Source organism: Musca vetustissima, unplaced genomic scaffold (assembly GCF_032173495.1).
Source record: "Musca vetustissima isolate MV318-11 ecotype Yass unplaced genomic scaffold, APGP_CSIRO_Mvet_v1 utg2948, whole genome shotgun sequence".
Taxonomy (NCBI): domain Eukaryota; kingdom Metazoa; phylum Arthropoda; class Insecta; order Diptera; family Muscidae; genus Musca; species Musca vetustissima.
The window spans coordinates 86,074-158,162 of record NW_026878007.1 but is presented as its reverse complement, the minus strand read 5'-3'; the positions used below and the strand labels follow the sequence as shown (position 1 = coordinate 158,162).

Below are 72,089 nucleotides of genomic sequence, written 5' to 3'. Positions count from 1 at the left end.
CTCTAGCTTTACCGATTCGCCAAATACAAATGGTAGTACGTTTAGTACTTTTCGCCCCCCCTCTAGTTTCCAAAAACCCAGCCTTATCTGCCACCTTTGGACCAAGAGTCACCTTCACTCAAGATTCCAGCTTCAGTCGATTCGTCTGGGCGATGATGAATCGTTAAGTCAGTCTTTTATTAGCATAGATTTTTATTTTACAGTTTTCCGAATCAATACAATTTGTAAATGCTCTAACCTTTATTGGCCTGTTTTCGTACTGCAAGGATCTACAACGACAACAAATTTCCCTTTATGATTTAAAAAAGTAGTGAAAATTATTACTAGTATGACTATATTTTAAAATTATGTTTTATATTGTAATTTTCCTTAAATATATATTTAAAGGCTAGTACACACTATCAGCGTCACCTTTTTTATCTCTTTTTTACTGTCCATAAATAAATAAACATAAATATTATCGTGTTTGTCTGATGAATGGACGACACCAACGGCCACAATATCAAACACGCAGAATGGATCACAAATCGCTACAGTGTACAACACTGTTGGTGGCACTTGTTTCGATGGACATCTGTCAATTATCAGTTCGCGCATTTCTTCATTACGTTCGGTTGTTCTTTTCATTCGCTCGTAAGAAATACATTTTCTTTGTAATTATAATAATTTTTACAGTGTTTCTTCGCATTGAAATAATTGATTTGTGTAATTGGTGATAGTTAACAATAACGTTTTTAATCGAACATTTGCAAAGTAACAGTTAATTTAACAATTATTGAATAGTTTACAAAGTTAGTTTTTTGATGGTACCATTAAAGACTTTTTTGCATTGTTCTATCGGTTTAGTTGTTTTGATTTTGTTGTTGTTTCGTGTCGCGCCGGTTTGTAGTGTGTGTGTGTGTGCGTTGCGTAAAATAAAAAAAGAGAAATCGTCTCGGAGAACTGCAGTGAGAGACAGAATATTTGTTTTTGGAGTTTGACGTGCGTATTAAATAAGTGAAGGAAACAAAACAAAAGAACTATGAGAGGGTGGCAGAGGTAAGATCGTGTTTGCCATTTCGTAATTTTATTTTACAACCGAAACATATTGCTTGGTGTAAACTACTTGTTTGTAAATATTAATTGGGAAACTAATGGAAATGTCATAAAGAAGATTAAAGAATAAGAAATTGATATATTTCTCACAGAATGTAAAAGCTTGAATGCTAATAAGTAATTTAAAATAACAAACATAAATATCTGTAATATATTATTTCCATAACGACCAGCCGATATTTAAATATTAAAGGAAAATCTAGTAAGAAACTTGAATAGGGGTTTGATAAAAATTAGGGTGTGAAAAAAAAGGAGGAGAGTAAAGAAGAGAGGAGAGTAAAGGAGAAACCGCCTTACAAAAAGAGAACGCAGAGAAGGAGTTTATTGATACATGTAAACAAGGGCACCAGTTCCCATGGTTGCCCAGCATCAGATAAAAAAAAACTCCTTTCGCACTACAAAGTCCGTTAACTTTGGAATGAAGTGTTTGAATGACTTCATTGAAATTCATTGCTGACACCAAGCGATACGACTTCTTTGATACATGAGATATTTATTGAACCAATTTTGTCAGACTAGAAAAAACAACTGTTGTCCCGTAAGGTCGTCTAACATTAGTTAACCATTTTATATATATATATATATTGCAATTGTTGCCAATTTTTTGAGTTTTATTAAAATTCCTCTCATTTCCAACTGTCCGAGTGTATTTTAAATTTATGTTGATGTCAAACGGAATAAACCAAAACTATTTAATTGAAATTAATTAATTTTAACCAATTGCTGATAATTGTGAAAATTGTCCATTTGCAATGTCCAATGATGTTGTGGCCATATATTATCGTAGTTTTATTTACCAGCGTTTTTTACTGTCGCTTTTTTTTTGTGATATATTATTTTTTTGTTGAGTTTTAAATTGCTTATGACCAATTAAATTGGTAACATTACACAGAGCCGCCAGCCGCGACGGAGAGTTGTTGGTCGTAGTAACATTATATAATATTATTATTAATAAGTAAATAAATTGCAAATAATAATAATTTGTGGTTCAACATAATCGTCACAATAGTGTGTGGCCTATTTGATCTGATTCGAATAGTGTTTTTGTTGCTGTTGTTGTGTAAATAATGTGCTTGTCCATATTTGTGGCATAACACGTGCTGTGCAATGCATTTGCGGAACAATAAAGGAAGTAATCGCTGCCCGCCAATTCAATGCGTGTCCACCAAACACCACCAATTCAATTATGAATGTTTTGTTAACATTGTCGGATATTTTCCCTTACACTGCTGATGTGTGTTTCTTTTTATATAAAATATATTGCGGATTGTTTTTTACTTAATTTTTAACGTTGTTTTGTAATGTGTCAGGTGGGTGATTTATAACGAAGTGAATTTTGGTATGCAAATATAAGAAATACATTGAAATTTGACGCTTTTAGATCTCAAACAAAATTAAAATTTAAATTAGTATTTATGGTTCACCTTTTGCCGGAAATGCCCCTATTTATTTACAAATTGATTGCTTGCATAGCATAGCATTTAGAGAATTGATAGAATGTCTTCCAATTGTTTTCTATCTATTTTACTTTACATTCATCAGTCTAGGACATAATTATTTTATTCTGTTCATACCAATACCAAATTACATTAGTATGAATAAGAAACTCGTAATTTTAAATATTATCAGTCTGTTTCACTAAGACGATTAGAGTTGGGCAATCTAGTTCACTTAGCAGATCGAACTTTCTCGTTCCTTTTTTTGTAAATGAACTAGTTCTTCAAAGTAGTTCCTTTGCTCTATATATTTCCGACTCCTAGATAGTTCCTTTGAATCTCTCTTTCATCGTTCTTTTGCTTTTTTTTTTTTGCTCACATAGTTCCGTGTTGATAAGAATTGAATTGAAATTGTGCAAAATTGAAAAAAAAACAGTAGTGTTTGGCGGGTTATTTGGGATACCATTTGTATTTTGTTTTTGCAAAATAGTCAGACTTAATCCCAGTTTCTTGTTTTTATAAAAAACAACTATTTATTAGTGGTGAGGATCAGTGGCGAGATCCGAAACTATAGTCTTCCCTGCCTTACCCCTCGGCGGACAATGCCATACATCCCCCACTAATAAATAGTTGTTTTTTATAAAAACAAGAAACTGGGATTAAGCCTGACTATTTTGCAAAAACAAAATACAAATTATATCCCAAATAACCCATCAAACACTACTGAAGTTGTAGACGAGGCATGGTCATCCTGTTTGGTTTATTGCTTTAACTAGCAATACCAACAACAACGTTATGTGCATTCGTCACAAAGTGACGACACATAGCAGTGGGAAATGTATTGTTTGTTTGCCTTGTTGACCACGAAGTCAGGCGCCAACGAAACGAACTTCTCATTGGGGTCGTATCGCTGGTAACGTAAGAACTTCGAATTGTCACAAGAGACATTTGGGTTTGAAAGGTTTTTTGTAAAGAAGCTATTAATAGCTTCTGGGGAGAATATCCCAACAAAAAACTAAGGGAACTGATGAGGATCAGTGGGGAGATCCGAAACTATAGTCTTCCCTGCCTTACCCCTCGGCGGGCAATGCCATACATTCCCCACTAATAAATAGTTGTTTTTTATAAAAACAAGAAACTGGGATTAAGCCTGACTATTTTGCAAAAACAAAAAAAAAACTATTTTTTGTATTGCCGACTAATGTCGGTAAAACTAAAACTCACATTTTTCATGTGAAAAATACAATTTATGTGAAATTATTCATATCTATCGGTAGGGCTTAACGACTACTTTATTATGGTCGTTAACTCACGGAACATTTTTTTCGATAATAAATGAAATTAAAAGCAAATGGAAATTTTGTAGTTATCGACAAGTGTCGGTAATTTCTCGAGTGACTGCCATTTGTTCGAATAGGCTTACGACCGTCTTAGATAAATATAACTTCTTTTCAAATCAACTTTTAATATCTGAATTAGAATTAATTTTGTTTATTTAATTCTATAATTACGATTAACGATATGACAATTATAATCCTCATAGGGAGAAGTTTAGTTTTGTTTTTTCGTTTCAATATTAATATGACTTTATTTGAAAAAGAGTTATTTCAAAGTATATAGGCATTTTTTAACATAATGCAGCATATAGTCAAATTTGTTCTTATTTGTTGACTTTCTGGTATTCGTAGAAAATGTTTTTCCTTGTTTATTCTAATTGGTAACTAATCCTTTCGGCAAATTAACATCGAAAGACAATGTTTTTTTATATTTTCATTTTATTGCTTACAAGTCAAGTAATCTCAAACTCAAAAAAGAAAACAAAACACAGACAACAAAAGTAATAACTCTTTCTTAAGAGTTTTATTAAAAATATTTCTCAAACAATAACAAGTTTTTACTTTTATTGTTGTTGATTATAGAGCAATAACAATGGATATTTTGACAAACAATATTTTGTTTAGCATGTATATATATATATATACGTATATATATATTTTTGAAGGCAATTATTTTATAGCCCAGTATGGAAAGTAGTCAATCTTACTTTCTCGTTCAAAAATGTTGTTTGTGTTTCTTTATTTTGCTTCAGAAAGGAGGCTTCTCCGTTGTCCATTCATTTTATGCGTATGTATTTTATTTTATGTAGTAGTACTACGTAGCAACGTAATCCTTTCATTTTCATAACTTGTCATAAAATTGTAAACGAGATTAAGTGTGGATTGTTATGTTTTGTTTTTTTTTTTTTATTTTTATTTTTTGTTTTGTCTAGTATAATTACATTATGTTTTGTTAACTGGAAGTACAACATAAATGTTTTGACCTACATCGTTACTACTGTTAGGAACATTCTTCTACCTTCAGTGTACCTTCATTGCAATAGTAAATTAATTTTCTTTATTTTTAATAGTTCCCAATATAGAATTCGATGCAAAAATTACTGAACAATGTTTATATTATTGATTTCCCTTTTGTATGGCCAACTAGTTATGTTTTCAAAAGTACAAGTCTGTGATAAAAAAGTCAATGACAACTTTTCAATAAAAATCAAAAAAAAAAAAAAAAAAATTATAAATTACAAGTGGTTGTATTGACGAATTTTGAAAATACAATAGTGATAAAATCTACCAATTGTATCAGTTTTCTAATATTTCCACTAACTTCCATCTGGTAGATTGTTGTTCAAATACATACGATTTAAACTTTTTGTCATTACGTTGTAAGCCTGTTTCTGCAACTAGTAACAATCGGCGAATCGCCACTTTCTATTTATTGCTAAATACAAGCACATGCAGTGTTGCCAAATTAGCATTTTTAGTGCTAGCATTTTTAGTGCACATTTTTAAACTCGTTTAGCACAAAAAAGATGTAGCACCTATCAGTTTTTTGAAATTTTTAATTTGTTTCAATTTTTTGTCAACAATTTTAATATCATCCAAACAATTGCCGTTTTTTGATTTCAAATAGACATATTGAAGTTTACGTATGGTTTACACGATGGAAATTTGATTTTCCAATGTGTAACCATTAAACGGAGCTGTATAGTCTGATTGGCGTATCGGTGAAAAATTCTGTCTTGCAAAAATCTTGGTTCATTTGATTAAAAAAATATCATAAGATTTTTCCAATTTAAAATGAAATGTTATTAATTTCAAATCAAATATTACGAATTTCAATTGAATTTATTTGAAAGTTGAATGGAATATTATAAATTTCAAATGGAATTTTAGTAAATTCAAATGGAGTTTTATGAATTTCCAATGGAATTTTACGAATTTCAAATGGAATTCTGCGAATTTCGAAAGGTGTTCTAGGAATTACAAATGAAATTTTCGAATTACAACTGATATGTTATGAATTGTAAATGGAATTCTCGAATTGCAAATTGTATGTTATAAATAACAAATGGAATTCTCGAATTACATTTGATATGTTTTGAATAACATGTGAAAAAGGTGTAGATTTCCTTCCCCATATTTACGAGGGCGGTTCGGAAACCTCTTAACCTATTAATGAAAGAAAATGGTTTTATTTTTCAATATAATCTCCTGAAATTGCAATACACTTAAGTCCAACGCTTTTCTAGTAATTCTATCCCTTGATTAAAATAGTTTTCCTCGTACTCTCGTACTTTAAGTCGTTTATATTACCCATTTTTAAAACACTCTTGTGCGCTGGTGCGTTGTCTTGATGAAAAACTATTTTTTTTTTTGTTTTTGTAATGTAAGCCAGGACGTTTTTCTCGAATTTGTATATTTAATGGACCCAAAAGGTTCCAATAGTACTCTGAATGTATTGTTTTACTCCTTTGCAGTCAGTCAATCAATAAAATACATTTGAAGTCCCAAGAACCCGTTGCAATAACCATACCAGCCCATCGAATTGTTATTGCCTTCTTTGGGGCACTTCCTCCAGCTTCAGTCCATTGTTTGGATTGTTCTTTTGTCTCTGGAGTATAATAGTGGATCCATGTCTATTCAACAGTTATGAAACGACGTTTAAAATCGATTCAATTTCGCTTAAAACGATCCATCGTGCAGAAAGCTTTTTCATCTGTAGTTCTCCATGCAACATTAAATGTACTCGATCATTTGAGATGCCCATGATAATAGCAATTCCACGCACTTTTATTCGTTGATCATTTAATACCCCATCATGCACTTGGGCTACAATTTCTGTTTTTGTCACTGTTTTTGGACGTCCATCTTCACGTGGTTCATCTTCAATGCTTGTACGACCACGTTTAAATTCAGCAACACATTTTTTACTGTTGCATATTAAGGAGAACTTTCACCTAACACATTTACAATGAATTTCTTGTTTCTTACTCAAGTTTTGGTAACACTAACCACATGTAATATTGGTAGTTGTGTTGTGTGTGCCTATGTTCTTCTACAATCAAAACAATGTTACTGGTTATTTTTCAGTTACTATGACGAGTAGTTAGAAAAGTTGTTTAGAAGTTTTTTCTTTTTTTTTTGTATTTCACAAAAAGAAGCATAATAACGCATTTCAACAAAAGAATATGTAACTTCTACAGTTTGCATAGCTGTGCAAATCAAGTTCTGTTGTCCTGCAGCAAGAAGTTGTAATTAAATTCATCAACTGCAGGTTCACATTGTTCTGTGTCATTGTCACCAAGTAATCACAAACCACAATTAAAGTGTTGCAAAAGGGAACTTAACAAATTTGCATATAACGCAAGTGACCAAAAAACTAAAAAGAAAATACATACATACATATATGTATGTCTTTTAATTGTCAATGTAGAAAACTAGGCGAAGGCAACTATAGAAAATAAAAGTATACTTTTAGGCAATTATACTACAATCTTCAGCTTTGTTGTGAAAGTAATTAGAAGGTTTTGGGATTTAGGCGAAACGAATATTTACATCCTATATATAGGCTAACAATAAAATATATATTTTTTCTTTATTTTCCTGAAACGTTGCTGCTCTTGTACTTTCTAAGCTCCGTTCGTCAATGATATATACTTTAAATATAAATTCCACAAGTATGTTTGATTTTGTAGATTATATCACAACAGAAAAATTGCTGATTTACTTTGTAGAATAAAAATAATAATAATGAAGTACAAATAACGGGGAATAATTCCACAATCCCAGAACTTAAATTATATTTTTAATATTTTATGGAAATAACCGATCATTTGCATCAAACACTTTTGTGAACAAAGTGATTGAACTGAGTCACTGTCAAAGAAAATTGTGTATGCACACCAAACACCGTTTCGATGTTGGCAAGGACGACAGTTTCGTTTAGGGTACATTTCATTGGATGTTAGTGGCTCCTTTGTCATTTACTCCATTCCATGTGAACACTCCCTAAATGACTAAAGCCAATACGCATCTAGACTTTGTTAATAGAAGGAGTATATGGAATTTTCTCCCAAGCAACATCTGCACTTTCTTTTCAATTAAATTTCGATATACGATACTAATTGCACAAAAATCTGAAATCCTTTTTAATCAATCACAGCAATGAGTGGTGGGCCAACATGGCTATGGTGTGCATGCATTTATGTATATGTCTGAGTGTTGTTATCCTTTCATTGTGTACGATGGCCTCAAATGGTGTTAATTTTGTCAAAGATACGACAGCAACGTACGAACGTATAAATGAGATACTAAACAACATCAATGCCAACAGCAACAACAAGTACAAGTACAACAAGAGTATTATTATTTTTTTTTTTTTTTGATGTTGACAACGAACGACACTTCCAAAGAATGTAATGAAATACAATTTTATTGGAAAAGTTTCTTTTTTTCGGGTTCCTTTATTGTGTCATGCCACAAAATAAACAGACGGATTTAGATTCTTTATCTAATAAGCATACATATGTGAGTGTATGTGTGAAAGTGTGTACGTGTGAGTGGATAATATGTCTGTCGTTTTTGTGTTATGAGTAACAACAAAGTGTTAATAAAGTATGAAAGGGTAAAAGGGATTTAAGCACATCATTATTGTTGGAATTATAGAAACACACACAAAGGCATCACCACAATAAGGAAACACTAGCGAACGTGTGGCGAAATTTTGAAAGTTTGCCAAAAATTGAGCTGTTGTTGTAAATAATATACTCACGTTTATGATCAAACTTTGAACGACTTTTAAATCTGTTTTGGCCATTTTTCCCATAAACGGCCAATGTCTTAGTTGGCTGATGAGTTTTGTTTTTGTAGACGAGATGTATAACTTTGTCGTTTATTAAAAATTTGAAATTTTTATAGATCATATTTGAAACATGTTATATAAGAATTCTCATTGACTTGGCTTAGTTTTCAACTATTAACATTTAATATTTTATTTACACAGAAAAACTTAAATTAGAATTGGCAATTTTGAAATAAAAAACGACGCGTAATTGTCAAGTAAAAAATATCAACCGTACAATTTTTAAGCCAGGTTCGACTTTTGAAAACTTAGTTGTTCGTATGTACCCTTTACTGGTACATACCAATTGTATGTATAAAACCTAAATTGCTATGCAATGGTTCAAACGATGTTTTCCAAATAAATTCCAATTCCCAATTTTTCTCCGGCGCCTTAGCGTTCAAAGCCACCTCCTTATCTTCCTAAGGTTGCACAATATTCAGTTGTATGTGTATATAATCTGTATTTTCAGAAATACCATGTCTTCCTCAATCGTTCAATTAATTATTAGATTTTAAGTAAATAAAATTTAATTTTTAGTCTGTTTTAATTAGAGTTTGGTTTGATTAATTCGACTACATTATACTTTTAAACTAATTTTCCAGAATTTTTGTTCAAACTTACAAATTTTCCTTTTTTTACCAACCAACAACCTTGGGGATTTTTTTTCTAAAATTTTAGTTTTTCGTCTTGCAAACTATGTCCTATGTTACTGCTGGATTTCTTTCTATTTTGGAAATAAAAAAGCGACATAAAAACATTTCAATTCTCTCCACTTTAATTCCCAAAACCACTTGCAGGTACAAGAATGAGAAAAAATGTAGATTTGTCACAAAATACATTGGGAAACCAATAAAAACGCAATGTCATACCAGCAAACATTGATGTGGAATCCCCCTGTCACCAATTCAAACCAACGACAAAAAACATTAAACCATCAGCAGCATCAGAACCCACCAATGGCAAGTACCCATCCACCCACCCACTCACTGGAATAGATAACCACATCTCAACAAGCATTGAGATCTGTACATAAGAACAGATGAAGCAAAAACTGACAGCTGAAAAATTCTGACTTACAATTTTGAACTATACCCACCAGTCGTCCAACATCAGAGCAATCCACCCATCAACTGATATATTGGCAATAGTCAAACAAACAAAACAAAAAAAAACCCGAACAACCTGGCATATGCCGCCATATGGATTTAACGCTTTCAGGTTCGTTTTTGTGTTTAGATCTTTTTGTTGTGTTTGCGGTAGTTGGCCACAACAAGCGTAGTGACATTGAGCTGGCGTTACTTGGCCGTTGAGTGTGTGCTGGGGGTTAGGCGTTTTATGTGTTTCAGTTGTGCACAGAAACCGGTGGTTAAAACTCCGATTTGTGTCCAAGGTTTAGGGATTTTGTGGCAATTTCAAACAAATTGCAGTTTTCTGTTATGTTGGTGTAGTTGTTTGACGAGTGCATTCACGTGCTAACCAGTGTCCATTGCTATCATTTGAAACATCGATTTGGTTGGGGTCGGTTCTTTTTTTGTTAAAAAAAGAATTTCTTTGTCATAGATTTTATTTCATTTATTTGGATCGCATTGATTTTTACATTGATTTTCTAGTATGCACAAAGGTCACAAATTCCAATCTAAACGCGAAGAAAGAGAACCTAGGTTGTCCACTACTTACGATTTATGAGATATCTTTAAAAAATAATCAGACCTTATAGTGTAATTGGATATATCCTTAGCATTATACCTTAAGACATGTGTGGGGAAATTCATGTCATCTTAGAAGATGTGAAAATATAGTCTCTATGGGTGAAAAACTTTTGATGTCGGTATAGGTGACAAAGTTTTTAAATTTCACGCGTATTTTATTATTTTCACACTGTTATCTAAAATTTTAATATTTTGACTCGCACTGCATGTCATAAATGGAACAAACCGAACGCACTAAATCCTAAATTTTTATTTTGATCATTTTGTTGTAGTTGTTGCTATTGTGGATATATTTTGCTGATCATCCAAAAATCCCTTTTAACTAAATGGAAAGCACTTTAAAATTTCCTAGCGGTTGAAGTATTTTTGTTTTTCTAGTTTGCGCCAGTCATGGCAAACAACAACAAAATTTTTCTTGCATACAAACCAGCGGTTGAACATTTATTCTGGCCTGGCGTTTCTATATATTTATTCCCGGGGAAAACTTTTACGAAATGCACACAACATGCGGTGGCTAAAAAGCACATTTGAGGTCACTAAGAGTGAATGTGCAACACATACTTCGGATTTTCCGAATGCATGTTCAATTCTGTAGCTGTGTTATAGCTGCCCCTCTCCATTCGTTTACAATTTAGTTGATGTTTTACTGTTAGTTTTGTAGTTGTTGCTGTTGTTGTTGCCGGTTGGTTTCCGTTTCTTTGGTCCACCATTGAAAGTTTGTTGGCCATTTCTATTATTTGGCTGGAGCAGCAGTGTGTTGCCGTCAACATCTGGTGTTTGGCCATGCATCCATAGCCGTGGCCATATCGACATACACTCCCATACGGATTTAAATGGCTTTTCAGACATTTTGCACTACACTTTTTTTCAGTGCTGTTTTTTTGTTCGAAATTTCCATTTCATTCATTTTACCGCTTTTGGCTAAATTGAATGAAATATGAGGCATTTTTTGAAAAGTTGTTGTCGGGTTTTATTGTTTGTTGTTAGTCCATAAAAAGCGGGCGACTCAATAGAGGGTATGAGTGTGGGATGGTCATTGAGTGGTCTCGGGATATATGGAGGGTAATAGGAATTTCTGGAGGCAGAACTGGCAAATCTTTTACAAAAGAGTTTACTGTTTTTTTCCTTGTTGGGATGGATTATTCATAGTCAATTTCGATACTTTGTGTTTTTCCAAATCCAAGTCTTGCTTGCAAAGCAAAATATCGCATATTTTACCTCTTTAAAAAATTATTTTGCAAGTCAGTTCTATCATTTAAAATTGCCCAGATTTCTATAAATGCAAATCTATTCAATACTAATTCTGTGTCTGCCCAGTCTGCCACATAATCTATTTCTACCCACATAATCTAACCTGAAGAAGGAATATTTAAAGCTGTCTTGTCATTATTATTCCATCACATCATGAGGTGAATAGATTGTCCGGAATTATTTCTATTTTTTCTCAAATTTTAGTTGATTGTTGAGTCATCAATGTATTGCTAATACAATATTTCGTGATGATGACAGCTGGAGCATTAGTAAAAATAACAATGGATACTCTAACAATAGCATCTGCGGAGATTTTTTTTTATCATTTTTGCACAAATCCTTTCTGGGATTTTGATGTGTATGCTAAAACAAAAATAATGCATCTAACAGTAGATAAAGTTGCTAATACTCACTTTTGAAGCTAACTGTTTCAATGCTGGCTTTGGAAGTTTTTTTTTCAAAGGTCAAGGAATTATAATAAAAGGTTCAAGGGTCAGCATATATATAAATAATTAAGTGTATATAGCTCCAAGTGAGGTGCTTTAAAGATTGCCACTTTTCTCAAGCTTTAAAAAAAAATAAGGATGTATATCCAAATCTTTGCATTAACAATATATCTGCTACACTTGAATGTTAAGATTAAATAAATATAGAAAATCTTTCCCATGCCACCTTCCATGTTGACTAACCTCACATATTCCATGATTCCAGATATATTTTCCCATATTTCGATTAATAAATGTTCATAAGAAAATAAATAGTTGTAGAAATTTAAAATTGTCCTCAAATGTTTATATTGAATATTAAAGAGGAGGCTTTCAAATGTCACAATCTTTATTCACCTATGTATTAATGACTTCGCACAGTGAAGTTCGATAATAACTTATCTAAAATGTTTGTATTAATTAAAGCTCCTATTTTCCAAACCATTTTTCTGGAGTAAGCATTTACACCAAACGTTTTTGATATTTTACATAAAAAGTCTTGGTTCAGTTGATCCTATAAATATTGGCCGACCATTTTCAAAACATCAATTTTAAATAGTTGGCATTATCCATAATCAGTGTAAAATTTGTGATGATCCGCTTAGAATAGAAACCTTTAGAGCCACTTGGAAATCATATAATAATAAGGTTTTAGTTCCATTCCCTAAATATCACCTGATTATCACCGAAATTTGAAGGTGCCGTCCTTGGCCATAACGTGAACTTCCTTTAAAATTTCTTAGCGATCCGCGTTACTTTTTGACCTTTTAGTCTGGTAATGGAAAAATTAATCATACCAAAGCACGTAGAAATCTGTGTTTACCTTATTATAACTCCCACATACGAGCACATACAACAATATAATTGGTTCCATTTTAAAGGTCAAGCACTCCTCTTGGATATACTATCAACTTCTCGGGTCTATGTCCTTCAGGAGCAAATACAGACGCCTTAGAATAGAAATTTGTGTCCTTTATCACACAAAAGTCTGGGTATATTTAATCCGCTAACAAATCCTAGAGCGACCAAAAAACAGACAAAAATAAAGTTTTTGGTCCATTTCATCCCCTAACAACGGGTCTGTGGCCAGGACCCGTTCTACATGCAAAATTTCGTGATGGTTCATAACTGTGGCCTGTATCTTGTGTACAAATTATAATGGACACAGTTTGATTTTAATGTTATTTAAAATCGATGACTTTAATTCATAAAGTTTCGGCATTTCTAACTCGACTGCACTCGGTACAAAATATAAAAAATTATGTATTCTAAAAGGATTTACTTTAAATATGAACATAGCCGTTTCGGGATAGGATATGTAACATCTATTAATCAAACCATTATCCGTTCAAACTCCACAAGTGTGGAAGTGCATATGCTGCTAGACTTTCATTTGATTTAATAACTACGAAATGTCCTTTCTCGGCATTGAAATCGAACAGCAAACAAAAACATTCCATATTGATCCGATTATAAGATAGGGTTAACCTAGCTTTCCTATCAAGAGAGAAAAGTATTATTTAAATGACAATATGTACGCTGCCTATTCTGAATATTTCCAATCCATACATACAAATTCGACAACAATTATGTTTTGTGGTAACTTTTTTTCTGTACATTTACCAACACCTCCAATATACTGCAAGTATACCGGAAATATATTCATAGGTATATGTATTTTTGACAAAACTTAACAATTGACCTCTGTTATTTTGCAACGATACTCTTTTCTTGGTAATTCAATTTTTTTGGGAAAAGAAATCCTTTTATTGTCTTTATATTTTGCAACAATGAATGATGTATTTGCATTGCCTAGTCTTGTGTCGTCTTGTTGTATACTGGCACTTGTATATTTTTGCATTAATTGGTAGCCCATTGAAAGAATATTAATCAGAGAACATGTTCGGCCTGCTATCCACAGATATCAACAAAGGCAGCAACTACAAAAACCCATAAATCCCAAATAGATTTTTTTAAAGTGAATTGGGAAAATTGACATTGTGCCTCTGCAATATTTTCCTAAGAATGATTTGTGAGAACGAGGTGTGAGATTAGCCTTAATTGGCCAAAAATGCATGGCACATCTTTGACCTGGGAATTTGAATATTCAATAGGATTGTGTGATATCAGTGCTGCTGTGTCTGCTGTCCAGATAATTTACAATTGATATTGCCATATGAAATGAAATATTTCTATCTCTGGGCCTGACTAAAAACACATTTTAAAGTTTCAATTTGGAGCTTGTTCCAATCGGTTTTTTTTTATTCTTCTTATTCTCTTTCTGATTTCATTCTCTCCTTCTATCTTCTATCCAAGGAACAGTTGCAAACATGTCCTAAATGGAGAATGTGTCGCCTGCAGTATGAAAACACTCTGTAAAATATTTAGCTTGTTATCAGTTTGGCCTAATTTTCTATGTTCCAGTCATTATGTCCAACTAAAGTAGAAATAAAAAGCAAACCTACGCCGCCTCTTGAGAATCTTTTGCTTGGCATATCGCACATAGCGAGTGGCAACATTGACTAAAAACGCAAGGAAAGGAATACTGAAGAGGAGACATCCATGTAAAGGACATGTTAAATGCCCAAAGTTTGTAAACTATTCGATTTCATTATTCATCTTTACTCCAGCTACCGTGTTTTTTATTGTTCAGCTGCGGGACATACAATTGCTGCTTGGTCGGATGTTAACTTTGTTTTTTTTGGGCCATGCAAGTGAGTGTTCTTACAGCTCCACCGGTTACCATAGTAATTATCGGCATGAATAATCAGAGGGGATGTGGTGCATGGTGTTCGCCATTGTCGAAAAAAAGCTGCGGCGAAAAAAAACAACTTTACCCAGTTCCACTATTTGTTGTCCTTATTTAATTTGAGTGTAGTTTACCAAAGTGCCACGCGCAATTTCCCCGAAAATTATGCTTAAATAAAAGAGCGCAGCATAGCTAAACTTTACTGGTTGTTCCATGGTGGCAGCATGAGGTTGCCCTGTGGCAAGTGATTATTTCGAGATGGGAATTATTTTGCAGCGAACAAAAGCAGGACAAAAAAACGTTATTAAATTTCTACCATTTTTTCCCAGCGAAATGTATGAGGAGTTTTTACAGTTTTCCGTTTTAAAGTAAACGTTTATAACTAGTTTGGAAAAGTGCGAGGGTTCGGTCATAAAGTGTTGTCATGAGGGGGTTATTCTACGTATTCCATCCATACATAATCGTACTATTAAAGTCTAGCAGACTTGGCAAATTCTAATAAGGTTGAAAATCAAAATCCTACTATGAACGGGATACAAATTGAATCGAATATTTCATTCTGTTCTCAGAACCATTTTTCCAAACTCTTTACTTGTCCAATTTAAATAAACGTTTCTTTGCTACTTTAAACTTTCCATCTAACCTTCGTACGATTGTTAAAGGCTCACTTGACTACAGTATGCAAAGAAAAATCTTCCATTTTCCTACGGCACTTTAACAATCTCACAAATTCTTTAGATTACTTGAGGCAATAAAAGGGGTCACATTTTGTGTAGCCACTCATTAAAATTTAATAAACAAATGGACATTTGAGAAATTTGCCAACATTTGATAGCAATGCTGGTGTTGCTGCTGCTGAACTTGAGGCGTATCTCTTGGAAGATGACAAGGACACAATGTGGGCCAACATTAAATTTCCGTTGGCAAACTCCAATGGAGAAATTTAAAACGCCACCAAGACTAATTAAAATAATTTCCTTACTTTGTAACCTCACTCGACGAGGCAAAGGAAGCCAGGAACTACTGAATCAACACCCAGTTGCAACGGCAACAGCGGCAAACAACTTTTGTCTTGTCTCTCTCTTGATATCCAACCACAATGACACATGGTGCTCGACTGCAACAATAACTGGCAACGTTCACTGGTGTCGTTGTTCCATTTCACCGGTTCAACTGAAGTTTTCTTGTGCATTCACTTTGGCCAGCCTTTGATGCAGCCCACTTCTCGCAAGGATAATTGTATGTATGCGTGTGTGTGCACAGAGGTGTGAGTAAAATGCCAGGACAAAGGCAAATAACCAAAGTGCAAAGCCACAACTAGACCTAAACATGCAACCTCATGCGTCGTAAATGTCATGTAATTGTTAATAAAGCGCCATGAATTTGTAGACCTTCGGACCCATAGCAACAGCGGCAGAATTAACGACACCAGTATTTACTTAGACCACTCGGAATGATTACATGCGCCAGCCGGTAGTGTGTGTGCAACGGAACTGTCTCTCAAGAAATAGGGTAAAATATTTAAATAACCGCGTTTGCCGTTACTTAAGCAAGGCACAGTGTTACGAATTAAAATTGGAATATATTAAGTTTCGAAAAATTTTAAATTCAATTAAATACAAAAATCTGCATTTATATACATTTTGCAGATAGAATATATTTTCTTGAGAAATTTAAACGCTGGTTCATATGGTGGAGTGTGTCACTTTGCAAGGCCTTTGAAAGTGGAAAATGTTATTCTATTCTCAATATTTAAGATTGAGCGTTGAAATTTTATTAATATTTCTAGATTGTCTGTTATTGTGATATATTCTATATATATTTTACCACATTATTTTCGCTATTTTAAAGGTTTAGGCAACTTCTGCTGCCGAAGATTTTTCTAAATTATTTTGTTGTATTTGCCTTCGAAGTACTCTGTTTTCATTTGTATTCTCCTGTGCTCAGTGCTCAGCTAAAAACCTCCGAGTATTAAGTCTCAGGCAAATTAAAAATGTTTGTCAGCCATATTGGATCCGCCATTTTGAATTTTCGAAAGTTGACTTCAGATTCGTAACCTGTAGGTAGTATTCCTTTAGAAAATGTCAAAAACCCAAAAATCTATTTTTTTACCAGAACAACTAGGCATAACCCTTTACTGAAAACGATTTACGGGGATGTGATTTCATTTGAAAACTTGCTACAATTGGGAACCTAAAACGTCAAAATACTAATATCTTGGTTGGAAAATGTGAACAGGATATTGTAAATGCAATGTTCTGTCAGAAAGGTGAATATGAGAACCCGTTGTAATTTTTCTTGTTAAGTTCTTCGAATCAAAGTTGCTGTCCAATATCATACCATTCCAAATACAGTTAAAAATTCTAGACCATTCAACTCAGAAGCATATAACAGCTAAGAAGAATTTTCCTGTGCTAACCTAGAATAGAGTAGGTCATATTCATTTGGCTTGGAGTTGAACTCTTGTTGATATTTATACCACTGTGCAGAGTTGCATTGTGTATATAATCGTCATTATGAAAAGTATTTGTTCAACAAATGATGTCATGGCATTTTTAATGAGCTCAGGATATTTTCCTAAAATTTTAAATAACACATCCATTCATACAACGAAAGCAAGGGAATCTTAAAGTTAAACAATGCGTATTCTAAAATTTAAGAAACATAACGGAATTATTAGGCAGTAGCCGTTCCAAGTTTTAAGAATTTCAAAATGTCCACTCGAATATTTGACAAAAGGTCTGGTTGTGCTCTCGGCAAAAGTTAATTAGTCGTTACGACCCCGTGTCACACCTGCCTCGTGAGTATTATCCTATTGTCATTTTAGTGTTTTTCCGACTACCGACTTCTTTCTTTTTCTACAGTTTTGTTCTACCTTCTTCATTTCTTTCACTTTTTCCAATTCAATTTCACTTCGTGTCATTCGTTAAGCCTTTCTACATTTAGAATGCAGTCGTGCATGTGTGCGTAGTACAACAAAAAAGCTTTACAGCTATTTCCTGTTGACAATCTCCTTCTTAATATAATGTTTGTGTGTTTTTTGTTTGCTTGTTTTTTCTTCCTTCCAACAAAAATGTGCTGAGATTTAGTTACTTCCGGCTTTGCCACTAATACAGATAAGCGAACTGAGCAACATTTTAAATCTGTTGAAATTGACAGGAATCTAAGGAGAAAAAGGACTTTGTTGTTGTAACTAAAATTGAATGTCTGTCTGTGCTGCAGATAAAATATATTGAAAATTAAACAAAAAAGTTTTCAGTATTGAAAAAAATCAAATGATTGATTTTATCTCAAATATTAAAAGAGCACAGCTTCTAAGTCAAACTCCTTGCAAAATTATAAATTCACTTTTTGACATTGCCACCAAATAAACAACAGACTCCTGAGTAGACAATTGAATTACACAAAAAAGAGTTAATTGCTTATCACTATACGGACGTTACGATTTGTAAATTAATAATATAATACGGTTCTAGGCAACCGAATTCAACAATAAACTCAAAACAACATTATCATAGAGTTTCTTAAATTAGCTCACCCATTACGACATATATTTTATATTTTCACACAGATCAATATCATATCTCAAAGTAAACAGCGCAAAAGCTAAATCTAACATCATTACGAACGTAATGAGAATTGTGCCTCCCAGCTAAATATATCGAATGGATGGATGGATTGGACTTATGATTATCATTTCCACGGCAACATGAAAATGTACCTTCATTCTTTTATAGAATCGCCACAAATGCTACAACATACTTTTGTATGTATGTGAGCGTACGTATGTGCATGTCTATGTACATGACATACGAATTAGCTGCATTATCCATTGTGTAGCTGGAAGCTAATTAGTAAGCTAATACAATTGGCAGACAAAAGACAAACGCCGCCAAGAAATTTCAAGTGTAAATTAAGGATAATTTTTGGTGCTGAACTTCTATGCCAAAGGAAATATAATATTGGATACCCAAAGAGAACAACAGCAACGGAAACAGCAGCAACAACAACAACATCGACACGAACAAAGCTTGCGATTTCATACAAAGCAGACAGCCAGCAATTCCAACGGTAACAGCAACATTTGACGTCACCAACAAGCGAACAGAAACAACATAATCCTTGCAGTTGTGTAACAGGGCATATGGTTCGGTTCGCTTCCTTGGATTGTATGTGAATGTGTTCTAGGATGAGTTACGCAGAGGGGATGTGGCGCGCAGAAAGGTCTTCGCATACTTAACATCACACCAATTTTGCTTCGGGGATACAACAAAGATGATTTGCATTGTCTTGGTTGCTTGCTCCAAGGAATCGCTGTGACACAATGATGACGACAATGACGCTGCATTGTAATGCCACCAGGCTCCAGCTGGAGTTTCGGATTATGTTCGAGAGCAAGATTTATGTATGGTAGAAGGCTAATTAGGTGTAAATGCTAACAGACACAATTGTTCTTTTTGTAATGGTGTTAAGTTGCCTTAGCACACTCACTCGCACACACACACGCTCATAGACAATGGTGTACTGCAACATGCCTAGACGAAATGTTGAAATTATGTTGAATAAAACGCAAAAAGTTTTCCGTTGTTACGCTAATAGCAAAAGCTATAAGTCAGCATTGTATGACAAGCAAATGGCGAGACCTAACACTCGTCGACATGCTGCAGAGACAAAACCACAGAACACTGCGCTATTGAATAGGTCCTGTTATTATTGTTGTAACCGCGGGTAGCTGAAACCGTAGCAGCAGCAGCGGATGGGGCTGGGTGTTGGTAACGCCAAACACATATGGAAAACTTTAGAAAAACTTGCCAATTCGTTTGGGTTGTTTTGTTGAATGCACAAAAAAATTTCATTATTTAACCGGAGAAACTTTACAATTCTAATGTTTGTGTGTGTGTATGTTGTTGTCATAAAACCACAGTTTTGAAATATAACTGCCGTAGGCATATAAATTAAGAATTATATTTGTTTCTTTGCAATTGATACTACTGTTGTTTTTGATCACAATCAATAATAGAGGTTATAGGATAGAATAACAAGGTGTGAAAGTGCAAGTATACTCAATTAGAATTTTGTGTAAAATTATTGGAAAACTTTCAAAGACATTGATGTTTGCATGATGATTGGATCTGTGTTGCAAATAAAAATTTTAATTCTTTCGGAGATGATTTTACCAGTTGATTAAATTGATGATAAAACCCGTTAGCAAAAGTCCAAAGTAGGAGGAAGACGAGTTTCCAAATTCTATTTCATATTTCGAAATAAAATAAACAAGTAAAAACGGTGTTAAGTTTGCCCCAGTCGAGCTTTTTATACCCTCCACCATGAGGTTAACAATCAAAATATCTAAAATTAATGGGGGCTCCCTGGAGAAATCTTATGTTATGATAGGACCTTGAACATTCCAAATAATATGTCAGAAAAAGATGATTGAAATTCTCAAAATATGGAACTATAATAAAAAGGAGTTCAATATTGATATTTATACCCTACACAACTATGTTGTCAGGGTATTATAGCTTTGTGCAGCCCCAAAAGTTTGTAAAGCCGCGAAATATTGGTCCTAGACCCACCTTTAAGTATACCGATCGTCATATCTCGACTAGCTGAGTCGATCTAGACATGTGTGTCCGTCCGTCCGTCTTTCCATTATAATTTGCAAACACGATACAGGCCACAGTTATGGACCGTTAGATTTTCATGGAAGTTGTGTAGGGTATCGTATGGTCGGCCCCGTCCGACTATACTGCTCCACTCACTGGTTTTGGTATTGATTTTTGGATTTGACAGACAATGAGAATACAAAATACCAAAAATGTGTCCAAAATATAAGAATACCGACGTGGGGTCAATGTGAATAATTTTAAGTGCGGAGTTGTGGTACCGTTATGAAAACCTAAAATACCAAATTAGAACCATTTTGATAGAAAACATGTCAAAAATCCCCATATTTGGGGGTGTCATATTATGGAGGCTATCCTTAAACTTGGGTCATTATTGTATACTTTAAGTACGAAAATGTGCAATGAGAATCCAAAATACAAAATTACAGTCAATTTGGTTTGAAAACGTGTTCAAAATCCCCAATATACCGAATATGGGGGCTAGCCTGAAACTTGGGTCAATATTACTAATTTTCGTTACGGATATGTGTTATTCAATGCGAACCCAAACTACCAAATTAGAGCCAATTTAGTGAAAAGAAACTTGTCCAAAATACCTAATACTGGTAGGAACCGTTATATGGGGGCTTCTACGAAACTTGAGTCAATATTACAAATTTTCGGTGCTGAGATGAGCTTTACAAAGAGAACCCAAAATACAAATTTACAATAACGATTATTGGCGGTTATCGTTATATGAGGCCTACCCTGAAACTTCGGTCAATATTACAAATATTTGGTACGGATATGTGTTATTCAATGAGAACCCAAAATACCAAATTACAGCCAATTCGATGGAAAAACGTGCCCAAAATACCGAATAATGGGGTGAACCGTTATATGCGGCCTGCTTTGATACTTCAATATTAATATACCTTAAGTATTCGGTTGGAAAACATGTGGGCTACACCAAAACGGGGACCGATATATCTCATTTGTAATACCAAACTTCCTTGGAGTACTAGCAATGTCTGTGCAAAATTTCAGAGCAAAGGCACGAACAACATCCGCCAAATATTGCAGAATTTCACCCAAAATGTATATGTTTTGTGTCGCTATTGAATAGTACTCTTCATAAGCTTCCCTTAGATACCATAATGGCAGGGTGGAATAATCCAAGGAGGCACAACGGTCATTGAATTTGTTTATTCTGTTACACTTAGATGTTAGATTAAATTATCCATCTTAAGATTAAGATTAAATTATCCATTATCCATCTTAAATAGATTAACAGATTATCCATAACAGTTTTATCACCTGGCATAAGATATATTTTAGAATTCTAGATATATATTTTTTTGGAATCCAGAGATTCTGTCTAATTTTTCGTAATTTAACCCGATTTTAGACCTCTCTAAATTGCGATATGTTGCGTTACTCTCCCCTATAATGTTCCTTTCAGTCAGACCACTTCTACCACATCCGTTTCGTTTTCTTCAATGTAAAACTACCAATTCTTATATTTGGACAACCATCAGTTACCAAGTTTATTTAAAGTGTCAAACATGGCATGAACTTGCTGCGACTGTTATCCGAGTACAAAGTAGTTACCAACAACAACAGCAGCAGCAGTAGTAACGGTGCAATCGGAGGAGTTTTACTCAACACTTGGCCATCAGTGCTTGTAACCGCCACTCACAGTCATCCGAAAGGAGTCATGCCATTGGTCGCTCCTGCTGCTGTTGCTGCTCGACTCGACTGCACTCTATGACCACCATGATAATGTTCGTTTGGTTGCAGAGTATCGCAAGTGGAGAGCCTGACAGTTAAGTGGCAATGTAGTGGTAGATATCGGTGTAAACTTGAATGCTCTTTTTGCCATCATTTGATCATTGACAGCTAGTTAGCACTATCAGTAGTGTCAGGTGTTACCAATGGCATGTACAAAACACTCGACACACTGACAAACGCACACACACACACCACTACCAATACTCTAACATGGAACAAAAGTGAAAAAGTGTGTACCAACACACTAACACACAAAAAAATATTCTTAAAGCGGAAACGGAAGTAAGTGAGAAATGAGAAGATAATTTCAGAAAATTTGTCAAAAGGAAAGGAAAAAATTAGCAAAACAAGTTGTCGAAACTTTAATGTGCTACGTAACTGATGAGAGTAGAAATACCGATGTGCACCCCCATATAGACGAAATATGCAAGAGGCAAAGGTAATAGAGTATTGCACTATGACCTCTCTATATTTATGTACACTATTCAATTAATTTCAGGTCCCTCATTAGTAATTTACTACAAACAATGTCGGTTTATTTATTTATTCATTATTTTAGAAAAAATCTTTATTATAATAAATCATTGTTTATACAAATGTACAGAATATATATTTAGGTGCGATACTGAAATATAAATAATTACAAAATTGTGTAGATTTTTAAATGAAACTAACAATATGAATATTTGTAATGATAGAAATTCGAAACTTAAACTAAACTAAATTAATAATTAAAATAACTTCATTTTTTATTTGTTTATTGGCTTATAGATAAATTATTTACTAATTGTGTGCGAATCGACCGTACTCCAAATCATTCTGGTATTGTTGCTGAGAATTGTTCACTTAACGCCAGAACAAGTTGGTGTTCGTCAATATTCAATACTAGTTTCGGCTTAAATCTACTACAAAGTAATCACCAAAAAAACCTTTTATTCGAGATCGAATAAAGGCTTCATTTTACATGATACGAAAATATTCGAAAAAATAATAGCATTGAAAAATGTAGTTGCTTAATTAAAAATACAGCTGTGAGGTTTCGATATTGTTTATTTAACGGTAACCTTTAGACCCCCTCGTATAACCGCTTCTGCAGGTGGAAATCTTCGACTCTGATTGACATTTTTTCGACGTGTAATATTGGGTCTAGAGGTGGGTAGCTTTTTTGACGCTGTTGTGGGATTGGTATTTGTTGCTGATGTCGACTCAATGGATGACGAGGAAGAACTTCTTCCCGTTTCCACAAAAGGTCTATAGGTGCGGATTCCCGAATTAGACCTTACTGGCAGCAGTGTCACAAGTTTAGGTGTAGTCTCGGTCGTCGTGGCATCAGCAAAATGTGAAGATTTTAGCATTTCTTCATATTTAGTTGGATCTATCACTTCAACTTCAGCTTCGCCAACTACGGGAATGGCAGCTCCCACACCTTCAGCCGAAGTGTCGTCAATAAAGCTGGACATGGGTTTTATGAAAGGTTCTCTTCTCATCTCCAACGCCAACAGATCATCTTCTTCAGAAGTTAAAGCGGGTAGGGCTGTTGTTGTTGTGGGTCTCTTTGTAGTTGTTGTTGTCGTCGTTGTTGGGGTCTGTATTGTGGTACTAGTTGTTGGTGTCGTTCTCATGGTTGTGCTACTGGCTTTAATGCGGGATTCATTTTTCTGCGATTGTTTCAATTTGTTTTGCGAAAATGGTGGCTCCTTAGTCGGCAGACTTGTAGTTATTCCCAGTTTAGATGCCAAGGTATCGAATATGAATGAAATGTCCTGAATATTGGTGGCATTATTGATTTTGGTCTTGATGTCATCCAAGGTCTCTGATTCGGTTTTCTCTGTCTTCTCTACATCTTCGGATACCCACGCTTGCAGGGTGGTATTGAATACCTTGCGCATATTACCAGTATGACCGAAATGATTGGCAGCTGAACTGTTGACAAATTCCCATTTGGAGTGGGAGGGGAAGAGATTGGAATCATCCAGCATGGTAGGTGGTTTGCTATTGCTTGGACGATATTTAATACGCTTGGTCGTAACCGTTGAGGCCTTCGGTGTGGTAGTGGTAATGGTGGGAGCTAAGGTTGTAGTAGTAGTTGTTGTTGTGGTAGTTGATTTCACCGTTGTAGTAGTGGCAGTGATGGCGGGTGTTGTGGAATCTGTACTTTTCCGTTGATTAGCCAATTGATTGCGCTTTAAAATCAATTCTTTAAGATTTAAAAAGTTCGGTTTGCCAGGCGATGTTGATGTCGAGGTTGACGAATCCTCTTCAGATATTCTATTTGTTGTGCTGGAAACTTCTGTGGATTCGATATCATGCTCACTCTCTTTACTTGCAGCGGTGAATGAATCTTCTTCTGGTTCAATGCGAGATTCCAGTGGCTGTTCTTGTTTTGGTTTTACCTCATCCTTGGGCAAGTCTAACCAATCCATAAAGAATTCCCCAATTTTATCGGCCAGTTCGGATGTTACAGAGGAGCTATCGATTTCATCTTGTATGGGCTTTACAGTGGGTTCAATATTTTCTTTCGTCATTGCGGGGACAGTGATTGCGGTAGCAGTAGTAGGTCTTGCAGTTGTTATTGTGGGCATATCGATTTTTTCACTTATCTTTTGAGTCGCATTTTCCGGTTTCTTGGCCAATATTCCATCGCCCAAATGTTCGAATTTGTCATTAGCACTGGGAATGTCAAAGGGCAATTTGTTTTGTGTTGCCAAGCCAGGTGTTAGGGGTTTGAATGGTGGAATTACCACATCATCAATGAGAGGAACTGGTAGAGGATGTGGTTGCACAGATGCTCCAACTCCTAAACGTTCAATAGTTTCCGATGCTGGCATGAAAACAGGACTGCCAAAGCTGTGGTAGAACATCATGTCGTGGGGAGGTTTAGTTTCACTTGTCAATTCCGGTTTTCTGTAGGCGGATCCAAAGAAATTGGGCGTATAGGAATCCATGGCTGGCTTTGGTGGTCTGGGTTCTTCGGGAAGGAACGGCAATTCAATTTCATCAATTCGTCGACGTGGTGGTTCCTCATTGATGGCAATGGGCGGCAGTGGTGTCGATTGCAAAACGGTTGGCAGTGTCTTGGTGGGGAATGATGGCGGTGGGCCTGGTAAAAATTCGGGTACTTCACGATGTATTGGTCTCCAGGGTTGAGTATCCAAAACTGGTACCGAAGTGAAGAGGTTTTGATCTAATTTTGGTAGCATTTGAGGTGGGTTAGATGATGCTACTATTGAGGGATAAGTGAAGTGATTAAATGGGACGGAGGATGTTGGAATTCGGGTTGTGGTTGGCTTTGGTGTTGTTGTAGTTGATGTTGTTGTAGTAGAGGGAGTTGTGCTGGTTGTTGGTTGTGGCGTAGTCGTAGTTGGTTTTGGTGTTGTGGTGGTCGTTGTTGTTGTAGTTCTCTTTGTTGTAGTCGTAGTGGGAGCAGCAGTTGTTGTCGTCGTCGTTGTCGATGTTGTTGTAGTGGTTGTGCTGGTACTACTTGTGGTCGTCATTCTACTGGTAGTTGGTAGTGATTGTGGCAGAATTGTGGTGAGCTTTTCAATTCCAGGCTTCTTGGGTTTTACTCTTAGGGCATACGGGGTCACAGTCTTGGGTGCCAAGCTGCTGCTGCTGTGTCCATAGGCTCTAGTGGGGGTTGTTTTCTTGCGTTGCGATATATCCGCATCCGTTTTGGTTATTTCAAAGGATCCTTCGAATGAGCCTTGAATAACCGGGGCATTTTCAACATCAACATCGGGTTCATCATCAGGTGAATGGGGTTTGGGTGTCACACGACTTTTGCCAGAGGGTTTATTAATGAGAGTTGGTGGGCTGCCAGTTTTCTTCATTAAACGTTTCTCCAATTGTGTTTGGCTGGTGGGGACAGTGTGCTATGAAAAGAGTTGGATGATTATTAACGTGACATATTGTTATTATAGATTTTCGAACATACCGCATCCTTAAATAATGAAGCCGATTTAACCACCTGTTCATCCAGTATACGTTTCACTTCTACTGAATCCGAGTCAATGCGTAATGATTTGTACAATGATTTGGCTGTGGTGGTCTCCAAAAAGATAGCCTCCTTAATGTATTCCTCCACGTTGTGTATATTCCTAGATGGAGATGTCATTAATGGATTATTATGGATTATGACTAGTACAACATTTGACTTACTGTGGCAATTTCCTAACATCAAAGAATGCTCGGAAATTGACTTTTATTAAAGGTCCCTCTCCAAAGCCCCAAACATCCGTCCGGATGGGTTGCAGACCCTGATCCATTAACGCTCTATCCACAAAACGTTTATAAAATTCTATTTTTTGCTTATACGAAGATGTGTGATTATATTTAAGACCTGTAGAAAACATATCACCCTTGGCAATGCGGAAGGTACCTTCAAATCCCAAAACAGCTGAAAGGATGGAAAATAAATTTATTAGCAATTCAGAAAAGTTTACTATTCAACTTACGGTCCTCCATGTTGCCTTTAATGGAGCTAAAATAAAATGCCAATCCGGCAATGGATATCACGGCCAGTAGCACAATGAATGCAGCGGTGGTTAGAATTATCGAAAACGATCTGGTTTTCTGATAGTGCAAATGTGGTTTGGCGGAAAATGTTGAGGGCGCCAAATTTCGACCATCTCTCCATATGCCCCATGAACTGTTGTAGCCATACTGAGTGTTAAGGTTGTCAGTACTGTACGATGGTTGATTGTTCATGTGATAGTAGGCGCCCAATGAGGAACGCCTTCCTAGAGTATTTTGGTATGTGTAGTCATTGGACTGTAAAGAAAGGACGGAAAAAAGTAAATTAATATAAAAGAAAAATTGTTGTGATACAGGAATGTAAATTAATGTTATGATATGATGTTTTGACTTCTGAATAAGGGCTAATTTTGAAATATGTATTTTCTTTACCGAATATCATCATTGCAAATGCCATTTAACATTTTGGCATAACAATGCTTGTGATTTTTTGCGCCCAATAATAATTATTGCGTCCATTGTACCCTTTGTCATCTCGTAGTAGTCCCGCAATTGAAGCCATTAACAACTTAATATTTCTTCTTCTTGCTTTTGAAACCATTAAAGCCACTTCTTGCGAAGCAATTTTATTTTCTGCTCAATCATTATCGAAATGATGCTGTAATTATATTAAATCGCCACTAAGTTTCTAAGTCAAGTCATTCGTCTTGTCATGGCTTCTTTATGGTTATTTTGCTTTTCGGTTCATGACGTCGGCATTTTTCAGTTTCAGTTTTGCCATTATTTTATCGTAAATAATTGTGGAAAATATTTATTTTTTGCTTCCTGTTTATGACGCAATTTTGTGTGTTTACGGCTGATTGCTTCGGAGAATTTATGTTAAAAGGGTAATGGCCCTATTTGCAGATTATCTTTTAGAAAATATTATTGTATTTGTTGCTAATCGCTGTTGAAACGGTTAACGGATATTTGTCAGTGGAGTAAATTTTACAAATTATATATTCTTCTTTGTACTGATGGACGAGAAACAAAGTTTTCCCCATAGAATAATTTAACAATAAATGTTAGCAACAACAACAAAGTGATATTACTCTACAGCTCAGATAACTACACACTCATGCTCATTTAATGATATCATGACACGATGGCATAGTACATGTGAGGATCCATGCAAGCCCTGTCAATTTTCCAATGTGTAGCCATTGTATTAAAAAGCAAGTCCATTCTCAAAGGCCTACATAAGGCATGGATTTTTTAAATATTTTTTTCAAGGGCCTACATAAGGCGTCTGTTTTTATAAAATTTCTTTGCATTTTAATTTCCTTCCAGTGTACTGTTATTCCACAACTTTGTTGTTCTCATCTCAATAGCCCAACAATATAATGATGATGTACTTTAGAAACAAAACGTACGTTTGTTATTTCAGTTCAGTTCACTTCTCTTCAGGGTTAATATAATGTTGTACGTTTTATGGACTTCTAGTCATCTATAGTAAGTTAGTAATAATACTGACACTAACACACGTGCACACGTAGACCACAGATTAATGTTACTTGTCGTACGTTTCTTTTTCTCATCTGCTCCTCCGCCTTGGAGCGACAGCAGCAGTTGGCTGTGTGGAAGGAAGGAAGCAGGCAGGCAGGGAAGCTGGCAAAGTGCTACATTATGTTGTTACTCTATTTAAGCACTGCCTGACTTCGTATTTGGTGATTACAAGTGTTGGCATTTGAGTGTCAGAAGCTTGGGTTTTACCCAACATTGATTGTAACCCCCTCAAGTCATTTAGATTAGATTTAATATCGTCGTTCTATGATCTCTCCAACAACAATTTCACTATGTCTTCTATTATTTCGCATCTCATCCTTTTGGTCTTGGAATGCGTTAACCACAGAATAAAGTGATGAAAAATAGTTGTGCTTTTACTCTCGTTGGTTGACGACATGATCCACAATTATGACCGGAGGGGAAACCAACAACACTGGTGGCCATTACCATCACTATGTGCTGCTATTGAAACCAAGCATCATGTTCTTTGTCATCCACGTCAATGTTGACGATGTCATCCGTCGAAGATGCAGAACAGTATCATTTACTTGGTTCTTGGTGGTGCTGCTGCCGCCGATGGCAGTTCATTGAACTCACACATGCACACAAACTCACGCATACACAAATTGTATTTAAACAAACACAAACAAACAAATCTCGTTTTATAAATCTAGATCTGGTATCCATAGGAATGATTTTTGTTCTCTTAGCGGTTTTGTATTGCTGTTGTTGTTCTTGTTGTTACTTTCACAGTCTATAGAATACGCATCCATCTAAACAAGTGACTCGCTAGTTAGGTTGGGGTACCGGCTTTTATTCTGAGCAGTTGAAATTGTATGCGAGTGTGTCGTGATGGCAGTGTTCTTCCAGCTTTTGTTCGTCCATGGCAGTCTGTCAGCCTATCTGAATATTTGCCGGTACTTGGTGGTGTTGTTGCTAGTGCTGTTTTTCGTTTGTTTTGTATTGTAGCCAAACAATGTTAAAGGTATGAAGTTATATATTTATGGTTGTTGTTGTTGTTCATCTCCTAGTTCCTCTTAACCATGGTGAATGTTCATTCAAAGTTTGTGGCTTAAGTGCTAGGCTGTGTAGAATCACTAAAAGTAACAAACTCTTCTGCTAGTTGTTCTTCGTCATCTACCAGCCATCCATCTTCCTAACTATCGACACACACACACACATACAATCTAGACAGTCCTCCGTTAGTACTGCCAGTCAGTCAAACAGTCATCCATCTATTCATCTGGTCTTTTGTTTATGGCCTGGTGCAGAGTTAAATTTAATATTTTCAACGTATATTAAATCCCAACCATATGGTCGGGAGTTTTCATTTGAGGCTTTACGCAATTGCGTTACTAATCTCAATGGCTGAATGCCTCCTAGCCTGGGGTGTCGTTTTGTTTGATGCCTTTTCTACTTATTTGTTTGCCTGGCTATTCAATCTGTTTTCAGGGATGGCCAACTTAAAAGAATTTTGTAAATTTGTAAAGTATTTCAGAAAATCAATGCTGTTATTAATATTTGAAAAATATACAAATAATTAAAATATCTTAGGTTTCCCTATTGGGAAAGAAAAACCTTATGCCTTGAAAAGTAGTTCAAAGATAAAGTTTTGAAATTATTTGCCCTCGAAAAGTATTTTCTGTTTAATTCTTAGTATCCATCCCTGGTCTGGGAAGAAGGAAATTAAACTGTTGTCTGTCATGAACTTTTAATAAAGATAAATTCAAATATAGTCTCTCATAGATATTTGGTTTGTCAACATTCAATGATGGTAAACCATTGGCTAGTGATATATCAACATAGAATCAAATTAGGTTTTAGAATAAATATGACACAGTGGTAATACACCGTAGAGACATTCCAAAGAAACAATTATGGATTACTACACAGATTTCAAAAATGTGTATACCAAACACACATGTTTTTGTTCTTTATTCTGTATTCGGGATGTGTTTGTTTTTTAACAAGATATCACTGTGTAATTATGGTAAATATTTCTCCCCCCTAACGAGCATATGCAAATATTATCCCAGATTATCTTATTTGTGTTTATTTGGGTCCTATTCCATATATCATATTTACTCCAGAACTAACAATTGCTTTCCAACATTGTTGTCAGCCAGCCAGCAACAACGCCAACTATCGTCTGCAAGAACAAAAGCTTTGGCCACACCTTTGTTTGTTATTTGTCTCTGGTCTCTGGCTCTTCAGTTTGAGTTTTTCATCTTCTATTTATACTCCTTATGATTCATTATCTCAATATACTCTCCAATGGGGAATATAGATAACTTGTGGATGGATGAATGGATGCATGCATTGAATCAAGCACATTTATGGTTGAATGATTTTTTCATATTATGTCCTTTGGTTTGTCTGGTAGTATCAGTATCATTTATGAACTTTAATGTGATATTTTAAACTTTAATCTAGGACAAAAACATAATCATAATTTTAAGATTGTATTTTTAGCATGAAAATGTGTCAAGAATTGACATGTGAGAGACTGGCTGAAGTTTCATAAAAATATCAGTTTGGTATATTAATAGTGTCTCAAGATTTCTATAACATATCTAGTATTATATTATATTTCATATTATTCAAAGTGTAGTCTTATATAAATCCCTCCTTATTGCTACAATAAAATTGAATAAAACTCCTTGTTAGAACCCCTTGATTGCACAAAATTAATTGACCGATATCCGGTCACCTCAATAAAACAATCATGAACCTGACATATTGGCACAATCCCACGGTACCTCAATACAAAAAGTTCCAAATAGTGAAGGTTGAATTTTTTTGTTACGCACATTTCTTGGCCCATCCAAAAATCTTAGCAACGCTTTTAAATTACCTTGTAGTCTAAATAAATGGTAATCAAAAAAATCACACACATAACTAAATCAATAAAATTTCACATTTTTGTCACATACTTGTTAAAGTTATATCATACATATTTTATTTTCGACATCCTGTCTTATTCGTGTGTTTGTTTACAGAATACCATTACATAACACCACATATCCGCATGCAACAACTGGGATTCTATTCGATTTCGATCTAAGTAAACTATCAATTATTTTCTTCAAACATTCAAAACTAGAATTTGGCTATGCGCATGTGCACCACCGGCAAACACAGCCTTCGTTCTCTTATCTGTATCTTAATGGAATAATAAAAAAAACAAAACAAACTACAAACACCTGTTTGTGTTGTTTAGACGAAATGTAAACAAAAGAATTTACTAAAGAGATTGCTCGCTCGATCAACTGAGAGAGTGTCCAAACAGAAAAGAACAATTCTAATTGGACAGATGAGAATATTTAGTTTGTGTTCTAAATTGAAATTCTTCTCTTAAATTGGAATTCTCTTAATAGCATCAGTTGGAGAGCATAAAATCAGCTGTTTACTTTAAACAGCTGCTCATCCATCCATACAGGTTTCTTTTTACTAATTTGTATGTGGAAAAGTCATTCACCTTTGTTTGGCTGCTAAGCTATTATTAGAGTTCTTAGCTTGTATAGAATATCACCATCGAAATGCGTTTGCCGTTTCCATTGGCATCTTGAAGTCATTCACAACAACAACAACAAATTGGTTAGTAAGGTGTTATTTGTTTGTTTTATTTCTGAGGGTTTTCTACGATGTCTTGGACCAAAAACGATGAATATGGATGAGGGAATGTGAAAGAATAATGGTCGCGTCTAACGTTAAATTTCTCTTTGTTACGAAAATAAAACTTGTTTTGTTTTGTCTTAACTTTCAAGGGGGAGGTAACCTTAAACTGAACAGTTAGAATGTAGAAATTATATCACAATTTCTTTTATTTTTTTGGGCTGACATTATGTTATGTGGCACTTTACAGATATTTCAATGAGATAGAGTTCTATTCGGTGGTAGGAATGGATTTTCGACCCAAGAGAAGAGTTGAATTGTGCATCAAATAATTCATTTGAATATTTGACAAATATGTTTGTGTGTGTGTGTGTTAGCGTGGGCGAAGCTCAATTTATTTCCATTTCATGTAATATTTTCTCTGTTTATGAATGCTGCCTTTGTGCACAACATAATTTGATATGTTTGTTATCTACATGTGTCATTCTGACAGTTATGTTGTCAAATGTTTGTTGCGTGTCAGAGTTCACAGATTTAACAAACAATTTATACGAAACATAATCATTGTCGGAGTCTCAAATCAAATATGCACAATCCTTGTCATGTATAAATTCTTTAATTTAAATTGTAACATTATGAAATACAAATTTAGGGATTATTACCTAGTTTGGTTGGAAAATTTCGATGTGACTAAGCCAATGAGAAACAAATTGAGTAGCTGCAATGTGTTATGTTTAGATGTAAAATCATATTCAACCAAATAAATATTCCGTAGTACTTCAACGTATGGGGATATAAATTGCGTTTAGTTATTTTTTTAAGACTAAGACTCCTCACTTGACTTAGTCCGATTATATATAAATGTTTGTATATTATCAATATAGTACTACAACTCTACTTCCTCTTACCCCTTTTTTATGCCGTTTTTTTATTTATTTTTCTCTTTTCTATATTATTATTTAGTCTAATGGCAACATCCTTGTCTTCTCATTTCAGATCATTACCTTGATTAAAACTAAATGTTGTTTGAATACTTCAAACAAAAAAAAATAATTGTAAGTATATTTTATAAAAAATTTCAATGTACAACAAAAGGCTATTTTTAATAATTCATCATTAAATGCAAAAGAAAAACAAAATGTTAGGGTTCATTAAGAGCAACCCTATATTAGGCAATATATGCCACTTGAATAGCTTGCAATTATTATTTTTTTGGCGTTTGTGGGCATATACGTTTTTCTGTTGGTTTCTCAGTCAAGATTCGAAACTCTTCAGTTGGCAGCTTTTCTGTATTCTTTATTCCGTTGGGGGTTTTTTCTCAATACAATAACCCCTGTAGAAAATAAAAATATTTTTTCAAGCTTAGAGAAAGTCGTGGATTTTATAAAAATATTTTTTCAAGCTTAAAAATAGTTTTTGAAGATCCACATTGACGTTGATTTTTTAAAATAATTTTTTTGAATATTCACATAGGAGTGGATTAAAAAAAAACATTTTTAAGACATAGGCATGGATGTAAACCAAAAAATATTTTTTCAAGGCCTTAAAATATTCAAAAAAATATTTTTTTGTTTACATCCATGTCTATGTCTTAAAAATGTTTTCTTTAATCCACTCCTATGTGAATATTCAAAAAAATTATTTTAAAAAGTCAACGTCAATGTGGATCTTCAAAAACTATTTTTTAAAACCCCACGCCTATGGCGATCTTATTTTTTTTTTTTTAATTCACGCATATGTGGATCTTCAAAAAATATTTTCTATTCCCATATCATTGTCAATTACATATTTTAAATATGAGAGATAATCAAATGATGTACGATGTTCAAACTGCAATCCCACGAACTTCATATGATGAAATTATAGACCGATTTTTATACAAATCATACACCATAGTTCCACATTTAACCACCCTTGATTTGTTCCACTCCTCTTCTCAAATTCAGAACAAATATCTAGAAATTTCCACAGTAGGGTATTGAGTTAAAGTTAATGACTTTTGTGTTTTATGATGACGCATAAAACCCTATGTTCGAAAGACACCGAGAGGCGACATTAAAAAAATCAAAGAACCCCCCTCAATGCGTAACTTTTAAAGGCTTGCAACTTTGAATTGATATTTAAAACGATGCAGCAAAAACTGTCAGCACAACTATAAACTTATACTCTACAATATTGTAAACTTTTCAATTGTTATGGCAGAGGTAGAGAGAGAGACAAGATGAACATGAAAGCAAAGCGGAGATGAGCAACCGAATACACACACACATACGCAACCAAAACGGCAACAATCGCTGAAAGATGCAACGCAAATCCAGATGTAAACATAAGACTTTAACACTTAAAAATGCATTGCTTAGTACGTTGCCTGAATGGCGGATGATGGCTTGGTGGTGTACTTAACATGGCAGAAACCTATCTTGCACTAGACTTCTTCGTCGACTGCCTCCGCTTACCATCATGTACCTCTTCTGTACTTAACATTCAGTAATGCCAACTCCATTTCCATCAGCAACAACGTACCAAAACAGCATTAAGAACAATTTCCTTTTGCATTACATCTAAGTTCATGTTGTGTCTTTGCCGAGGGGGTATTTGGGGGCCTTCTTCGAACCAGTTTCCCTACCACCCATTTCAATTTAAACCCGGCCAGCTTGTTGGTTGTCCCCTCCTTGCTGTCTTGCTTTGTGTGTTAAGGCTTTTCAATGATATTTTGTTCGCTTTAGTTTTTTTTTCAGCTTAAGTGGTGCTTCTGAATGCCTTTATGGCCATGTAGCCACCGTAGGTGGAGGGGAAGTAGGGTAGTTGTGAAAAAAGTCTACTGTGATTTGCTTTTTATTACATTATAATTCAATCTTCGAACTGTAAAAGAAGATGGAGAAAAAAAGAGACACAAACTTTGTTTAGTCCCCTTAAGTCATGCCAGCTTTAGCCAAGAACTTGGCCGGAGTGCAAAGCATCCAACAGCCATAGATGGCTGCGTTGTTGCAGTAAGTGTGGTGTAGAAGTTCAAGACTGATTTAAACTGAACTCTTGGCCCTTCTTTGAATGACAGTCTCTGTTATTATTTTCTACTTTGTTCGAGCGCATGCAGATTGCATTTTTACTTCCTTTCAAAGTTCTTGTTTTTCCTTTTTGCTATTGTTGTTATGTTTTTCTTCATTTCGATCATTATTCAATATTATGATATTTACTTGTCTTCGTCGGTTATCCTCCTGGCTGGTCGTGTTTCTTTTTGTCGTTGCGTAAAGTGTTATCATAGATTGTTGGTTATTTTATAAACGACTCTGGAGCGGCTGTTGACGTTGTGGACTGCGTCAAAGCCAGATTTGTTCTTGATGTATTTTTTTTATAAACTGTCGTAGGGGAAATTGTATTTAGAAGAAAATAAACTTGGAATTACGTTTATCACGTTTACTGAACAAGTAAATCCTGTAGTTGATAATCAGAGGGGGGAAGGGTCAAAAAGAGAGAAAAAAAATACATAAATTTAAATTAAATCAATTTCCCATAAGTCACCAGCAACCAAACCAAAGGACATTGTAGGGATGTGTTGATATATATAGAAAAAGCGGATATAAAGGGGAAAATAATAATAAATTGCATTATATTAATGCCAAGAATTGTAGGCAATAAATGTATGTAATTGGGGGCCTATATTGAGATTATTTCCAAATATGTTGTATATATCGCATAATTGTTAATTTCTTGAAATATTCAACTTTGGATGACAAAAATATATATGTAATAATTTCTTAGTTCCTATTTCTAGTATACAATTTTAAATCCCTCTTGAGATGTTTAATTAAGTTGTATATGTTAAGTATTAATAATCCGCAGATTTTGTTGTACCCTCAACCATATATTAGTTTTCTATAGATTTTGGGTCGTGGAAAATTGAAATTCCATACGAAACTTTGGTCTTAGCATATGTTAGCTTTATTTCAATGATACATTGCCATGGACCCTCATAATATAACATTTTCTAACCATGTTTTTTTATTTATCGATAATATCCCTTTCATTGAAACATCACCCCCTTTATATTCCATTTTCTTTTTACATATCTGGTTATTTTTTATTATTAAAAATACATTTGATTGGCGATAAGAATTCATATTTCAATGAGCTATGACTGTTGTAAAGGTCATTTTCTTTTTCATTTCACTCTCCCCCAAAAAATCTATGTATCAATCTTTAGAACCTTTTTTGTTTGTTCCTTTTTGTTCAGAGTTTATCGCAAGCAAAGCAATCTCTTTGACATGAAATCAATTCTAGAAGTCTTCTGTAGCTCAACGTCACACATTTTGTACAATTTCCGTTTTTTGCTTTTCTCTTAAGTAATTTATTTATTTACCATATGAGTGTTTGAGTGTGAGTGCGTGTGTGTGTGTGTGGAAATGCATGCGTGTTTATTTATCTGCTTATTTCCTTTTGGTTTCCTTCTGTGTCAGAATGAGATTATGTTTGCCCAGATTCTTTGATTGGCCTTAGAATGAAATGCATTCGTCACCCTTAGCATGAATGAGAAAAAAATCTCCAATCTTTCCGCAATACTTTGGCATATGAATAATTTCCAGGAAGTTTGGTTTGCTAGCTTGCTTGTCCAAATCTACTGCAGTAGACATGTAAAGAAACCACCATCCGTCTATCTGTCTATTTGTCTGTCAGGCTTGAGAAATATATGAATCTTTTTCTCCTTTTTTTTTTTGAATCTTCAACTTGAGATAAGAGGTTACCGCCGCATCAACACACAAAATCTTTTGCATATTCTCTGACAAGGATATACAACGAGCATGAAAGAAAACTCTGAATTGAAAAAGCAAAAGGAAATATATAAGAGAAGAAATGAAACTGATGATAACTTTTACCTTGGCTTTCTTTTGCACTTCTAAAGAAAAGAAGACATATCTCAAGAATACTAAAAGCCGCGTACAAAAGGAATCTCCACAGCAGCAGCATATTCTCAAATCTACGTCATATGCATTAGGAGCTCCATTATTATATTAGTTTGAGCTAATGCCAATAAAGAAATAATAAAAAAACAGAACAGAACACAGTCAGAACTTTGATTCGTTTGCCACTCATGTCATGCTCTTTCTCAGGAAACTAACAACTAAGTAGGAAAATTGTTGCAGTGCCGCCAGTGCAGGATTATGATGGACGGGGTTCAGGTGATAGAGGTGACATGAGAAAATTCAATCAAACTTGACACCTAACATGACCTCAAATGTCACTCTAAAAATATTAAACTGAAAACGTGCTCCAGCAGAAAGGATGTAAACGTGTAACTGCAGCATAATGCACTGGCGGTGGCAATGGCAGCCCGAGCCGAATCAGCCATATGGGCAGAGTTGAATCAAAACAACCGACACGTACGGTGTTGTTACCAAAGTTTAGAACCAACATTAAGTGGAAAATTTGTTGGCTAGAAGCAGCATAATATTTTGCCACATTTTGTTAGCCACAATGTGTTGCTGGCTTTCGTCCTAGCAGTGAAGTGATGACATGGATAGGGAAATGCTGTGACTAAGAGAGAAAGAGTGAGAGAGGGAGAGATAGCGTGAAGCAAACAGAGAAAGATACTAGCATGAGGTCAGGTTCAAAATAATCACATAATCATGCGATAATGCGAAACGGTTTTCAAACAGCATGAATTCAGCACACAAAAACATTATAATTGTCCGAAAATAGAATAAATGAAATAACACGAAGTCAATTTGGTACAGGGACAATTAATATAGTTAAATTAAAATAAGCAGCTAATTGATTATACACGAATTGTTGAATGGAAAATTTCAAAATAAAAAGAAAATTAAATGAATAAATAAACCACCAGTGAGCAGAGCGGTATAGTCGGACGGGACCGACCATACGATGCCCTACACAACTATCACGGAACTCTAGCTTTCTGCTGAAGTTTATTCCGACCCTGGGCAATATTTCTGATATTTGCACCCTCTTTCCCGAATATTACTAATATTGAGTACAGATATTCTATTTACTTGTACTTAATCCCTTCAACGTGGGTTGTGTTGTGATGTTCGGCCTTCAATTGTGGCCTATAGATCAACTCGATAAAAAAAAAACAAAAAATTACGTTTTCGGTCCACTTCATCCCAAAATTATTATCTATCTGATCATCACCGAAAATTACAGGTGTTGTCCTTGACCATAACTGGAACCTCATGGAATATTGCAAAACGTTCAGAGCTATATTTCCGCCTTCCAGCGTGGTAATGCGTTACTAAATAATTTCTGAATACATAAGTAGCTATAAATATTTAAGTGTAACTCCCACATTCGAGTACACATAATTGGTATCAATTTAAAGGCCAATCACTCCCTTTGGATATACTATCAACTTCTTGGGTCTATGTCCTTCAGGAGTAAATATATACGCTATAGAATATAAATTTTCTCATTTTTTACACAAAAGTCAGGGTCCATTTGGCCCGCTAAATATTGACCGATCCTTATCAAAACGGGCATGTTTTTTCTTTGGCCCGATCCCCTCCATGCAAAAATTCGCGATATATGGGCCATAATTGCGGCCTCTGAAGCGACCAGAAAAACCGACAAAAAGTATGTATTTGGTCAATTTCATCCTCTAAATATTAACCGATCTTTACCAAAAAACAATATGGGAAGATTGGTCCATAACTGTGACCTGTATCGTGTTTACAACACATGTCTAGATCGACGCAGCTACTCGAGATCGGTATACTTAAAAGTGGGTCTAGGCCCAATATTTCGCGGCATTACAAACATGGATAGAAACTACAAAAACTTTCAAAGCAATCATTATTTTATCACTTACACAAAATCCTTTATGGAAATCCACATACGTTTAGCATATTTTAAAAATGTATGCTTAGTATTACATATTTTTGATAGACTGTTTTAAATTTAAAAGGAATTTCAATTGAATTAAATGTATATTCTGAAATTTATATATTTTTGCTTGCCACTGCATCATGATTGTGTCTGCGTGTGTTTTTTTTTTTTTTTTTTTTTTTTTTTGTGAGTTGTTGTAGCTGTGTTTTGCAATGCTAATTTTGTAACAAACAATTTAAGCTCAAAAGTCAACCATTTATTTTTCAAAGCAACATAAACACAGACACAAACGCACTCCCACACACACACACACACCCGCATACATACATATTACATAGCTGATTTAATTTTGCATAAAAGCAGGGGATGCATTCTGGGAAACAAACAAAAAGATACATAAACATGACAATGCAATGGGTAACAATAACAACAATGACATAGAAAGGACGCGGTAATAGTGCAGTGCCATTTTCCATGTATAGAAGAGGAACGTACGTACCCACACACACTTAGACACAACAAATCCCCACTTCCGTTTTACGCAATTGACATGTAAGGATTTCCGTACCATTGCAATATGCAACAGCTACAGAACGAACAATTCCTTGTCAGCAACAGCGACAACGACAGCCAACAGCATTGGCATCAAATGGATTTTGTTATCTCAGTTGTTGATGTTGTTGTTGCTGTTCGCTTGCTGGCTTGCTATTTTGTTACGAGAGCGAATAAACAAAACAAAAACAACACAACTGAAATGAAATGAATTACAAATGCTGCAGAAATATCAACGAAGAGACAAAATTACAACAAGAAATACAAACAAAAACAACAGCAATGATGATAACAGTAGCAGCAAAGACATTAACGGAACGAAAGAAATGGAATGGAGCAGAGGATAACTCATGTACAACACACACACACACATCTAATGATAATACAATGTAAGCCCCGTCAAAGCTGTTGTTGCATATTATTATTGTTAGTCACATATATACGGATATATGAGACTCCCACATCTATGCATTTATTTCTTTCGGAAAAGAAATTGTATTGACATTCGTTAATTATGCTGACCAAAGAGAGGAAACTGAAATTATTAAAACATTTTTGTTCCGCTAAAATAGGATAGAAAGACAGTATTTTTCTAATTTGTTAAATTAAATAATTTCTACTATGGAATACTCTGCCTATCTCCAGACTCTCACAACAATTGTGAATTTTAAGCAGAGATGCTCATGTCACTCGCATTGGCATTGATAAAATACTCTTCGGCCTTAAAAAAACGCCAAATCTAAATCCAGAGATAATACGGTGGCTTGTTTTTACGAAAACGTAAAGGGCTGAGCAACACTGTTTTATAGAAAAAAAAAACAAATAAAAAAATCAACTTATATTTGTCCACCATAAATTAGAGTCGATATTATATTTGTTGTTCCGTTCACACCCCGAATTATTTATCGGAGAACCCATAAATAAAATTCCCCCAGAATTAAATTATATATCAATTTAGACAAATCTGTTTGTTGAAATTTCGAAGTTTCTGGCAAATCACTGTAGATTTGTGTGGCCTAGCGTTGTCCTGGTAGAACCCGACACCTCTCCTTTTGATCAATTCTCGCCGTTTCTGGTCAATTGCTATATTCAAACGGTCTAGTTGTTGCCAATAGTATTCAGAATTTAGTGTTTGGCCATAATAAATAAGACCTTTCCAGTCCCACCAAATCCAAATGCAGAACCTTCCTGGCGTTAGTCCTGGTGTGGCCATCGTTTGAGGTGCTTCACCGCTCTTTGACCACGTTCGTTTTCGCACAGGGTTATCGTATGTGATCCATTTCTCATCTCCAGCCACCATCCGTTTGTCCAAGACTTCGCTGATGGAAATTCGATCCGTCCTATTTTTTCTGTTAATTGGTGTGACACCCAAACATCGATCTTCTTTTGGAATCCAGGTTTTTAGCTCCTGGGCGATGTTACGACCGCTAACGTCCTTGTCAACCTCGATCGTTTCTCCGATTTTATCAACATTTAATTCTAATTTTTTATTACATTTTTAACCCTTTGTGGCCCGATTTTTTTCCGTTAACATAGAACAATTTTCTGTTCAGAGATTTAATGCAAGTATCCTAAATAGGATATGAACGAAATTTGACATCGCTACATCCTTGCATTCGGGAGATACAGTACAAACTTTCTAAAAATAAAAGTCCAATATCAAGAAAACCAAATGCAAAATCGACGGAAAAATTGCTTTAAATTATTCTCTTTATTGCTTTTTAAAATAATCATAAGTAATTCTGATGACAGAATTCGTATAATTCGAATACGAAGCGGTTTAATTAATTTGGACTGTATTCACAAATTAGTACTGTACACATTTTTGCCCTCTTCTACATAACTTTACAACAAATTAGATTTTTTTAGATTTTTCTTTTGATATGTGTCGTCCATAATTAGGTCTTGACGTATGAAATCCAAAGAAAGTATAACAACTGGCTACATATTAAATATAAGCTCAAAAACATGTTATTGCCTGTGCGCAACATTGGGCCATAAAGGGTTAAAGGCAATTTTTAAAGAATATTTTTATATTATCTGCTATAACTCTTATATTTATTAACCGTCGCAGTCGTTCGCAAAATTCTGGACATATAACATGTTAAGGCGTCGAGTCATAACCATTAAACCATCCTCTGGCATAACTTGGCACTACCTTTAAATTAATGAAATGTTTCACTTTTATTAAAATCACCAGACCCATCTGTTTTATTGACCGTCATTTCATGTTACTATTTTGACAGTTGACCCACAATGTTAAAAAATTTTACTCGTGTAAAGCTCAAAGTTTCCAGATGAGAAATTTATAACGTTATATCGGCTCTACCTGTAATTGAATTATTGTCCAAAATGTTTTTTACGTCAAAAATGTTTTTTACGCCAAAAAAATACAACTTTCTAAAATTACCTTTTTTATGAATTAAAAAACATCATGTGACCCGAAATAAGGCGCTGCGATTAAATTCCCTCTTTTTAATTGTCCTCAATAGTTTTTTGATTCATTGGCGATGTTCACTGCGACTTAGTTTTTTAAAGATAAATAAAATGTATTTTTTACTATTGTTGTTTACTATTTCACAAGTTCGGCATGCGGCAAACAATTGTGCAAAAGAGGCAAACTTTTTTCAAACACCAGCAACATCATCGACTTAAGCCGAAATAAACATCGACAACAAAAAACGTCCATTGAAATATCGGAAAATACAAACAAGAAACCAAAAAGCTAAAACGGAACCAGAAGCAATGGAAAAAGGAAAACAAAAACGGAAAGAAACACCACAGCAACAAAAAACCATGCATTACAAACCCAAAGTAGACTATTATGTTGTTTCCTATCTCTCACCCCTCTCACTCTCTCGCTCTCTCTCCCTGTCTCTATCTGTCACACAGTGTTTGCTTGTTGCCGTTGGCAGCACAGGCAGCTAGATGAAAGCAACACTTAAGATTCCTGTTTAATGCTATCTCTGGCCAAAAAATGTTCGTTCGTTATTGTTAATTTCGAGTTTGTTTTCTTCCCCTGATTTGACTTGCTGTTGTTGTTGTTGTTTTTATTACTGTTGTTGTATTGGAATTCAATGCTGGCATTCATTCTTACAGTTATAGTTTAAAGGCATAAAGCAAAAGGAATTCAAACAAGGATGATTTTCTTTTTATTTCTTCCTTTTAAATTATCTTTGGTCATGGCCAACTGTAAAAATTGTTGTAATCTCTTTTGTTGGTGCTGTTGTTGTATTTCTATTTCTTTTGTTTACAAAGTTGTTTCCTTGGTTAGTTGTTTTAAAGTTGACTATTGTTGTTCTGTACGTTTGTGTATTTTCCCTTCCATGTTGGATGAGTCAGTTGTAATAGTGCATCATGGCATGGTCCATCCAGCCCATTGGTATCATAGGTATAGCCTCATTGTCACCCCTCCAGGTCTTTTGGTGCTCCGCTCCGTTTGCTTTGCGTTGAAACACCTTAACAAGTTTGACAGTTCTTTTTGTGCTCCTACTGCTGCTGCTGCTGTTGTTCCTATAGCTTCTTCAACATCTTGTACTTCATGGGTTGTTACCAAAGTTTACTTTAGTGCAGCTCAGCTGGAAAGTTTTCATTCAGTTGCTCACATAACTTTGACATTGAGCAATGAATTGCTTCAAGAGTTTATCGAAATTTGTTAAAATTGAATTAAGAAAAGATATTTATTTTAGTTCTGGTATGACCATGTGGTGCGACGACATGCCAACTATAAAGTGTTTGCCGAAAGTGATCAGCAGAAATTCCAAAGTAAAGTAAGAGTGAATATCATAGTGAGGATAATTCCAGAGTATGTAAAAGATTTTCGATTGGCAAAAGTAAAATTTATTATGAAACTTTTGCCGGCAACGATGATCGAATAGAATAATAACAATTAATATTTATTTGAATGCCAATAGATCTGCACTGGAGTATTTTTTGTAGATGACTCTGCATATATTTTCGGTACCTTGGTGAACTTTGCTCATTCCCCATTTCATACTATGTTTTTTGCTTCAACCTTAACCTATCAATCACAGAGTTTCACTGACGCCAGCCAAAAAATCACATCATCTTTTCTAATACAATATTCAAAGTTTAAACTCTCCAAAGATGCAATTTGTGTGCTCAAAAATCTTTGGCAACCACTTCTGACTGCCGCTAGCCGCTTTACATACTCAAGACAGAAAATCCCTTTTTTGCAATTCTGCTCTACTCCTGGTGGTGGTGGTATCCGTCCTATCATGTATGCAAATTACTGTTAGTCGACTCGTTATTGTTGTGGTTTTTTGGTGAATATTTACCGAAGAAGAACTGCCACTGTGCCAATGGAATTGATGCTACTGCTGCATCTCCTTGCAAAGGTTGTAGGTGTGGTGGCTCTGTTGGATTGTTGTTTTTGTTGTTGCCGTTGATTGCTTGATTGTCGGTTAGCTGGCTGGCTGGCTGTAGGTATGTATGGGCGTTAGGGCTATATTGCATGTTATTGTTTACTCAGTACTTAAACAACTGTTAAAAATTCACTTTCTCAGCAAACCTTGGGAGTGAAACGAACCCTTTGGCCAAGCTTTGTATTTATGAAGAGATTTGTTAGAATTTCCTTATCTATTCGGTTTCGTCTTTATTTTTGTTTCATATTTACAATGTCTATGTTAAATTGATTTCTTGGTGGAATTTCTAACAGAAAAAAAGTAAAATGGAAATCTACAACAACAACAACAGTCCCATGTTGCAGCATACACTCAGTGCAATCTGACTGCATGGTAATGGGATATTGAATTGGGAATTGCTTCCTTGTGAGGATGGGAGAGGTTGTCGTGGGATTGAAGAGTGCTGAACTCCATGTAAAAATCACGGTAATCATGAAGAGGACGTACTAACGACCCATAGAAAATTTACGTGCATTGTTACTGGCATTTTCCCCATTCGCCGATTATGAATGTCGACGAACACGAAATGGTTGCGGGTGGCAAACACATACAACCCTGTTGCATGACACGCAATATGAAAGCAACAGCTTTGTTGAAAGGATATTTAAGGAGCAGGAAGGAGTTTTGTGTTTTAGCTTTGAATTGAAGAGCATTTTTTGTGTTAAATGCTCTTTTTTTTTGTTGGCTTGAAATTCAGGTGTTTTGTTTTTCTTGTTTCCTTAGGATTTCTTGTTGTTATCGAAAAGTGCTGTACAACTTTCATTCTTAAAAGTCAGTGAGTTTTTTTTTCATGTTGTCAATAAGCGCTTGATATTGTAACAACAAAATAAGAATAAAAACGCCAACATAATCCTTACAACAACATAGCCAAACAACAGAGTGACTAAGAGACTCATTAACACAGTCATCGTCATCATCAACATCATTAGAAAGCTATTTAAAAAACCTCTTTTTTCGAGAAGCCCAGCATAGGACACGGAATGGAGACAGCAAGTTGTACAAAAAAGTGTTTCTGCTGGTAAGTGTTGGTGTTTTTTCTTGCACTTATCTTTGCCCCTTTTCGCCTCATTTTCGAACATACAAAAAATGTTGCATAAAAGACAGCAGGGTACGTGCCCATAGACAGTAGCCAGAGTGGTTGAGATGCGCCACTGAGGAAAGGAATAGACTAAAAAACCAGAGTCTGGATTGGAATTCAAGCATGAATGGACTGAATGCAACACCTTTATTTTAAATATTAAGCAATTTTGGTCAAAAAACATACCAAGAGAAAAGTTATTTCCTTTTTTGGCAGAATTACAGAGGATAGATACATAAGTAGTTTATTTCATAAAACGTACATATTATTGATTTTTGGATGATTATGGAGATAATTGACTTATCCTTTTTCTTTGTTTCATTGAAGCTAAACTATTATCATTCAGATCTTTTAATAATCCTGATTTATTACTCGTATTGGCAAAAATGATCAACAAGTCTATTAAAATATAAAACCAATGTATTGGCAATTGTTTTTTTTTACACCATTGTTTTCCTTGCTGTTTGGCTGTAAATCGATCGATCTCAGCTTATTGTCTCTGTGAAACGAAAGTGAAGTAGAAAAGAGAATTCACAAAATCCATAACACAAATTTTTACAATAAAATTAACAATTCTACATTAAAGAAGAAAAAGGAAAAGGCTCTCAAAAATATACATATTTGAAAGCACTGACTTTGTATATAGGAATGGAAGACCTCAAAGCTCAGTTCCAGGCATTTGAATAATGTCAGGTTTTGTTTGTTATTTGCCAAATATGCCTCAATTTACATTCTTCATTCTGTGGCATATTCAGCCCAGCCCTATCAAATGTTGTACAGAACATCCACAAAAGATAAAGAGCGGCCATACAATAGATGAGAAGTAGAAAGTGGCAAGTATGGGCTTAAAAGATGCAATGAAAACTGTTTTAAAAGATCTTCTTCGAGTTTCCTGCTCTGCTTCTTGATAGTATTTCGTGATATAAAAAGTAATATACGTGAGCTACTATAAGTTGACGTTATGCAGCTTATCCTTCTTATGAATGAGTCGTCGACATGAGCAAAGACATCCTTACTGTTCAAATTCAATATAGTTCAGGGCAAACCAGCACACACAAAGCCTCGCAAATACGTAACGAATAAAACAGGGATTTTTTCGCACCACCATCTTCCTACAGGTGTGAGTGCATTGGCTTTATGTTCATATTTTATTAAAGCTTTTTGACAAAGGAGAAATACACAAAGCGAAAAAGGCAATATAGGCAGGCAGCAGCATCACACAACGTAACGATTCTCGCCGTACGTAATACGTTAAGCCGAGAATGATAATTTACATTCACAGAAGAAGAGGAGGACTTATGGTTCAACGTTTTCTTTCGGAACGTCAGCGAGGCAGCGAAAAATAAAAGCCACACAACACTTCTTCAGTTATTCGACGTAAATCTTGGCCCCGGCCGCATTTTACAAATTGACAAAGTATGGACGTCCCGTCCGCATCATGTAACCAATGTAACCAACAAAAAGTGTTGAAAATTTAATATCTTTTCACCTTTGCTATTCAAATGGTGTTGGACTTTATATTCTGGTCTGTATTTCATTTGGCCAATATTATGACAGTTTGAATGGAAAATAAATGTGAAAAAAGGTCTAACAAAAAAACACTACTTTTTTTGCTCATTTGAATATTTTATTGCATTTTTGTGAAATTTTATTTTGAGATGGGAGAGAAAAAAATTTGATATATATATATCAAATGGTTGAAGTAAAAAAATGTTTCAATATAGTTAGGACTGCTGCATTGTAAACATGTTCACAATTCGGTGAAAATCATTGACATTGAGATAGTCAATATATTTTATATTTTAATATGAAGTTTTTTACATTGACAATCTTTTGTGAGTGATATTGGCGCTTTAACTTTATTTGTATTTGGCTATTTGTTAAAGATTCAGTTCAAAAAAAAAATTGTAAATGTGGAATACCCTAAGACAAAAAAAAAATTAAAAATTTAATCATTTATCCAAATTCTGTCAACCAACGCAGTTATATTGCAAAGCCAGGTAGACGTTAAGTCATTTTTTTTTTTTTTTTTGTATCAGTCCAATGGTTAAAGGCTTAAATTCTGGTCCAATGGCAATGATCGTCTGCCTAAGCTAGAATAGCCAAGAATTGTAATCATCACCTAATATGACGAAAATATGTGCATATAGTTATGTACATATAAATCTCATGTGGTGGCTTCGTCCGACGAGTGGTATTACGAACTGAAATATTACATTTTGAATTGTAATGAAATGGACACATCTCTTATTAAAATTGTGTTCCCTTAAGAAAATATTTCCTTTGGTATAATGTCCATCACCATTACCACCACATACGAAACTAGCTGGTCACAATCACGTGTATCTTTTTACAGGGCCTGCCAGCTAGCCGAGGACACTGATAAAGAGTGTTGACAAATGCCACCACTATAAAGGATTATGAAGCGACCCAATAAAGTCAAAAAGAATTTATGAACAGATAATGGAATCATTTCCATGATAGTCTTTCTATTATATGCCTTGCCTTATAGTTACATCCGTGAAACATGCTCCCATCCAGCTTATGATCTGTATGTCTTGTTCAGAAAATGCATTCTATTCTAAAAGGATTTCTTTTCAAATGTTTTAAAAAGTCAAGATTTTATTCTGCTATACTGAACGCTGTTTCCAACTCCTTTCTGTTAAGCTTATTACAGGATATTGACCTGATGAAGATTTTCTCTGATTGTCACTGAGTGAATAGTGTCCGGAAAACAACAAAAATCCTTGCTGTCATTTGTTGCCGTTCTAAATGGCAAATGGCCATTTAGATAACAATAAGCGTATTATCCTAAGATGAAAGTGGCCACTTTAGTAACATGTCCATCACTTTGTTTCTTATAAGTAGAAAAAATACGTCGACAGAACAATTTATATATAAAAGGATAAAGGGAGAAAAATATTATACTTAGGTACAATTTTGAAGAAATCGAGTTCATAATTATGTGAAATTTGAAAACATTATTTCTATACTAAGTTAATTTACTATTCTATAATTGTTTTTTTTATTTATTTGCATTTTGCCTGTAAGGGCGATAATCATTTGAATTAGTTTAAAGTCAGTTTTTTCTCTTTCAAAGTCGAGTTTAATCATCGAAATTTAGCAATGAAAAGGAAATCCAGGAGAAGAACATACGTTGTTTTCTTTTTTAATTCATTAAGGATTCCATTTCCATATTTTTCAAAGACAAATAACTTCAACTCGAATTAATACTCCCAAAGCAATTAGAGACGCATGTGTAATGCATCAGCTTTTGATTAAAACTTTTATCTAACAACAGCAAACCAACTTCTTTCTGTCATCGCACACCAAATCGAACAAAAGGAAAATGTTCCAATTCATGGGTGATATACGTGACCATGCAATGGGTTTCTCTTAGTATATCCAGCGACTACTAGAAACAAAACTCACATTTGTGGCTGTGGACGTTGACTTCCACAAAAAATACCATAAATTCCTTAATGCCAATCCATCCCATGAACGGACTAGCTGTGAACGCTACAATTACGAGTTTTTTTAATGAAATTAAAATAAATACCGTACCAGCACCATTGTTATCCTCTTTCCACAAGCAAAAATTGCAATGCAAAAATAAACTCCAAATATATTGGTAAACAAACGGCAAAACCAAAAAAAAAGAAAAAACAACAGAACTTTAAAACATATTATGTGTCAGTTTGAAAGCTGCAAGCCTTAATCCTTCCATGTTTTGATACTCGGTTTATTTAATGGATTTGTAGAGTGCCAAAATAACTCACAAAATAATAATAGCAACAAATAAGGAACCGAATGAAATTGGTAATGGAGGGAGTGCATCGTTTGCACGATACCCTACACTATTCAGAAATATTTAACAGGGACATATAGACCTATGAGAGATTATTATGAGATCTTAGATGTCATCTGTCTCACATTATAGACTCCCTAAAAAAATTATTTTTATTTTAGAAAACCCGTCGAATTTGTATGAATGCCCGTCCCAGCTGAGAATAAGTCATTATTATTGATTGCTAATTTAGGTTATGTGTAAAATTTGTCATTAGTTGACCTCTGAATCGAAGTGTGTATCTGGAATACTTTAAAATTCATATTGACTGGATATAATGTCAATCAGTACTGTTTGTTGTCTGTTGCAAACTCTTCATATTATGAGTATATCACTGTCATAGCAATGTAGTGTATAAAGACAATAGAAACGTTGTTTTATTTTTTAATTTGTTAAAATATTTTAAAATAAAAAAAAAAAAATACTCACCACTGCTCGACATGCTGGACTGCGATAGATATCACTGGCGCCCGATAAACTTTGGAAATATTTTTTCGTGCCATAAACCGTATCCATTTTGATTTACTCGGAAAAGTTCTTGCTGGGGTTGTTTTGCACGTTGTTGCTGTTATGTGTACGACACTTCAAACGCTTTGAGCGAAGGCCAAAAAACAGTATTGTTTATTTTTTAAAGTACTCTGTGAAATTTTAATATTTTACACTCACTCACATCTACTTGAACGCAGAATGGTTGTAGCCTCAGCGGTTGGGCTGCATTCAAGCAAATGAGCGCGGCGGATACACTATCTGATGAAATTTATTTGAAGCACTTGCAGCAATTACACACATACATACACATATGTATATGGAACACCATTCGACAGAACATGTACACTGAAAAGTTTGTGTATCCTCCTCCACTTCTGATGAATTTTTATATTTCCAAAATTTTGTTTTTGTTGTTCTCTTCGTGTGTGTGTGTCGGCAAAACGATCAATTTCCCTGTGATATTCCCATATTTAAAATATCTATGTATGTTTGTATGTATGAGTTCTATTCTATGTCCTGTTCAATTTTAGAGCGTGTTTTTTGTAGTTTTGAGTTTTTTGTGTTTGTTTGAAATATAACGTTGACAATGCCTGTGTGTTGCTGGTCAAACTTTAGTTTTCACTCTGAATTTGCAACTTTGTCCTTGTGCTGTGTTGTCAATGTGGCCACCAGCAAAATTGCGCGTCCTTTTTCTATGTTTCACACAACAACTATACACAAAAACAAAAAAAAAACACTGTCCAATTAACTAATGAAGCAGCCACGATGAGAGGTGAGAAGTTGTTTTTTGTTTTGTTTTGTTTTGCTTTTATTTTGTTTTGTTTTTGCCACATAAATGTGATGAAATTGATGAAGAACGATGAGTTGTCAGAAGTTGGGTGTTAGAACTCGTCTCTGTTTTAGTTTTTTGTCCTCGGTGTTAGTTGTTCAAAATAGTGTTGCTGCTGCAGTGGTTGTTCAGTTTTTTCCTGTTACCCACATTGATCACCAGTTAATAGATTGGTTTACAACACCATCACACCATCTGAAATACACAAAAAATGGCAAATTTAATACAAGTCTAGTGAAAACAATTTTGTTTTAGAGATTTTGATTTGACGATATGCTAAGTGAAAATTTACGAGAGGGAAATTTACTTTTTTTAAAAGAATATTTTATAATCACATATAAAAATTACACAATAAAGCTAATTGAAATCAATAATTTTTATTTGAGGTTATGGCGAAATTTCAAAATCTAAAAAAGGACATCTGAGAAATATATTTGTTAATTTCTTTAATCACTACATAAACAACATTGACATTGACTGTTAAGGCAAAGCTTTGTTACACTAATATGCGTAGTTAATGGAATTATTTAGGCTCCGAACTGGACTTTCGATTTTTTTTAGCAAAAATGTCATTATCAATTTCGATTTCTTAAATAATTGGCCTGATCATTTAGGCTGCATAAAATTCAAATTTCTGTACAAAGTCCAACAACCGTTAAACGAGCCTAATTTCCTATTGACATTTCGTTTCGATTTGTTTTGATTTCGATTTTAATCTTGTGACATCACACAGCCTACGATGACAGATTAAGTGAAAATCTGTAACATTCCGTTTACCCTCATCTCTTCAACAATAACGGGTCTTCTATTCTGTTTCAAACAGTCATTTTCTGGTACAGCTACTTTTTGATGGAAAATGAAAACTCTTCTCAAAGCCAAAATCCAAAATCAAAAGCTTGAATGAGAAGGAAAAAAACTACTTTATTAGCTACAAACACCACACTGGCACTCCTATTTAACCCAAGACTCGAACTGGATGTTAATGCGGTTTATGTTGCATCTTTGAGATGCAGTCAGTCAACAGTGGCCAAACAAGTTTTTTTCTTTATTTTTCATTTCGTATTCCATTCAATGTTGAGTCACTGGAATCTACTGCATTGCTATTTGTCTGAGTAACTGTCTGTGTTGTTCGGCTGGTGCTGGGGAAGACGAAGATGGCTTTGGTGTTTTTATTATCTATGGACTTTATTACACTAGTACAGCAGCCAGGCCAAGCATCAACAGCGAATGAGAAATTTTTGAAGAAATGGAAATTAAAATGAAAGAAACTGGTATTTTCAGTGGTAAGTTCTTCGTCTCGTTAGTGGTGAGAGGAACGGTGGGTAGGGGTATTTTAGTTTTAATTTTCCTTGAGGTGACAAATCTTATAAAACTGAATGAAGAAAATCCAAAAGCCATAGCAAAGAAAGTGTTTCACTTTTTTTGCGAAATTCATTTTAATTCTTTGTAAATATCTGTGTATATACAACACGAAGGGTGTCTGCTAAAATGCAATTATGAAAGACCTTTAGCAAAGAGGATTGAGAGTAATAAAAATGCTAATTTCATAAAATAAATATGAATCTAGTTTTTGCTTAAAGAACGGAACGAAATACAATTGTCAATTCATTGGAAATTGACAGTAATGGATTTCTGTGAGGTGACACATTTAAAAATAAAAAAATATATATTATGGATAATCACAATATTTATTAAAAATAATCACAATATTACAATTAAAAAAATAAATTCACATTTTTTTATATTTTTCTTAAATTTTCATGCCATAAAAATAACATATATTTTTTAAACAAATATAAAAGTTAAAAATTATGTACACAATATTTTCTGAGCTTTTGCGAAATGTGGTAAACATAAAATTAATTTTCTTGGAAACAATTTGAATTCCCCTACACAATTTGAATCTCTAGCGCCATTTTCTCAAATTCGTATATATACCTACTACCATTTTTATTTCATATACCAAAACAATATTATTTAATTGCCATTGTTAAAGAAAATCCATTCATAAATTATAAATTTCACTTACTACTGACCTCCAGTGGTTCAATTATAATTTTCTGAAAACCCCTCACCTCTCTTTAGAATCGTTTTGAAGTTTCACTTTCATTTATGGCCATTAACAATAACTTGGCTATAATAAATGATCTTAGCCAGCTTAATTAACGCACATAAACTGACAGAACATAAAGTGTTCCACTTTCGCTCTTATTTGCATTCCTCAGATGTTATAATTAGGCACAGAAATTCAATTTCAATTTCATATCTACAGCAAAGAGAAGATCATAATTTAAAAATCGCTGCTTCAGTTTTTTCTTTCCTCCTTTAGTTAACACTTTCGGTTAAAGAATGCATTTTGGCTTTTGTTATTTTTGGATTGGTTGTCGGTTGGTCGGGCATTCGTTCATACATTTATGGTAATCGTTAACAGAAAAAGTAAAAGTTTTGGTTATAATCTAAAGAAGCAACAAAAACACAAACCAGTGACAACAACAAAAGTTTCATTATTTAAATAATTCAAAAAGAAATGAAAAACACGAAATCCGCACTCATTCATTCACTCACACACAAACACTCTCTCAAAAATGGTCATAAAGAATTTAAGATGTTGAGACTATGACTAAAAACAACGGCAGCAACAATAACAACAACATCTGGAAACACATAAAATTTCACTGTCATTATATTCCGGTCAGTAAGCCTGGCTCAAACGTAGATGGCGGAGGCGGTGGCAACGGCACTGTTCTGAGATAATCATTATTTACAGTTCGAATGCTATGGTCGCTCAGCGCTGACCATAATCTACAACCATTGTTGACTCTCAAATAAACATGTTGAACATTTCGAGTTAACAATATTGTAGTTGACCAAGAGTAACGAAGAAGTGAGTGCGAGTTTTGACTTGAACACGAACGACGTGATAAACATGACGGCGCTGACCTGATTTGCATGCTTCAGACACACACACACACACAAACAAATAACCATTGATGTGGATGGCCGGTATTCCATCTAGAAACGATTGTTGGAGTGAATGAATGACCAGCAATGGGAGAATAATGATTAGAAGACTCAGACAATGTCTCTGATAATGTCTAACGCCACACTATTTGGGGTTGTTGTAGATGAAATCATAACATTATTATATTTTCGGCAAAAATTGATAACTGCGTAAAATGAACGCATTTGTAGAAAAGTTAGAGACACACTTTAAATTTTGATTTTGACAACAAACAATACAAATAACAAAATCATGTTTGTTTTTATCTATATTACATAAAAAATTACATAGAAAAAATAAAAAAAAAAAACTCCTTCAAATGAATGCGGAAGAAATTCATTCTGAATTTTCGTAATCCCAATTTATTTTCCTATCAACCTCAAACTCTTGGAACTTGAATCTAGTTTTGTACCACAGCTTAATCATCCCCAAAGTAGATTTTAACTCATTCTTGTCTTTGTACTCAATATTCTAGCATTGACCTTTGGCTATCATTCCGATTTCCTTGAAATTTCAAACCTTAACATCCTTGGCATATTTATTACCTTAAGAACACTTAATAGTCATAATGCATTTACTATGTATCCGTTTACAATTTGCTTACAAGTTTATTCACAACACCAATGAATGAAATAAGAACAGCAAAGTGGCAACAACGTTAATTTCACTTTAACCAGTTTTTGCTCTTTTCTTTAGCTGTTTTTCGTTTTCTTTTTTGCATCTCTCCCGTATTAAATTCGCATACAAACACTCACACACACACACTGTTAAACGGTTTTGCTTCAGATTCTATGTTTTTAATTGCAATTCTTTGCTACAGGAAGAGAGTGTAGAGCAAATGAAAAACTAAAAAAAACAACACAAACGTTTTGAAGTGAACGAAAAGTATTTAAATCATTATCATATTTACCCGACAAAAACTGAATCAGAACAGCAACATATATATACATACATAAGTGTACATGTGATGCTAACACAAATATATACTAACATACACTCATACACTCAAACAGACATGCTTTTCTTTGTCCATGGAATTGAGTCCGTGCCAGAATTAGTACCACTTTTGGTACTTACAATTTAAATGCCGTTTCTCGACGTTGGAGGTGGATGGTGTCTAGCACACATTTGGACGCCGGTGTCGCCGCCTTGCTATTTGCCCAGACCACTTGAGGGCGGAAGTGCAATTGAATCGAAAGTGTGAAATGAAGTGTTTCACTTACTTAGCAGAATATTGTAAAACAAAACGGAAATTGAAATTATGTTTATATATGCTAGGGTACTTTGTTGAATTGTCTAAGTTTGCCTCATGTCTAGCTAGGGCCGTCCGCCTACTGACAGCAAAAAAAAAAAAAATAATTGAATTATATTTCTAAGCCATTTCCCATTCACATACTCATTGCATAAATATTATGTTTGTGCAAAAGTTTTATTAGTTGGTGGCAAGATGATGATGACAAGCGGAGCGGATAGTGGCACATCAACAACAGCCACTACAGCCACCAACAACAGCAACTGATGTTGTAGAAAAACTTTTGCAAACAAAATTATCTTTTCAAAGAAAACTTAAAGCCTGACAAATTGGTTAAATTTAGAATTTTGATAAGTCCATTAATATCCTGCGCAACATCGTTAGTTTCACCGCAAATAATAACGCCAGCGAGTAAGTTTGGTGCCACTGACAGTGTAACAATGTTTAATATGGAAATAAATAATATTTTTGTATTATTTTTGAAAGAGTAAATAAATATTTTAATACCAATATCCACAAAATTTTGCAGAGAACAGACCCACTTTTTTCACAAAATGGACGTCAATTTAATTGTACTTTGTTTAACCTTGTATTTGAAGTTAGGCATTAATTCAGGGAAACATTGAATTAAATACTCAACAAGTAGAAGAATTTGGCAAAAATAATGATATAGTTTTGTTATAAGAAGTATGATTGCAAAATACTGTGCTGTCAACACACACACAACCGGACAAAGTTGAAATGAACAACAGCAATATGTATCACCGACAACTTTATCTTGCACACCTTTTGCATCATGGTACGTATTCCATTTTGCGTGCGTATGTGTGTGTGTGTGTGTGTTTTTTTTTTCTTTTGAACATCGTGTACGACTTCTACCACTTCGAATGTCGTTCATTGCTTGACTGTGGGAAAATGTTTGTACTTAACCTTAAATGATGATCAATAATAAAGTTTTATTCCTTGTTTTTCACTGGGGGCACAAAAGTTTGAAGAATTGCAAATGCTTCCCGAACGAGTAAGAGGTTGAAACGAAATCGATTCGGGCAGTGTTGAATAACTTTCAAATGGAAATATTTAATTCTATGTTCTGAAAATATAGTTTACACCAACCAGTCGGATCACTACCATTGCTCCATCTAAAAACGCATAAAATCGTCAAGATAGAATGTTGTCGTTGTGAGTGATACTGCTTACAGCTGAACGTGTGCCAGCCAATTAGTCTACCATACCAGCATTACAATCTTAAATTGCAAAGCATACTGTGAAATTGATAACAATACCGTAGGGAAAATTGAGTCTTATTGGCACATTGATGAATTTAGTGTTCAGTGTGGAAGTACGAGGTCAGATTTGAAATTCTAAGTGTTATCTTAAAATTAGACTACAGTCAAATCTTTTAACAAGAAAAGTGAAAAAAGTTAATTTCAGTTAAAATTATGCCCAGGCGATGATAAATACTTTTTGGTTTACTTTCTTTGGTTTAAAAATTTTTACGATGGCAAATTGACGTGCATTACATTGAAGACTTGAGAAACACTTCTGCCTTTACTTGACACAATAAATCGGCTAAATTTTCAATGTTAGTTGAGATTTTCACTTGAATTTTTAAAGGGACATTCTTGAATTAGTGTGCGTTCGAATTAAATCGAAAACCAAAATTAAATTTTTTGAAACCGATAATGGGCGGAGAGTTTTTCGAATTATGTTGTTTGTTATGTGTGATATCCTAAAACCACATCAGACCAATCCTCGCACGCCTGCTCTTTTACAGAGTAATTTGTGTGAAAAAATTACTCTCTGCTTATGCCTGTCCTAAAAGTTAATTATGCTTAAAATAAGAGTGTGTTAATCGAAGAATTTCGAAATTATGTATCTGGACTCGTATCACAAAATATTTACAGAGTTGTACATTATATAGGAAGGTGTGGTAGGAGGCCTATGTGAACATTTAGATATGTATAGACATAGATTCACTGGATGATCTATGTGTATATAGATAAATAATTACACACTCTATAAATTTTTGATTAATCTGTTGATTCCTATTCTATTTTGAATGCATCTTATAAACTGACGCCCTATTTTATTTTAATTCCACCAGTTTTTGCTACGCACCTGATACGGCAAAACGTTTGTGGACATTTGTGTGTTAAATTGACAGACATTCTCATACATTAAACCTTTAGAACATATCTCATTCCTTATTGCACCCACTTCCATTTCTTCACATTCTTCATCTTCTTCTTGAGAAATCATGTTTTTTGCGGCTGTGTTTAACAGGAAAATTGATGAAATTGATGTCGTGTCATGTCTAATGTCAAATGAGCTGCTGCCGGTAACATCATCAGCAGCAGTAGCATCATCACCATCATTGTCGTGAGCAGCTCTATCAGTAATGCAACTGCACACACACTCATGCAACGCCATTGACAATGATAACAAGTACAACAACTATGACAACTAATCATATGAAAAATGTGCGTTTTCTCTGCAAACAACCTTGCACTCTCACTCTCTCATACCTCAACTTCAACTTTGAATGATTTTTGTCCTTGTTGTTGTAGCTATCGCTCATTTTTCTGTGTGAAAATTTTTACTTCCTCCTCCTTTTTGGCTCACACACATCTATGGAATTCCTACACACTTTTACATCCATAGGTGTCGGTAGGTAGGTAGGTATGGTGCTGTGTGCTCAACAAAAGCAAAATCATCATTTTATATGTCAAATTTATTGATTCGTTGTGATCGATTGCCTTCAGTGTCAAACTGTAAAAAATGTGCAAATGCTTTAACGTCGTATTCGTATCTTCACTCACTCAGCATTTATGTTTAAGAGCATCCTTGTTATTTCATTTAGATAGCAGCACCCACATACACCCGAACACCACACACACACAGTTACATATAACCATCTGCACATTACAGCTTTGGTTGTCCTTTTTTTGAGGTGTGTTCAACATTGATAGATGTCCGTGTGTTCCTCTTATGCTCCTTCTTCATCTTCCTGTCAGTTTGCACACTTTTTCATGTTGAACATCTTGGATTGGATCAACCACAAATACTAACACATATGTATATTGAAGAACACACACACATAGCCACAAATCGAGAAGAATAATGATGAACACAATACGGGATTACAGGGTTCAACTTTAAATCATTAAATATTCAATTAAATACTCGAAACTACTAAATTAGTTAAGAGGAGAAAATATAACATTTTTGAAAGATATTTCTTGAAAGTAACGAAGTAGGGATTTCGGGAATTCAAGCGAGAACTTTGTTTATCATTTTAGCAGGTACACTGGGCTCATAGATAATGCACTACTTGAAGTTTCAATTCAAACATTCACCTTCAACATGTCCACTTGGGATCACAGGCGTAGAGAAAACCTATGAATTACTCATAACACAAAAGAGAAAAACTACAGTTCTTTTGTGGATTATTTTTTTCATAATTTTTAATTCTTATTATGTTTGTTTAATAAATGATTTGGAAATATTTATTTATGAAAATACAAATATCCAAACAATTAGCCCATAACAAGAGTTTTGAAGAAAGAATGAACAAATAGAACACAACACGAACATGTTTCATATATTAGACCACAATGGAGTTTTTCTCCTTCTTAATTCAATTCGTATTTGTAGAGATTCTTCTGTGTTTCTGGCCATTTTGTGGTTAATTGCTAAACAAACACACTACAAATATTTTCAAACAATAATAACCGTTGGTGTTTGCAAAATCTTCGAAGTTGTGAAGAAACGGAAAAATAAAACAACAAAAACTGTTTTCAAATTGTTTAACAATGTTCCATGTCTAGCCACCACAATGACCCAGTTTACGCATGCGCAAACTCGCCAAAGAACAAGAAAAAAACCTATTCCTATAATTTGCCAAAGCTTATTATAAACAATCTCTGTAATTTGTGATGAATTTTCTATTCTATTGTTTATCTGCTTTCGTTCTTTCTTCTGGCATTTCTTTCATTCGCTGGCTCTGTTGGCTCTTTAACGATTTTTTATATGAATTTAATGGCCAATATTTCATAAAGATGGTCAAACAAACAGGCTTATTTGTTTTCACTTTAAACCACAGCAAATTGCCGACAAACCCCAAAACACAGCAACATGAATTGTTTTTTCGAAGAGGCTAATCGTCTTTTATAGATGTTCGATAGTCAATCTGATAGTATCGTCTTTGCAAAAATATCATATCCCCCATGAATAGCACATATGATAACAAGTTTATGACAATTCAATTATAGTTTGCCTGAAATAAGTCGACTTGAGTCGATTAACAATATTAATTATACACTCGATGTGTGAATGTAAATTGTGCTGCACATCCTTTGGCCGGTGTATATGGCTTACTGCAACAATATGTTTTTGTATTTAAACGTTTGCAAGGTAAAGAAATTTTGACCCACATAGTTTTACACGCGATCACTAAGTTCAGTGCATTGAGTACACTGTGCGATTTAACATTTTTTGATAGTTACCGGGAAGTTCCAACAGATTATGAAAGAGGGGCTAAAAACGAAGACACGTGTATCGGCGTCGGGAGATCACCTAAAAAGTTGGTATTCCCCGTTTTCAAGAATTTTGATCATTTTCGAATTATGATTTCTTGAAATCCTTGCATTTTAAGTATATATAGTGCCTTCGGCAATATTACTGATAAAATGTCGAGGGATATTTTAGTATACAACTTAACCGGGTCATTAAAGGGGTCTTTCGGACCCCTTTTCCGGAAGTGATTGACTCATCATTCAAACGGGGTTGAAGCTGCTCAGACTATTCTACAGAAATGTTCGCCATAATGTTTTACTTTAAGTCTATAAGTATTTACATGTTCTAAATACCTGGAATGATCGAATTGCCACATCGATTGGAAAATGAATTTTTAATATATTAAAAATTTTAAGGTTCCGCTCTAACTAAAATATACCGAACTCTATCGTGATTTCAACAGACAGACAGGCATGGCTAAATCGGCCTAGAATTTTTATTTAAATATTGAAAAGAGTTTAATTATTCTTTATTTATTTTAGGCCTGCGGTCTGTGGAATTAAATTATCACTCCTTCCAAAATATTATCTAAAAATCATGAAATATGTTCTTACTTTAATTTTCGTAACCGACCTGCAGAAACAAAAGTTAAATAGACTGCATTTTTGACGGACCAGGCCGAAAACATTTCACTGTCTAAAGAAATAATTTCACTGTAGATTGGCAGAATACCGAAGGTCAGACGTAGCCGATCAAATGATACCACCTTACACAACTACCATTGAGCGCTCAGTTTCTGCCGGTCTATATCCCGATCCTGGATATTTCGCGATATTTACACTCGTATATGATTGTGGCGTCTAGAGCGACTAGAAACAGTCAAAAATGGAGTTTTTGGTATATTTCATCCGCGAAATATCATCTGATCATCATCGAAAATTATAGGCATCATCCTTGGTTACAAACTGAACCTCATGCAAAACCTTCCTTCCAACCTTCCTAACCACCATCGATACTTTTCAGCCCTCTAATGTGACAATGGAAATACTAAACAATATAAGAAGAGAGACCCCTATTAAGTTTAAGTATAACACTGGCATCCAGGTACATACATCAATATAATTGATATAAATTTAAATACCCTGAAAACATAGTTGTGTAGGGTACAAAAATTCAAATACAAAGTCTGCGTTAAAAATATTGGATTTTTATTGGCCTCAGAAAATATGTCTTCCTATTGGTCTGCTTTCAAGTTAAATTTTTGAAAAAAGCTGAATGAAATGTGCTAATTTAGGTCTTGACTACATTTCATATTATTTCCGTTGCTAATTTTACGAAAATCCTTGGCGTTTTAATAAATTCTCAAGTTCACCTTTCACGTATAACAATTGTTTACGCTAATAACCAAACATATCTCTGTTGTGGTCACGTTTTTATTTGTGACATACATTTCCCCTCTGTGGACAACACAGTTACATATTTTTTCCTAACCTTATTCGGAATTTAAAACGAATCATGCTTTCTATGCCAAATTGTCATAGTTGAAATGTTTTACAAAAATCCAAGACTTCAAATGCAGGGCCAACATTAGCTGTGGAAAATTACAACAACGGAACTTGAAATAAAAGCAAAACTAAACCAAAACAACAGTCATTACAAATGTCAGCATATCTGCGAACGTTAACAGTAACCAAGAAATGTAACCAGGAAAACCGCACAACACTATTCCACAGTCATAGTTATTGCAGTTCCCCTACGATTATCTAGGTGAGCGATTTCCACACACACACACACATACAGACAAACACAATCACCCACATTATTTTCTGATGACAGTTTTTAGCTCTCCATTCGTTTTGTTGTTGATTTTGTTCGGTGCCCGCCAGACTTTGTTGGCAAACGCACTTGAAAACAATTTCAAAATGCAAAGAAAAAGGAAATAGAATAGAAAATATGGCTAAATAAGTGGCCATAATTTTATAACATTTTCACAAAATGCTAATCCGACGACTGCAAATCACAGCGAGCATTAAGTGAGTGTTTATGTCTGAAAAGTTTGCTATTCTGCTATCAGTTGGAAATCAGGTTACCATTCGAGCGTCTCTTTTCGTCGTTATTATTTAGATTGTCATTTGGCTGCAACTCATGCCAATAATTCGGCCGTATTTAGGGTCCAACCGTGAACGTAGACATTTGCATCTCGGCTTGAAAATTGTCATTAATTTATTATGGTAATTGAAGAGTGGTTAAGAAATGTAGGACTGCACCATTTATTTGGTTATAGTCTAGTTGTGGAGTGAACTATAATTTAGTTATTTTTAATGATATTAAAAATAAAAAACAATAAGCCACATTTTTTTCGCAGAAAAATGATTGCAATTTTATTGTTTTTATAATTCTCACTCGTCAATAACTTTTCAAAGTTCTTTTTATTGGGATTGAAAATAATTCTCATTAAAATTTTATTATTTGTGCAGTTCCTTTTATATCTCTGATATTTTATCGCAGGTTTTGTCTAATGTTTTCTATAGTGTTTATTTTTGTAATTCAAACTACTAGACTACAAATGAAAGTTTGTGCTTCTACACATCTAGAATAGCCTTCAATGATAAACTGCGACGTTATTATTAATTATACCATTTGTCTCGTATTCCATTGTGTAGTGGCTAAGATTGTAACTGTTTTGCATTTCCTTGCCCGCCATAATATTCCCTATACAATTTGCAAATCTAACGGAAATATTGATAGAAATTATCCTATTCTACAAGCGGCGCATACAATGTTGCTAAAAATAATTGCATGTACCTCTCCATGACACCAATAAATCTAAATCAATCCTCACAAATGAGATTCTTACAAAGGCGATTATACGATGCCAATAAACTAAATGCCAACCAAATGATTGAAGATTGAAGTATATGCCTGTATATATAATTTAGTTATTTCCTCTCTCTCTCTTTTAAACACACACAGACTCCATCATAAACATATTCCTTACATTATGTATTTCTGTATGCATGTACACACATACACACGCGCGCAGTATAATTCACAATTATCATTTTAAATAAAAATTCCATATAAACTCGAATAATTGCTATAACATTTCAATGATACGCTTTTCTTTATAGCTGGAGGTTTTTTCTTTGCATTTTACTCGATTAAATGCATAAAAACAAACGTAACGTTAATAATACTATTAAATGACAGAGACACTACCACTGACATTCATCTCTACTTGGCCAACTACCCAACAAACGCCAATGACAGACGACAACGACGACGACGTTGCGACAAGCAAGTCTGGTACCTGCATCAACACTGCCACAGCATCACGATGCCGTAGAGTGCAGTGCAGGGGCAACGGTGATAGCGATAGTGGTGGTGATGGTGGCTGTGGCATGGCTCAAACGATTCTTTGCCACGCCATGCTTTGAATCTCATGATGCGACAAGGAATATCATCATCAGTGATGATGTACTCACTCAATTGTGTAAATGTGCATATGCACCGGGAACACTCAACGGCGGCACAGAGCGTGTCACACAAACACACATGCACTCTCACCCACATGTACTGACATAAAGGCATGGCTGTTTGATCGTTATCATCATCGCCACCCGTTCGCTTGCTCGTTCATTCCTTCGTTAAAGGAAAATTGTCTCATAAATGTTGTTATGTTCAATCAATATCATGTTTAATACGCTGTTCGTTGTATGTGTAGTTAGTATGCATATTTGCATCTGTATATTTTTTGCGGGCAATGTGGAGGGGAATTTTTTTATCTCTTTGTATAGGGAATCTGGTACAATTTATAATCACACTTAAATACACACACACACATACATGTTCACATTTCCACTAATTCATTCATACATTGAAGCTATGATAAAACGAAAGAGATACAAAATCATTTCATAAACGTTTCTCATCATCATTCTATCACTGTGTTCTTCTACATTCAAATGCGATTTGTTTATGTTAGGGCGTAACGGACATAAATAACGAATATTTAGATTTGAAGATTTTTATAACATGAATTAAATTCAGATATTAAAATATCCAATACGGACCAATTTATATATAACAGGCAATACAGCAGAATACAAATTGTGTTGCCGCAACAATAGTGGAGTGCATTTAATTTGTAATTCCGTTTGCAACACCTCGAAATATTAATCGAATATCCTATAAAGTATATATGGTTTTGATCATATGTAAATATATAGTTCATATAGTTAAATGTATACAGTGCCGAGCAAAAGTGTCCGAATGTTGAGAAATTCCTTAATTTAACCCCTACAAAATCTTTAATGGATGAGAGCGCAATATAAATGTTTCTTATTTATTTTTCGACATTTAAAAAACAATAAAATTTATTACTACTTTACGAATATAATTAAAATATAAGACAACTGCACGTATAAAACGGCAATTACATTAGAGCTTTTTATCGGGTTAACCTTCTTTATGAGGATTTATTTGACATATCGACGCCTCCGAAGAATAGTATGCTAAGTCTGAAAAGTGAGTTTTTCAGCAGAAGCTCTCATAGTATGGAAGTTTCTTAAATTTTACGTGCCATGCTATGTACATTTTTGCTTATAACTTTGGTTTGGATTGGCTGATGATTACCAAAATTTCAGAGAATTGAAATTAAGGACCGTAGTATCTAAAAACGTAAAGAACATTAAAACATGCTAAGTCGACTTAGCATACTATGGTTCGAAGGCGTCGATATATACAATGGAATTGACAATTTGAACCCACTGGGTTAACTAAATCCGATATAATGTAAACGTACTATAAGAAAAAGTCAAAATATTAGGTTGGGGAAAAAGAAATCCATTATTTTCTGGATTTATACTCGTGGAAGGGTGACATTTCGCAGTTAAAAAATTATTGTGCTGTTTCTTGTTTTGTGCATGCAATTGTGAGTTACAGGGTGTTAAAATGGTAGTGAACAAAGAGAAAATTCGGTACATTTTACCGTTTTTTTTTTTTTATTTTATTTTTTTTTTTTTGACAAAGGCAAAAAGTTGATCAGCATGTTAGCAGTCGTAACATCGCCCAGGAGCTTAAAATCTACCATAAAACTGTTTTAAACCATTTACAATTGACCAGAAACGGTCAGAATTGGCCAACAGGAGAGGTGTCGTGTTCCACCAGGACAACGCTAGGCCACACATCTACAGTGACTTGCCAGAAACTCCGGGAGCTTGGTTGGGAAGTTTTAATGCATCTGTCATACAGCCCAGACTTGGCACCAAACGATTATTATATTTTTCTTACATTGCAAAAATTTGTCTAAAGATAAACAATTGGTATCTAGGTAGGATTGTGAAAATCGACTACTAGAGTTTTTTGCAAATAGAGAGCAGGACTTCTATGAGAGAGGCATTATGGAGTTACCTTTTGGCCCAAATCGGACATTCCGAAGCATGTTAAATAAATTCCTATGGTTCATATAAACATAATGAATTTCTTTTTCCCAAAACCTAATATTATTATTGATCACAATAACCAGAGTTGTAATTGTTATTTTTGCACTATGATATAATCCACCAAAAAATAAATAAACATTCCAACTTTCGTTGAAATATTTTAGCTTGAAACATTTTTTATTGGTATTTTAATAGAAAACGTACCAACATTCGTACACTTTTGCACGCCACTGTATATATAGTTATAATTTAGATTAAGCTTAAAACATTATCATATATATTATTACTATTCTTGGACGTATGATTTTGAAAATAGAATTATCGGCCCAGTACCAGAAAATTTTCCATATTTTAGTAGATTAGCTTTCTTGGGTTGTAGGAATGTGAAATACATCTATGCACAAAATTTTACAGATATATGCATATTTTGCATTTGTGCAACGTGTATATCTAATATTTACACATTTACCTTTAAGGGGATACATTTTGAATGCAGTTTTTCTTTCAGCTTACCTAAAATTAAAAAAAAAAAACATTTGTATTAATTATCTTAGTTTATAATTATTATTTTTTTTTTTAATAACAAGAGTCGTATTTTTTTATATACGGCTTTCTAACACTGTCTCAGAATTATTATTACCCTAATACTCATACACTTTATCTAGCCATAATCCATACGATTTTTGTGTCGCACTGATGTTATGGCTTAATAGAACAGAACAAAATTGTTTTATAACATGGCTGTGGTTGGTGGTAGGAAACAGTAACCAAACGAATGTGTAAGCAAGAAGGAAAAAACAACAACGGCAGCAAGAACGAACACGAATAAGAAAATTATAAGTAATGTGGAAAATTGCATTTTCTACAATATGCAGCATGCATCACGCTTGCATGCACTCAATGCTCAGCGTGTATGATAAACGAAATTTCTTCTTCGGTGTTTTTTTTTCCTTTGGTTTATTCCAATGAAATTGCCAGCGAGAAAAAAAAAATTATGAAGCATAAACTGCTAATATCGACAATACGAAATATAGGGGGGAGTATAATGTCATTAACATCATTATTGTTATTAGCTATGAAGGAAAGCAAAAAAGAAATTGTCCACAAAAAAAAAAAAAAACAAAAATGTAAAACCACACAGAAAAAACTGATGTGGAGAACCCCCAAAAATTGGGAACGTTGACTGGCGCTGCCATTGAATCACAATTAAAAATAACAAATCTGCGGCACGTAGAAGTGCATAAAAAATGTTATTTATGGTCCCCCGTCCGCCATCACCCACCCATACATAAACACGGCGAGCAAAATGGGGTCGATTGCATTCAATTAACCTTTTTTGGTTAAACAATCATGCATTTCACCGAGAGGTGGGTGGGGATTAACGGTGATTTTGGGTGCAACAACCCATATGCGATTATGACGGATGGTTAATAAACCTTCTTGTGTTAAATGCTGGCTGTGTCATGCAGACAATAAAATACGTAAAGAATGTATGTAACTGTGTTGATGGTGGTGGGTCATTGTGCACCATAGAATCCTTTGTGAGGTTATTAATTTAAATAGCTTACAATGCAAAGTTGACGAAAGCCTATTAAACAAACTGATTGTATGTTAAGAATATTAAATGTTACCAACGAAAAAATGCGGATTGACTTCATAGGGAATTTTATTTAATTTTTTTCTTTTTTACTAAAAAATGCTTCTAATATTCATGAATCATAAAATTTAAATGTACAATTCTAATGTAAAATTGTTATTTGACAGGTCAGGGAATCATATATTTGTATGATATATCTTGAAATAATGAAAAAACATCGCTAGTGTAATAAACTGTCACAATAATGCTTTCAAACATACTCAGCTAAAATAAACAAAAATGTCTTCTCAGACGGAATATAACATTTAGTGTTACCGTTATTCGCTTAATCACTAACCATAAATCGCGTGCCACCTTAACAGTCATTAAAGGGTTAAAATCTTCTCTTCATTTAGGTATTTCGTTTAGCTATTTTTTTTAATTTTTAGACGTTTTGATTTTTCTTTGTTTTAGTTTGACGTAGCATTGATTCTGTTGCAGTTATTAGCCATGGTTATGATGGTGTTGGTGGTGGTGGTGGTACTGGGTTACATTAATGTTTAAAGACAAATTGTTTTTGTTATTCATAGCGGTATTTGTTACCTCAAACTAGCGGTTGTTTTATTTGCTGGTCGTTTTTCGTTAGCTGTTGTTGCTGTTGTCATAACCCATCGTCAAATAAAAAACAGCTTAGTGCACAGCACCCATGGAAGCCCACAGAAAAAAGAATGTTAACACACACATTCACACATACATAGACACGGCGACAAACATTGCCGAAACCTGTTGGTGACAAGAACGACGAAGAAGACATCAAAAATATTATCATGTTCCGTAGTTGTTCAGATTCCCGCTTTGTTTCATTCTCCATTTATTTTCTTCTTCTTCTTTTTTGACTTTCTTCAACGAAGACATTCTACAAACACAATGGACATGACAAGCTCTGATATACCAATACACTGACATGTCTCTGGAGCAGGTAGCGTAGTTGGTAACCCATAGAATTTGAATGTTGAATGTTTGTCTTTGGTGGGTCTTCACATAAGGGCCTTTATGTGAATTGCACTGTGAGACAAAATCGAGGTCATGGTCTAGGGAGGATGAAAGACCTTGGAGGGTATATGAAACCTCCAGGAGGAATAATTCTTCATAGGTCAAAGTTCGATTTTACTGAAGCTGTCTCTTCATGTGTAATGGGACCGCCAGAAAAAAATTATCATATCTTCGAATTTTGACCTACGGCGAATTTTCCTTCTGGGTTTTTCATATACTCTCCAAGGTCTTACATCTCCAATAGGATTTTTTCCACCCCCAAAATCTTGTCGCACAGTGTTACTGGACAACAAAATACGTAAATTGAGAAGTTGGATTTCCATCCAATTCGGCCTAGAAGGAACCTCATATATCAAAATTCTTCTTCATTTGGATAATTTTTAGTTTGGGCCTTATAACACTTTTTTTACTCCAAATCTTAAATTACAGAAAAAATCAGGAATCGTTAAATGGATCAGACTCACAGTCCAACATGGATATGTTAATGGATAACGACACATTTTATGTGGGGGTCCAATAGTTGACGTTTTGCAAGCAATACGCCCCCCCCTTTTAAGGTGGAGAATTTTGATATACATTAACCAAATTAGTATGTGAATCCTAAAGGTCTGTGGACTGCTCGGATCAGACTATAATATTCTGGTCTGAATAAACCATTTGCACATCAAGAGTGAATATTATTAGAGTAAGTTCCTAATAACGCCCAACGAATCTTACCGCCACCTTCTTCGTTTACGTAAAGGGCCTTTTGTTTCCAAGGCCTCTCTCTGTCTTTGAACCCTCCCTGTGGTTATACTCCGTATTAGTATGCTGATGTCTGGCATTTGTTTGTAAAAACTGTCATGCATGAAGCATAAATACCTTTAAAAAACAACAACAACCACATTGTTCCGAAAAGACTGTCATGGTTTTTGGGGTTTTGGGTTAACGGAGAACTAACAACCAACACAAACAACAACGACAATATGCCACAACGCCGCCTCACCAAGAACTATCTACAAAATGATGTAAAGAAATTATGACAACAATGATCTAAGGCACAACGGTGTTCACCAAGAATAACTGAAGGAATTAACCAAAAAAATCATTACATCAATGTGCACCGGTCCATCTAACTTGTCTGTCTTCCATTAGGGTCTTTTGTCAACCTGTTTGCATTCTTTTTAAACTGTCTTCCTCCTCTATCATTATCATTAGCAAACCGTAACAAATTGCAATTAAAGTTTTATTAAAACTTGCATTTGTCTCACACCAGCATTGATTGCTGGTTAAAGCATTATAAAATCAACTACAATAATAACAGCAACAACAATAACAACTGTTATATAACAGTGAAATTTCCGTTCATGGGAATTATCCAAACTTCATTGACCGCTGGTGGTGTCCGTTGTCCGGTCATTGATTGATATTTGTTAAGTTTTTAATTAATTTCAACATGATTGTTATTAATATTTGTTGTTGTTTTTGTTGCTGCTGCTCTTCTTTATTGTTCAATGCAATTAATAACAAACAAATAAACAAACACGAGTCGTTTTTTAATACAAATTTAAATTTGTTTTTTATTTGAGCATATTTTTTTTTCTTTTTTGACTTGTTAACTAAATGGCCAATAAAGCGAAAGTAAACTGCCATTGTCAAGTGTGGAAGAAGGGATGGGAAGGGAAGAAGAAAGTCCATTAACAAATAGTAAAAAAAACGCAAAACAAAACTTTGCATAGATTTTATTATTGTTTCATTTTATCGCATCCGACAGACAGACTGCCACAGCGGTTCGTTCATCCGCCGCCAAGTGAGCATCATTATAGTTTAATAACCAGGCCAGACAATTGAATAATATCACCAGAGCATTTGTCTATTTTACAATAGTTAACAATATTTTCACAACATACATACATTCATTCATTCATATTGTTGTTATTTCACAGCAACAACAAAAAATCAAATATAAACAATTTAAAGTAAAAAAATGTTGTAATTTAAAAAAGTGTTATGTTGGCTCACATATGTCCATTGTACACAACATTGAAAAAAAATACACACACACAATTTGTCAACGGATATTATCACAGACTACTATTAATGTTATTATTATGTGTTATGTTAATAAGCAACAATTTTTGCAAAACTTCAAAAACCCCAAACTAGTTATTAATTTAAATTATCGGAAGATCTGATCTGATATTTTTTGTCTAAAATTTTATATTAAATTTTCAGGATTTATTTCGAAATTTGAAAAGTTTGAGATACCTTCTTTCATAAAGGTGGACAATGACATTGTAGAGTTGTCCAATACTTCGGTATTTAAGTGTATTTTTGGTAAAAAATCTAATAATTTTTTTTTTGTTCTGGATATTTTCCTACTTTTGACAAAGTGAACATCTCCAAAATTAGCCCTTTCGCTTTGTCATATGACGTTTATTTTTGCCCTATATCTTAGTTTTCTTTTCATCGACTCTTAAGTACAACTTGTCTCAATTACATTTCAAACACCCAATTCATACTTACACACACATACGTTAAACATGTATAAAAATATGTATCTATATACGCCAGTGTGTCATAAAACACGGAACTGTTTGACCGCTTCAAAGGCGGTAAAACAAAAGGTGGAAATTATGTTTCGAACAAAAAAAGACATTAAAAAATTGTTACAATGTAACAACAACATCGCCAAGTAAACTACTGAACCACACAGAGCAATGTGAAGCATGGGAAAGTTTTGCTGTGAAATATTGTGCAGAAAAAAGGCCAAATAATAATAATCATTTGTTGTTGTTGTTTTTCTTCTTCAGCTAATTGCATTTAGAAATCTTGGCTTACGGCAGCGGCAAGATGTCAAAGTCATTTGACAAATAAACATGTAAAGTTGTTTGCCTGATGATTGGTGTGTCGTAGAAGTTAGTGGTGGTGTGGTAGCTTGCCTCAATCTCAAAGTGTCAATCATTTTGGTTAGTCGCTGTGGTCGATGGGCATACCCGAATATGAAGTCATAATTGTGGCAAACTACCAAAGAACTACTACTACTGCCTGTTGACACTGATTTTGTTGGTTTGGTTGAGAATAATGCCGAATGCATTACCCAATGACCATTTGCTAAATTCTAAAGGAATTAATGACTTTTCCATTGCGGTATTATTGTCTGTCACCATGGTGTCTAGGTGTACGTATATGTATGTATGTTAAAGTGTATGTGTGTTTGTTGCGGATGGCAGTGTGCCCAATACACTGTGGATTTCCACTCAATAAATTTGGTCAGGCACTGGAGATGTTTGTGGGTTACAAATCAAAGATATTAGCAATGAATTAATGTGAAGAAAATGTAATTAACATTTTGAGGTAATATATATGTGTACATATGTTGAATAATAACGGTATTCATGCTTTGTCATTTTCCAATATTGTGTCATTTCAATGAGTGAATGTGTGGAGGTTCCTGATAAAAAATTAATTATCAATATTAATTATGTAAAAGTTTTTTGCAAAACATTGTCAAGGGCTTCGGATTGATTTAATATAAAGCCACATATATTTCAATATAGATAGCGAGTTATTATTTGTCTTTTTTCTATATGTTTCCATTTCAAAATGTTTACAGCGGATTACAATAAAATTTCTTAATCTGATAAACAAAATTTCTTTTCCATTTCAACATTTCTTTTAGTGAAATAGAAAATCATTAAATTAACGTATTTCCGGTTTTATTTCAGGTATCGGACATTAGTGCCACTGGACATGGAAAACAGGTAATCATTAAATACCACAAATTTGTTTAGTTATTGTTGTGGCTGTTGTTGTTGTTGTTATTAATAAGACTTGCAGCAATATTAGCAAGTTTTCACTTGCAATCCCCACCATCCAAATGCCACAAGCCACAGAAATAACAACAACAACATCAGCGGTCATTGCGACGAAAAATAAAACATAAACACGACAGAAATCTTCAAATTAAAATAAAAACTAAGAAAACAAATATTTATGCAAAACAGCCGGAGTTCGAAATGACTTGTTTAATCTAAAACTCCTAATCTTAACGAGCGAAAGTGTTTAATTACTCCTCTATCTGTCATCTACTAACTCTGTGTTGCTATTTTCTGCTGTTGTTGTTGCCATACAATTCACAAAGTGAGAGAACGAGAAAAAGAATGACACACGGCCGACGGACGGACGAGCAGGCAGGCATACAAATATATTTACTAAATTGGCTAGAAAATGACATTAATAATAATAACAACAGTAACAAATACAGCCGACAGTAGCCGTCGTTGCTAATAGCAGACTATCTAGAAAAAATAAAGCTGTCACAAAATGACAAAGTAGTTTTTCACTTTTTCCCCCACTTGGAACACGGCCAACACCATCACAACTTCTAACTTGACAAGTAAATCAACTTCCAACCTGAAAATGTCTTCCAAGTGCGTTCTTAACTGCATACATGAAACTCTCACAGACACACACACACGCATAAACATATTTCCACGTCCATGTATGCAAATGAGTTGGGTATGAGAGGCTGTTGTTATTCTTGGTAAATGAAAACGACGACATATTCCGCCTACAAAATTTTAGGAAAATAATAGAATAACTGTGTCACAGTGAAGTGCGTGATTGCCAAAAGTAACGAAAAAGTAAACATTGTATTGATGTCAGTAAAAATGCACTGCTCAGAATTTGTTGATAACCCTAAAAGTTATTTTCATTTTTCATTACTAAATATCACATCACACTCCATAGAATAGGGACATCTGTGTTTAGTTATATTTCGAAAAATTTTCTTTTTAATTTTAATTACACGCATATTTTGAATGCGTATAATTTCATATGCAACATCGAATATTTAATTTGACATTCAAAACACTTGAAATTACGAATTATAATACCAAAAGCCAAAGTTGTATAATACAACATCAAATTACAAGTCGATTTATAGATTCCGTCCGTAATCTTAATGCCGATCATAAAGATCATCATAAAGAATGCAGATCACATTTATTATTCAAGTGTGAGGAAACAACTGAGCATCGGCTTACATTTGGAAATTGCTTCCATATATATAGTTCCGCTCGACTTCATGAAAACTGACTGAAAATTTGCCAGTTTAGGGGGTTTAACCCCAAAATTGGGGATTTTTGTTTGGAAATGGGTAAAAGATTTTTGGTTTGGGTTCCATGGTTCCTTTTGAGAATATGCATAGAATCACTTTCTGTCCGTCCGTCCGTCCGTCCATGGTCCTGCAAAAATGCGACGTCCAAAAAAATTCAAT

General features: G+C 34.4%; 1 protein-coding gene across 1 annotated transcript; it reads right to left on the bottom strand.

Moving 5' to 3' along the window:
- Nucleotides 1-23,348: 23,348 nt before the first annotated feature.
- Nucleotides 23,349-49,218, bottom strand: LOC133322782 (mucin-2). Its single transcript, XM_061531744.1, has 6 exons — nt 49,100-49,218; nt 26,754-27,069; nt 26,458-26,695; nt 26,234-26,396; nt 23,950-26,171; nt 23,349-23,862 (listed from the first exon to the last, which is right to left on the bottom strand). The coding sequence occupies exons 1-6, from the start codon at nt 49,184-49,186 to the stop codon at nt 23,349-23,351; spliced, it is 3,540 nt and encodes a 1,179-aa protein (XP_061387728.1). The 5' UTR covers nt 49,187-49,218.
- Nucleotides 49,219-72,089: the final 22,871 nt, after the last annotated feature.

Bases quoted from the DNA above. Each gene is read 5' to 3' on its own strand.
- LOC133322782 (XM_061531744.1), bottom strand. From the start codon at position 49,186: ATGGATACGGTTTATGGCACGAAAAAATATTTCCAAAGTTTATCGGGC. The intron at 27,070-49,099 runs GTGAGTATTTTT...CTTTCTTTACAG, and splicing joins GTCCAGCATGTCGAGCAGTG to TCCAATGACTACACATACCA. The intron at 26,696-26,753 runs GTAAGTTGAATA...CCATCCTTTCAG, and splicing joins TAAAGGCAACATGGAGGACC to CTGTTTTGGGATTTGAAGGT.